This window comes from Strix aluco, chromosome Z (genome assembly GCF_031877795.1).
Source record: "Strix aluco isolate bStrAlu1 chromosome Z, bStrAlu1.hap1, whole genome shotgun sequence".
In the NCBI taxonomy this organism is placed as follows: domain Eukaryota; kingdom Metazoa; phylum Chordata; class Aves; order Strigiformes; family Strigidae; genus Strix; species Strix aluco.
This window is the reverse complement of record NC_133971.1, coordinates 39,424,292-39,496,380: the sequence shown is the minus strand read 5'-3', so window position 1 is coordinate 39,496,380 and position 72,089 is coordinate 39,424,292. Positions and strand designations below refer to the sequence as shown.

Below are 72,089 nucleotides of genomic sequence, written 5' to 3'. Positions count from 1 at the left end.
TATTAAAGTAAATTCAGTTTGGGAATATCAGTGGTCCAGAAGCAATCTCTTTGGGTACAACTACATGGCCAAAGAGCTTTCTCATTTACTGGGAGATCCTGGGCCACTGCACTTGTTTTCAGTTTCTCTTCCAAAGCAAACTACTGAGCTGCTCCTGACACAAAATCCAGGTAGGGTCTGGAATACATACTTCAGGGTAAAACCTTGTAACAGCTTCACATTATTTCAAGAAGTGTGGATTGAAACTGTGTACATAGAAATGCCACCTTAAAGGCATGGGGGAGCCATCCACAGTGTGACTCAAGCCTCTCTGCACTTCAAAGGCTAGTCTTAAACAGTGTGGTCATAATACAGGCTGCGTCATTCAATCCCAGGGGCCAAGGTTTCTCTGGAATAGATGATTTAGGGTGTCATCACATAGCACGGTGGTTAGGGAAAGGAGGTTTGGGTTTTTGCAGAATGTATCATTCAGAAATACAGTGTGAATTACTCCACTCTGTTTTCAGTCAGACTAAACTGTGGAATACAAATTGTAGATAGTGGGAAAAACAAAGGAAGGAGTGGGAATCCTCCAAATTCTCTGCACACTGTGTTAGTAAAATACAAATACTGAGCCTCCTGACTGACGTCTTGGACTGAAGTCCCAAGGACCAGGGTTTTCAGACTGCCTCAGCTTTTACAGGGGTTTTGGAGATACAGACCATGGAAGTCTGAGCACTCCAGCAAGTCAGGATTCCAGGCAGGATTTTCTTCTTTCTTTTGCCTTGGTAAAACAGCATTTTGTTTGACATTCTTTCTTTCGCCAAAAAAACCCTTATTATGCCAGTGCAGTGCTGTGTGGAGAACTCTCCAGCAGGAATTTTGCCTCAGGCTAAGTTCCACCCCCTAAAACTAGAAATACAACTCTAATGTTTCCAAAGGCATGGCATACTTCCTGTGTATTCAAACAGCCCCTTGTCAACTGTGACTCCTTAACTCCTTATTCTGAATCTTTAAATATTACTGTACTGTACTGAAAATGCATGCTGGAAGGTAAGCAAATTAATTCTAATTAGTTCTGCAGTCATGGTGATAAAAGGGTCACAGTATGTTGTGTCATCCAGCCTTCACTGAAGTCTGCTCTAATGCATCCTCAGTGGATGCATTCCGTGATGATCTTACACCCTAATGAGTTCAAATATGTCTAGTCATACTGTAATTATTCTTCATCTCCGTGCAATACAGACCACTGAAATTAAGCACTTCTTGCCCTTTCATTCTGCTCACACCTAGCCACTATGTAGGAGAGAAAGTATAAAAGATTCCTTATATCCTACTTTGCATCATTCCTGGAGAAGTCCCATATCCTCAGAGAAGAAATGTTGCAGCAACAGTTTTTTCCATTTGAAATAATCCATTCAAAGTCGTCAGTCACTCAGCTGTTGTCATGTTCACAGACTAGAGCACAAGGTTGAATGGCTGCAAGTTAAGCAGTAGTAGATATTTAACTTCAGCATTTAGGCACAGATTACTTTAAATCTCTGGCTATGTCTTCAAAAAGCCTGTGTTGCAGGAGTCCTAGTTTCTGTTGACTTCTATGTATCTCATTATCTCAGTTTCTTATTTACTTTGCTCTGTCACAGATGTCCTCTAAGGTTTCTGATTCACCACAATGTTACACTAATTTTATACTGAATTGACTGCTACATGTAGCAAAATGGAGTAACACAGTGGTATTATCAATTTTTTATGAATTTTTAATTTTAAAAGGTTTGAATAGTATCATTACCAAGTCATTTAACACATATAAAATAAAAACACACAGACAAGACTTATACTGAGTTTGAGCCTGGAAATGTGTCACTCTCAGAGTTGAAATCAGTGCAAAAATCAGTGCATAACTCTTAGAGTTATAACAAAAAGCAGATGCAGAAGACAGTCCAACAAGGTGAGTAAATCATTAACAGTCTGTGAACATGAAGTTACTTTATGAGAAGATTAAGGAACTCCCAGACATTGCTCAAATAAAACACCAATACAGTTTCACTCTTAACAGATAAAGAACAAAGTTCATTCATATTTATATTAGCACCTGAGTTTAAATTGCAGTTAAAATCATCACACCAACACTACATCATTATCACTTCACTGACACATTATTTATGTAAATATCTAGCTAAGACCATGATTTCCAGATATCACTCCTAAATATAGGCAGTGTTTAAACTACATATCAACACACAGAGGAAGCTTTACAGTTGTTCTGTGTCTGTATAGTCTTGAATAGGATTCTAGGCATTTCTCATACAGATATAGTAAAGACAACCACAGTAAGGAACTATGAATGAGCAAAGAAAAAAGTTCAGATGAAATTTCAAGGTATATGTAGTTAAACTGACACTTCTACAGAAAGGATAAAAAGTATTTTCAATAGCTGCCACCTGGTTCATCTCCATTTTGAATTTCTAGAAAAGAGTGTTTCAACAGCCCAGCAACATAATAATGTCCTTTAAGGGTTGAGCAAAATGAAGCTAATGAAAATTCAAGTCAGGCTTGTTTTTCTAGAACATAGTTTATCTGGTGCCCATGAATTTAGAATACAGACTGAACCTTTCCTTGAAAGTGGTGTCACTTCATTGCCTCCTTCAATGGTCTCTTCTGTCGTGGTTCCTTATAAAGGTGAGGATCTCAACATGATGAAGAACTGGCAGTTTTAAACAAAATTAATAACACAGACACAAATATAAGAGGTATGCTGCTCTGATGAATGAGTGTAGGAACTTTTGTCAATGATGGGACAGTTCCCCTTCCTCCCTCTCTGTGTTAGTTAATTTCAGGAGCCAACGGTATTCAGAAGCATTGCTGCCAGCAGTAGAGTAAGGCATGGTAGGAGCACTTTAAACTGGAAAAATAGTAAATAGCACAAACACCTATGTCTTGTAATCTCAAATTTATCATTTATTTTTTATCATGTTGGATGGCAGATATTAGTTTTCTCATTTAATTTTAGTCTTCCATGTTGAGTAGAGAATGATTGTTTAAAAAGTTAAACAATAATCCTCTAAATTAATGGCAATAAAAGGTATGGGAGCCTGAATTCAAATAACCTTCAGGACTTTATGAAGCATCTTCCTTAAGCAATATGTGTTTCTGTGTTTGAAGCAGGGAATTGTGAAGAGAGGTACCTGCACATAGGAGAGATGAGAGGTTTTAGTATCCCAGAATGAAGGATTTCTGCAGCAAAAGGCTGGGGGTGGGGAGGAACTGGACACCCATTTAACTGTATCTCTCCTGGAACTCCAGGATCATGGAGATAGAAGAGAGGCTATTTCATTCTTCAGGTTATAACAATGGCTGGGTGGGTAGAAATGAGAAATAGGAAGCAGGTTCCTACCTTCTATATCACTACATGTCCCTTTCTCCTAGCCCTTAGTCAGGTAAGCCAGTACCACCTTTCCATTTTCATATATTCAGAAAACCTGTACTTTAAGGCTAAATTAATTGCACCCTTACTTTTTATAGAGATTGAAAGTCTGTGCATTAACATGTATTATATGCCTTAGTACAAAGGCAACTTACTAAATACAGTTTAATGGAAAACAAGACAGCCTGCAGAATCCGTTTTTTCTTTTTTTAATTTTTTCTTTTTCATATTTTCTTTTTTTAAAAAAAAAAATTGCCTTTGATATAATATTGGTAATTGGCCTTTATTCTTTAGATGTCTTCTTCAGTTAAATGGTTTCTAGGCATTTTGAAATCTTCCACTCAATATAACAAACATTTATTACCTATTTAATTGCAACCATGCATTAATAGAAACTGCTTGGTTACATGAGACTCAAACTTTCTTTTCATATGCAAGCATATACCTGAAAATCTATGGACAGTTTGGTTTTAGTAACCCACTTGATTTTTTTTAGAGAGAATGGTCAGCCCTTGGTCTCTGGTTACACTATTTTTGAAATTAATTTGAAAAGTTTTATTAAACCAGTGGTCATTCAGAAATCTCTTATGACCAGAATTTACAGATACTAGAGTATTATTACAGATAATTTTTACAGATAATTTTTATATAATATAATAAACATTATTACAGATAAATATTACTGATAATTATTACAGATAATTATTACAGATCAATATTAGGTAATAAATATTATTTAAGATAATATTTACACATCCTAGAGTATATTAGTAAAGTTCACATCCTCTTGCTGCACTAACTTAGTTAAATTAATGAACATCAACTTAACAACACTGAAAAAGAGAAACTTTAGAAACTTTAGCAAAAGAATGGAAAAGAAATGCTGGCAATGAAATCTAATGAGATAAGGAATTAGAGCCTGTAAATTAAAACCTAGCAAATAAAACTTAATGCACAAGAGTCCAAGTAAGTTAATCAGTACATAATAAACCAAATTCTGTCTGCAGTATTCCACAACTAATCAACAATAATTAAATGGTATTCAGGACTACCTTGATGAGAACAAGCAGATTACTTTTATTCATTCTTGTAAAGAACTCAAAATAGTTTGAACAGGAGAAGGAAATGAACAGTGAGTAGCATTTAATGAATTCCTTGGTTCAGAGCTTTTTCAAGATTTAACAATCCAGTGAATACATTTTTATTCTAAATCTTCCACCTATTAATTTTTTTCTGTGAGAAAGACTAGAAAAATTTTGAAGGAAAGAGGATAGAGATATTTTAAAATGTAATTCCCTATTAAGACAACAGGTCTAAAGAAAACTCTATAGAGAAAAAAAATATCAGTATACTCAAAAGTCTTTAATTAATTTCAACACCCACAGTGAAACAGAAAATGAGGTACCTTAAAACCTCATTTGGATATACAAATTTCTCAGAATGATGTAAAAATTATAATAAATATTATTAATATAAGAATATTCCCAAATGTGTATAAGAAGAAATGTTAATGAAGGCATGATACATTCTAATATCAAAATATAAGAATAAAGATGAAGATGAAGAATGAGAATATGATTAAGCTAATTTCTTATTAAAAGTGAGTGTTACATTGGGAAGAAAGAAAAGAACAGAAGTCTGGTGGTACAAGTTCCTTATTAAAGTGGCAAACAATTTTAGGATATATTTAAACTTTGAGAAAAATGTGCTTTCTAGGAACTAACCACAACAGCTGGAGCAGGAAAAGCAGTTGAACAGATCAAGCAGGAAAACAAACAAGCAAAGTCAGTTAAAGTAAGTAGTTTTGTTAATGTTTTTACTGTATTTTCATATAAAATTAATTTTCCTAATAAAACACTGGCTAATTCTTATTAAACCTTCCCGAGTCTCTTATTAGTTAAAGAAGGTATGTGCAAGCCTTGCTTAAGCAATATTTACTGTACAGAAATTAGAACAGTTCCATGTTTAAGTACAGTATTAAGCCCCACAGTAAGTCAAGCATTCTTAATTTTTCTACAATAGATCTTCATTTTAAATTGTATTTTACCCAACTGCAAAATAACCTCTCAGTCTGTCTAATGGATGTTAAAAAGATTACTTTGTCTCTGGTCAAGTTGTGTAAATGCTAATTAATTTGCTAAAATATAGTTAATTTCCACTTTTTTTTTTTATTATTTCTCTTTCATATTAATGATTCTAAAACAACTGTAGGATTTTCTTCCTTTGATATTTTGATTTTCTTTTTTTAATGTCTAGTGACAATTTGAGAACTTCTTGGTCAGTCATCGATATTAGAGGAGCACAGACAGACTAACTGGTCTTTTCTGTGTCCGTAACATAACTAACAGCACAACTGTAATTGAAGTCTGGCTTTTCTTTGGTAAATTTATGTAAACTCAGAATTTAACACCCTTAATTCTCCCACATTTTGATACTGGCCTTTTTCTCACACCAGTCATTTACAGCTGCTTAAAACTCAGTTTACAGGACTAAAATGGAAGGATAGACAGTAAAAGGAGTAAAAACAATACACACACCTCTTGCTCCTACAAATCTGTCTTTTTTTTCCAGTTGGAGACGGCAAAAGATAACCAGGAATAACTGAGCTTTCTCTGCTTGACCAACTGTTAGAATATCTGGAGTGTTAATGAATGTCACAATACCTGAAGTAGGAAAATAGAAGGATTTTAGGGCAGACAGATGTAACCTCAGAAGAAAAAGAGTTGCAAATATTGAACATAGCTCTTTGTAAATTAAAAAGTGATTATATGCATTGGATCGAGATGTCACTTCAGATACCATCTGAAAAGTGCTACCAATAACTATTAACAGAAAACTAAACTGCAAGATTTTTCTCAGATAATGGTAAAAAATTTTAACGGATTATTAATGCTTGGGAATCTGACTAGAGCACTTTTGATAATGTAGGATAAAAATCCAACCACATCTGCTTGCATTACCGGAAAGCCTAAGGGTTTAATCCTGGTTACACATGCTATAAATTGAAATTATTCCACTGATAGTCTGGATTTGCTAAGCATGGATGTAAATTAAATGAGAACTGAGCCCTAAATTACTTTGTTTTCCTCTATTCCAAGAGAGGCTGTTTGCAAATACTGCCCTGACAAACCCTAACGATGTGCATAACATTTCAAATAGACAAAGTGCACTATGAACGGTTATGAATTGGCAATATAAGACTATTTACTACTGCAAACTTTCAAGTAACTTGACTAGATTTGGGGGAATTCAGCCAAGAAAGTTAGGTCTTGAATTCAACAAATTTTTGTCAGTGGAAATAGTGAAAGGATAAGAAACAAAGGACCTGAACTTTTACTAAACATTTTATAATAATATATTATGTAATGATTATAGTAGACATTGTATTCATTTATCAGGTTTTCAAGAATAAATGCATTTATATTAAAGATAGACTGCAAGATAATTCATTTTAACAGTTCATGAACCTAGTTTTGAAAGATTTATTAATACCCTTTGAAACAAAACATAATACAAGAAGTACTGAGGATTAATCATGTATATACTGAAAACCTACTGTTGATACTTCAGTCATTAATGAAGCGGTATCGTGGAATCTCTACAGTACTTTTGAAAATGACATTTAATTACAAAGAATAGCATGTTAAAATGCCAATCAGAGAGCAATGTATGTCAGCTGAGTACACAGTCTTAAAAAATCTTTGGGACTCGGTCAATATTAATTCAGTCTATATGTCCCTTAGGAGCAGCAAAACTTCTTCAGTGCAGATACAGAATATAGCTGATTTGAGCAGTCATAATTCAAGCAACACTTTTCTGATAAAGCAGCTGTCTTTGTAAAAGTCTAAAAACCAGGAAAACCTAAGAGTTCATAAAGGTAATAAAACCCCACACAAAAGAATGACTAAACAGTCAGCTAAATTAAATCTCTTTGCCCGGTAGAAGCTCTTCTTTGGGTTTCTTAGAGGTAGTCATCCACAGAAGAAAACAGCAGCAGAAGAGGTTTTTCTATTCAGACACACTGCTGTCTTCAAAGACAGCAAGAATTAAAAAGGCAGGCCTTGAAAAAAAAAAACAGGATTCATTTGTATGAAGAAATAGAAGATAAATCTTCATGTGACAGGCTTTTTACACAGCTCAGTCAGCTCCAGTTCAGCCAAGATCGCCATGACAAAGTACAAATAGGTCCCTCACAGTTAATTCCTTTTTTCTTAACAATAAAAAAGTCAGAAACAAAAACTCCAAGGTAGTACTTTAAGACAGTAATTAACACAAATACTTCCAGGTAGAAGGACAGACAGATCCCACATGCCCTGAGCAGTTCTGTTTGTCCCATTCTGGGTGTCCCAGTGAATCACTGGCTTCAGAGCTGACCTGTCAGCTCACATACTGCTGCAGTCTGAACAGTGCTGCACTTCAGGGGCTTCATTCTCTGTTCCTTCAATATCTGACACTTCATAAAAATCAGTCATTTTCTTGAATGTTCTGGTGCCATTCTTTTCAGCTGCAAGGGCACATGTTATAAAAAGTAACACAATGACTTTCCCGTAGAATTGTCTGCTGTATTAATTTTCCAACAACTGGCAAAGACTCATCCATTACTTTAGTTGGGGGGGGACACACGACACTTTTCTAGTTGAATTTTTTTACTGTGACATGTGGAGCTAGAGATTTGTTGCTTGGCCACAAATTTAGCAGTGTTTTGCCTAGAATTTTCCTAGATTTTCCCAGATTTAGATATACAAGTATTTTATAGAAAATTGAACATGTAAAGATTTTTTTCTCTCTTAATGAAGATCTGTCTTACAGTTAACATGGAGCATATGCTCAATGTTTGTATTATTTCTCAGCTAAGTGAGCATGTTAAATACTTCCTTAGGGTGGCAGATATCCGCTGTTTACCTTAATTTCCAATATATATCAAGTTAAACTAAACTGTACTTTTTATGATGCATACATGTGATAAAATGTATATTTTATCATGAAAGTGGAACATACATGTAGTTCACTTCAAGAGGTGGTTTTGTTCTGAAAAATGTTTAATAACAATAGTATACTCTATTATACAATTGTTGCATCTCCTCCAAAATTATATACATTTTTTCACTGCCTTGGACATAGATATGCCTGAAATAAACCCGTAATAAATGACACACTTGTAGCTTCAGTCATGCCAGACAGCATTTAGGTGATGAACTTGTCTGAAGTCCCTAAGCAATTTTAGCTTGACTTGGTGACTGCTAGTACATTTTACAGCAGAACAAAGACCAAAATTGATCTGTGCCAAACAGTCCTTCATCCTTCACTGATCTGCAAATGATTGAGTCAAAAGGTAATGAGTGATATGACAAATTCTCCATATGTTAACATACTTCTTCCCCTCTGCAGAGCACGTTACCATCTACCGGGAAATATTCAGCTTTTGTGAGCATAGTATTATACCACATTTATGTTTCTCAGGAATCCACGCTAGAACTAATGGAGACACGTGAGGTGTTGAAACATTTGCAAAGTAGGAAAACACATGCAATCCAAATAGCAAAAACACATGCCTAAAATATAAATCAGCTCTCATTATAAAGACCTGAACTTGCTCCACTGTTGGAGTAGTTTGCCAGTAACATGACTAAACTCATTGAGTTGTGCTGATGTAAAGCTGGTATGACATTAGCTTGAGGTATAAGTCTACACTAGTACTGATAACTATTTTAGAGCTTTCCATGGTCCAAGGATAGAAAAAGGAAGATGTGGAAAGGGCTTACATTCTATGAACAGACCTAAAACCTTGGGATAGATTGCCAAATGCTGCATCATTCAGGTAATATGTGCAAGTGGGTAGGGTAGTCACAGTACAGACAAGTGCTAGCATAATTTATGCAGAATGTATAGGCTTACTAGAAGTGGCTTCTAAAATGACTGACCGATCTGGTGTGTTCACATCTGTCTGGGCACTAATGCCCATGCTTGACAACCTTGGTGACAAAAATTCATCAAGATGTTCAGGAGGGATTGTTCTCAAGTCCAGGCAAGTGGCTTATACCTGCCTGTTCCTTTGGCTCTGCAACTAGTCTGTTGGCTGTTGTGGAACTGCCTGGATGACTGGCTCAAAAACCTCCTTCCCATGAGTAGGGAAATTCGTTCCCTCTCACATTAAGACCACGAGGGATACTCCTAAATTTCCTAAAGCAACAGCTTTAGGAAATTCTTGCTAATGCTAATTAGGAAATTTCTACTAGTGGTAGAAAACAAAATGTGGCCTGTGGCAGCAAAACGGAATCCTTTGTGATCCAATAATTAATCTAAAATTGAAGATACTGATTTCCATGCCATCTTCATTTTAAAAAGAAAGTTAGATTTGTTATCTGCATAATCTCAGAAGTTATAAAACATTAAATTGGATAGTGCACACTTCATACAGTGATTTTTTTTTTTCATTCTCTCTGATGTCTCAGGCAGGTACTTACTCATAGAAACTTTCTGGGTTCCTTCCCACATGCAGAGTTTTCAGAAAAATGCTTTTTTTAGTAAAATGTAAATTTCAACATAAATGGTGTTGCTGAGTAATCACAACATCTATGGTACTTTGTTTACCCAGAAGTAGGGTACATGTTGAAAGCGGGTTTTTGCTATGATGGGTTTTTCTAATAGATTTTCAGATAAGCTTTTAATACAGTTAGAATATATATAGCCTTTTGAAAGAAAAATCTAATTCTGAAGAGATTTGCCCAAGACGACTATGACAAATACTATGTAGAAAACATTATTAATGTCTTGACTTTGTACCTTTCTTTTCAAAACACAAATTCTGTTTGAATAGCTTGAAAATTACATATTTTTTAAAAAAAATCCATTGATATAAAGGGGAGGAATGAGTAACTATTCTATTCAGTGGAAATCAAGCTCTAATGGACTGCTACAGGTAAGTGTGATAGAAAGTTTTGAGCTGGTGTAACTTCATTGATTTCAACACATATCAGCAATCTGAATGTAGTTTCTTGTTATTTACAGTGTGATACAAGCCTGTTCCTTTTTTTTCTACATCATGATTACACCAGAAGTGATCATTTTTCTTTTTTTTTTTTTTTCTTTTTTCAGCATAAAATGACTTTGTGTAAGTTGATATTTGGAAAACCTTTTGTTCTCCAGGAAGTTGATTTTTATTTTTCTTCAATCATTCCCATTACTGTGTCAAGCTGGAAAACATCAGACTAATGTAACCCTAATTTTAGCAAGCTATTCCAGCAAGCAGACTGGCAAAAGTTGCAAGTTGGGGCTGTATCCCTTCCTTCTATCTTCAATCCTCTCTCCTTCCTGAGCCATAGAATGCAATACTTACAGCCTTCCTGAGAGCTGGAGAGATCAGAGACTCTATGCCTAATCCTGTGGTGCTCTAGTTTCCAAAGTCTCAGAGCAGTTGTAAACCTACATTTCTGGCAGCCTTTTGTTCCAGGATACCCATGGTCAGAGCAGTCTGTTACAGCTTCACTTAGTCAAAGAAGAGCGATATGCTAGTCTAGTGAGACAGGACTGTCTGCATTAGCTTTGTGTAAATATATAGTGTAATGTGTGTATGTTACAGGTTTAATGTCAGTTCTCCACAGAGTTTTGCTTGTTTATGCTGGGACTTCAGCCAAATTGTCAGCATTTTTCCCTTTTTCTTCTGTTTTCTCATTAATACAATTTTTCAGGTGACATACAATATTTACCTGGATTTATGAATGCACATAAAAATCTCTTTGATAAGAGAAAAAAAGTGATTATACACTGTGGAAGACCTGTTTCAGAAAGATAAGTTATTTTACAGCTCTGTAAATTTGATCTTTCTCATTTACTCACGTCTGCACACAGGTGCAATGCAGAAGGATCTGCCAGTTAAAACTGCTAAAAACAGAAGCTAACTGTTCTTTTTTTTGTCTTTAAAAATCTCTGTATGTTCATAATAATTATTGGGAACCACGGATTTCTCACTTGTGTGTTTTCCGATGTGAAAAGATGTTGTCATGAGTACAGATGTGTTATGTTCTAGATAATCAAGTATAAAAATAGTAAAAGAGTTGCATTTTTGGCATCCTGCACTCAGTTGACTGCTTTTGACTCTAAGCAGCACTGTATGTTAACCCTAATATGGCTTCTCTAAAATTCTAATCCCTAGTGTGAGATCTGCACACTGAAATGCAGCAGTCTAAACCCACCCACCATTACAACTTATTCTTGTATTTTTGAAACATCACTATAAGGTGAAAGTCAAATCTACCCTATTCAGAACAAAAGTATATTCTACTGGTTTTGCGTTACTAAGGGCAATAAACTATAGTATATATACTATTTTTTTCTTTTGAGTAATCATCTTCTATTATTATTTCCTTTTTTAGGAAATCACAGTAGCAGGGGATGCAAAAATCAACTGACCTATAGCTACATATCTATTCCTCCAGATCTCTCTTTGTTTACTTCTAAACCGTAGTAGCAGTTGATTTTTAGTTCCCATGGGAAGAGCTGTTTAATAGTAGCCAGAATATTCCTTCCATTACTTTTGATTTTTAGATTACAGTTCACATTCTCCCTTTTTCTTTGCTTTGTCAAACAGCACAATTTAGGCACAGGTTAAAATAGAACATCCCTAAGTGTACTTCAACAGCTTTTCCTGAAAGTTTTCAATCAAGTAAATTCTCTGGCCCATGTGGACCTGGATACAGACACATGTCCACAGAAAGAATATTCTTGTAATTGTAGAAACACACAGTAACAGCACATTCATTTTATGATCTATTGCAGACATACCTGTTTCCCAATGCTGTATGTTAATGTCTTTGGGGACCCAAAGTCACTTAGCGATTGCAAAGATACAGATGCTCATATACTTGGGCCCAGAAATCAGGTTGTGTATCATTTGGCTATTGCTGAGTGCATTTTGAAAGCTAATGTTTGCATCTGTCTTATACAACACATACTCTCCTTCCTGCAAAAAAACCCCTTCTGTTAATGAAATGAAGGTGTGAGAAGTTTTAAAGTCATTTTTTCCGTATGCAAAGTGGATGTGTCAAAAAATTCCTTGGAAAAAGAAAAAATATTCAAACAAAACCTTGGTGCAAAGTTCTCTGTCCCATTGGCCAAGTTTGTAATTAAACTTAACATTTCTGCTCAGTTTGAAACAATGTGTTGTAGGGTGTCCCTTTCCCATTCTCCCTTCCCAGCTCCTTCTCTCCTGGGCCCAAGCCCAGGCTGTGTCCTAGCACCCTGCACTCCTGCCATCCCTCCCCTCGCTCTCCTGAAGATGTCTGGGGTGGTTAGGATTCATCAGGTCACACCTCAGCCTGTCAGGATGTGGCGCCTCCTTTGCCCTGCTTCAGCCCATCGCTTCATTTCATCTGCACAGAGCCTGGCGACGAGCTGGCCTCGTTAGACGCAAATAACCACAGCCAGCCAAAATGAGCTGGCTATTTCCTTCCAGCTTACCTGTCACATCCCCTCGGATTTTGTTAAACCAGCCAGTGCTTTTATTAACCCCAATCCAGGCCAGATAAGCAAGTGCCTAAACACACACGTGTATGCATGCGTGTGCAGGCACACACAGGCATGGAGTCCAACAAGGGGTTCCAGCTTTGGGCTGAGGGTGGCGAGGGCCAGGCTACACCCCAGACCTTGCCTTTCTTACCACCCTTCTTTCTTCACCTTCCTCTCTGCACCGTACACTGTCTGCAGAAACTCCTCCTCACCCAGCCCCACTCTATTTTCAGCCTCTCCCACCTCTCCACATGTTTCTTTCCCAGTATTTTTTTCCCTCATTTCCCCAACATGGTTTGACTCCTTCCCCCCTCTTCCCCTCCCTCAGTCTGGCACCATGTTTGCTTCACTGTACTTCTTCCTTGAACCTGACTCAGTGACTTCCCCCAGTCTGCCCTCCTCCCTACATCACCAGCTCTCCCCTTCCACCTCCACTTCTCCTATTGCTTCCCTAGATTTTACCACCCCTCTTTCCTCCTGCCCAGCCTGAATCTGGAGCAGGGAAATATGTCAAAGAGGTGAGGGCTCACTTCTGTCAAACCCTACAGCCTCAGCTGCAACCACAGCAAACACCCCCATCATCCCCTCCACCTCCAGCAGGCTCCTGTCTCCATCTCTGCACGTGGAGAGAGGAGAGCCCCAGGCACAGAAATGGGGGATTGTTGGCCAGAATCTTCTCCTGAACATAAAATCTAGAAATTACTCTATTCATAGATGAGAAAATAACACATTGTTTTTACATGGGGATCATTCAGTTCTACCTTCCTCTTTGTACATGTGTGCCTATTTCTAACTCCTAGCATAAGGAAAACTACATTTAAATTTATTTGGTACAGTACAACAAAACCTGAAATTTCCCTGGCATTTTTTTGTGAGTCTTAGAAAGAACACTTTCTTCCATGAGTAGTTTACATGGTATTTTATTGGCAAAAATAACTACATCAATAAATTGTGGGTACATGTTGAAGAAAGCTGTTGATAGCAGAGCAAAAGCTGGATTTTGGAATCTGAGCTGTTCTCCAGTGGGTGCTGAAGTATTTCCTAAGGAAGCAATAATCTGACTTCAGTACAATGTTGGATTGCTTATATTTCTTTGGTGTTTTTGCAAGGCATCTTTGCCTTTTCTTGGAAATGAGCATAAATCTGTTCTCAGGCCCTTCTTCTCCCCTACTTTTCAGCCTAACTGTATGCACCTCCTCCCCCTCCATCCTTTTTCTTTTTACTTTCTCCATCCTCTTTAAGTTGTAATTCAATCTCTTCCAATTCATGATGTCTTTTCTCTTTTTGGCACTCCCTCCACCCTCTCTCTCTCATTAGTTTAACTTGAGTTAATTAGGAATAGTAGGCAGCCCTCAATCTGTTATGTGTTAAAATAGAACAATCCAAAACAGAGAGGCACAGACACAACTATGTGATTTCATTGTCTAAGGGAGACAGAAAACCAGTGGGGATTCTCTTATCTAGACTAACATCTTCCCAATGGTTAATCTAGCTGGCTTTAAAACGTTCCGCAAATGCAGATCTAGGATAACAATCTTTCCATGTTTCCTTTTCTTTTCTTTTCTTTTTCTTTTCTTTTTCTTTTTTTTTCTTTTTTTTTTTCCATTTCATCATTGGCAAGAATGAGTGAATTGGATTGACATGGAGGTGATAGAGGAAGAGAAATAGTCTACACGTCAAAATGACAATGTATATTACATGGTCAACAGAATGAGTGGTACGTATAATGGCTGTGGGTATTTTCATCTGCTGTGTTGTACAATAAGCTCCTTTTTTTTCCCAAGTGTATCATCAAGATCACTCTCAATTCAATGGAGATTAAATGTTTGCTTGAAGGATCTCTTTCTATGAGTAATATCGCTTGATAAATGTGGAACTGAAGTAAGAATCTAAGTATTCACTTGCTGCTATTACTGAATTGTGTATATATAGAGGTCATGCTTGGTACTCTGACTGTAGTGCTGATCACAGACCTTAGGGCAGAGTGTGCTGTGGAAGTGAAATATAACAGAAATAAGTCAAACCCTGATTGTAAAGGTAAGGCCTTGCATTTTTCATCAACTACATATGGTACTGTTTGGATGAAATGCATGCTCAGGAAAGACAGCTATAACTGTGCAACTAATACAAAAATACATGCCTGTATATAACATATATAAGTCTATGTATTTTTGTATGTTGTTATATGTATATCTAAAAACATAAATACATAAAGTTTAAGCCTTCAAAAAGAGTTATGTAAGATTCATGGACTATCAACAGCCAAATTTACAGCAATGGATACATTAAATTGCTAATTTTGTATGTATGTGCCTGCATGCATATGAAGATGTGTGGCAGTAATTAGTGTTAATAATTTATCCATTAATTAGCAATGTTAATGAAAATGTGCTTTGAAATTAAAAGAATTCCAGTGATCTTTCTGAATTCTGATATCCAGAAAACAGAATGACAAATTTATTTGGAAAAAGGGAAAAAAGAGAGACATTGAAAGTACTGCAATCAAAATGTCATTATGTATGTTAAGAAAAATTCATTTCCTTTCTGACAAAAATGACAGAGAATACATCAGACTATTGGGGCACAAAAGGAACGTGTAATGCAAGACAAATATAAGCTTGATTATCAGAACATACAAAAATATTAAAACATTGAAGAAGACAATATCCCCTCAAAAAGACATCCTTGGTAGTGTGTAAGGGAATTTCTAGCTGGACAGAATCGACATGCAACCAAACATGTTGCATTAAGTTTTGTGATTTTTTACGGTTTATGGTTAATATATTGATTATTCATTTTCCCAAATATTGGTACAGTTATGTGCAAACTGTATTACATCCAGTGAGGAAAGACAGATTTGGCCCTTATAATGATACTCTGTTTGATCTTTTTTTTATATTGTAATGCAAAAATGCAGTGATGGGTGTTGGTCTATTTTACACTACAAATGAAAAATACTTTTCTTTTTCCATGAAATTAAAAGAATTTACAGTAACACCTCTGTCTCAGTATTGATAATTAAGACTGTTTAATTTACACAATCTTTTTCTCTCTATAAGCATATAGATCACAATGTGAGAGCTGCATAAGAAAAAGCTATAAACCTGTAATTTAATAAAAATCCAGGGCGTTATAGATCAATACACTAGATGACATTAACAATTTATGCAGTTTTGACACCTGAGATTATTCAATTCCAGTTCTACATGGATGTTGAAGCATCTTCAGGAAGTCATAAAACACATATGAACTCACACATAAAACCATTGTTTAGCCAGAAAGTAAATTAGTAAGGGAAAATACTAAAACTAAATTAATCTAACATCTATCCAGCAAATATCTTCAAAGTACATACCTTTAGAAAGGCAAAAACTATTTGCCATTCTATCACATATATAGTAAATATATTGGTGATTTTACAAGAGCAAACATATTTATCTCCCACATGCAACAGATTAGAACCATAGTTTCTGTCAGTCCTCATTGCTTTCCCCATATAAAACTGATGTGCAACCCCCTGAAAATGCTCCGTGTCTGTAACAGCACACTTTTCAGTGCAATGCACACAAACCCTCTGTCTTCCATTATTTATATATATATACTGCCATGGCGAGAGTAGGAGAAAGATAGTGCTGTGGTCTGAGAACCACTTTAATACATAATAAACTAGGGTAAGTACTCGTAATGAGCTGAGTGGAATGACTGTAGAAGATTGTTATGCAACACAAAGAGGAGTCCACAGTCCTGAGTGTTTTCAGTTCACTGCTATCTATGAAATTCAGTCCAGACAACGTTCCCACAGCATTTAGTTTCAGCCATACTGAGTGTGAGACTTTGTCAAAGCTGCAGAATGCAGGATCAGATAATAAGTAGCTACAGAACCAAGAGCAAAGAAACTTTTAAAATGCACAGGTAATGCAGGGGTGGCTGTGTCCTGTGGGAGTTAGAGACACATAGCTATTCATATATGTGGTTATCTAACCCAAAATATTACAAAAGCATAAAGCCAATAGTTTTAGAAATTATCCTTTAAAAACACTACTTCAAGTGGTTTTAATTATTTTGGTACTAAAACCTGCTGTAAATCATTGTGGTGTGATGACAGTTTACCATTTGTTATCAATGTTTATGTTTGTATGGCAGTTGATTTTGTCTTATTCTTCAGACATATAGAGATAGATTCAGAAATATAAATATACATATAGGATGAAACAATGGTATTTTTGGATTTTATATAATGCTAAAATTCACCTCAGAACTAAAACTCAAACTAAGAAATACTTAAAAATGTATTGCTTATATGATTAGACAGATTGTTAAAGAACACACAAAACCTAATATTGCTACCTAGACAAAGAAATTCAGGAAAACAGAAAAGATGTACTGAAAGCATAAAGGCAATAAAGCTCACAATGTTCAAGCTGTAGCAGTATAATTCATGATCTCAAAGAATTTGTTTAGGTTAAATATAGAATAATATTAACTACGATCAGAGTCATGTACTATCCCAGGAACATGCAGAATATTAATCAGATTGCTGGTTTCCTCAGAGGCCAGATGTTCAGCAGAAAATTTTGATGGTTAATAAGCTTTAATGTGTTAATAGGAACACTGGAAAAGGATTTAGATAGTCAGGATGGCTTGCTGTATACAGAAATATGTTACAGGGTATGCTCCTACAGTATATTCCATTGAATTACTATTGCCTTTGGCAAGAAATTCAGAGATTAATTAGATCTGTACATTTAAATGCATTTGCATTGTTGGACTGATACTAAAGAAGTATGATATATTGGACAATGAGGCCCCATATTAATGTTATAAATCTAGCATTTTCTCATAAAACATTAACTCCACACTTTTAAATCAGGAAAAGGCTTCCTGTGTTTTAGATTTGAACAGATTCTTTTCAGTATCTGGGTGAGAATAACAGAGTGGGAATATGCAGGTCCTCCTCTAACTTCACAAATTGAATGGAAAACATTGAGAAGGTACTGCAAGGCGCCAGCAGACACAGGAACCACCACACCTTTAGGTGAGGAAGCTGTACTTGATGACATCATGCACAAACCCTGCCACTGTAAATAATTTACTCTCACTGACACATGATATGGTCCTGTCTCTGAAAGTTGTTTTGTTTCCATAAAGCAAACCCTTATTCCAAGGACTAATGTGTCTGACATATCTCTAGTTTTACACCTGTTACAATATGATGTGATTAGTCTGTTAAATGAAGTTTGATTGCTGTTTGTGTCTGGGGGTTTTGGTTTTTTGTTTTGTTTTTTTCTATCTTTTGACTGAAAAAAATAGTATATAGTTAAAAATTCTCATTAATATTTTGGATGGTGTCTGTGTCTCAGGTGACAGTGTTTCTTTTTTCATCTTCATACAGCCGCAAGAAATCTAGAAATAAAATATTTTAATCTTTTAGCCATAGATATTTCAGTGTTTTTATATTTTAATCATGGAGAGAGACATGTGAAATTATTAGGACAAAAGCAGACAAATTCTTACTCTAATGGAGTCCTTGCTTCTGCAAATGCTCACCATCAAGCAAAGCACTTTCTACCATGAATATTCATGTTCAATTTTTGGTATTGGCTGTCTAGCTACAGGCACAAACCTATGTGACAAAATGTCTTTATATAATACTCAGGTTAGTATCTTTTCTTCATTGTTAGCATACTGTTTAACCTGAGTTTAAGTAAATGAATTTAATTTGTCTTGTTTTCTACCTTCTATTAGCATTAATAATTTTTCCAAAACTAATAAAGGAAGTTTAGCCCCAAGAAGTACTATCTTTCTAGATCAAAGTAAGCAGCTTTTCTTGTTTTGTGGTCAGGTCTGGAGGAAAATGAAAAAGAACACAGAGAATTTTTATTTGGAAGTATTTATGAAGTTATGACATTCTCATGTGTTTGGAATTTTAAAACTTTTCCCAAAACAAATTGCCATGACTTATTTTAAGAAACATTCTTTTGTGGTCTTTGTATAAACTGAATAATGAAATGTACAAAAATACACAACCTTAAGAATATGTTGTCAGTCTATATTATTTAACTAACTCTACACTTCAGTTCATGACTAAATTAAGGATTGGATAGAACACAAAGGGAAGAATTTTGAAATGCCTTATCAAAACTTAATTACTTTTAAGTTCACTCTTGCAGTTTCCACAGATGTAGCATGTCCAGATAGCTATTCCTCTATCCCCATTAAAAAAAAACCACAAAAACTAGTAATTTGTTGTTGACTTGCATTTAAATGCATTATTTGTACAGTTGTAGCTAACACTAAAAGCAGACAAGACACTATAATCCAGTTTAATAAAATGTTCATTTTTTTTTGTTTTACATGTTGTTACGAAGGAAGAAATGGCAAAATAAATCATGAGATTGATATTGTCAAAACAATTCATGTACTTTGTCTTTCAGAGCTTGCATTCCTTCCATCCAAAAATTGCTATGATTAAAAATTTTAACTGTATTAGGTGAGCTGAAAATGCAATTCCCCAGACATTTCTGAACACTTCTGAACTGTAAGTACTAAACCTATCAATAAATTTACTTACATACTAAGTGACATCTTAATAACCCCCTTTGACTTCATATGAACTTGCATGAATTTTCTAGATAGATGAACCTGCTCTCATCTTACAATTGTTCTTCCTCTTCATTGCAAATTACAGCACTTGAATCTCAAGTAATTTCTCCACAGAGAACAGATATTCTATAGTTTTTCTAAAAGTGATCTTGAATAGAAGCAGATTTTTTTCTGCTTTTTGCAGAAATATGACTGTATTGCCTTCCACTATTAATTAAGTGTCCTTGGCAATGCAGAACACTACAAACAAATGAATGAACAGATAGGTTTCTGTTTCTAAGACCTTATAATTCTGGGAAGATATTAGACAGGTATTGCACAGGTATTACACAAGTATTACAAGTATCTTTATTATTATTTTTTCATTTGATTTCTGACAAGAAATCAGATACATGGATTTTGCTGACAAACTGAAGACTGAAAGAGCTGGTGTTGATGAAAGATTGAAAAGGGAGGTGAGTCTTGTGAAAAACAGATCACAAAGTGTAGGGATTCACAGTTGGTAGATTCCATCCTGATACAGTAGTTGCATCAGTGCATAGAGTTACTTTTGAGAGAAGAACAAGATGGAACATATTCTAGTGTACAGAGTATTCTATCTGCCAGCTTTACCACTTACCCTTGTAGTGTAGTGGAGTGATTTAAAACAAGACAGAATAAAAGCAAATTTATTAAAGGGCCATGAAAGAGAAAGCACAAAGTTTCAGTGTTAGAAAGAAGACCCAGATCCCCTGTATGTCTCCAACTATGGTGATTAATTGATTAGAGTAAAATGGAAGAAAACTGGTTTTAAAAATAGATTTGCTGCAGTTCGAGACCCAGCTCCCAGCAACTGACAAATTTTACAGTGGCTTTGGGAATATTTCACTTCAAAAGGCACATCACAGAGGTATGGAAGCTTATGCACTGAAAGAGAATGTGAATTATTCGCTTACGCTCTCACTGTAGAGGTGAAAGGAGAATCTCAGCATCATTAGCTTATAATGGGAAAATACTCAGAGTGCAGACTAAGAAACTGAAATTTCCTATGAGGTCTTTTCTAACAATTTTGCTTACATTTTCTTGGCTTGTTTAAATAGCTTGATATAAACAATTCTCTTTGATTTTAGTGTATATATTACCCCACAGTAGTTAAGTTTCCATCTCATCAAACCTTTCTTTGTCTTCATTAGTGTTCTAAGTTTTAACTTGTGTGTAGTTTGATAATCTCTTTCTACTGCTTCTCCAGTCTATCTCCATTTTTACCCTCCGGTTTGGTAAAAGTTTCCATACTTACTTATGCTGAATTAATATGAAATTCAAGGTGAAACTTCAAGATAACATCATAATTTTACTTAGTTTTGAGCTGAAATTGTAAATCTTTCTTGGCAATGATAGGAAAGGAGTAGTTTTATGCGAACCTTATCCTGGGAAAAACAACTGTGGATTTCTGTTGTTGTGAAAGACTAAATACTGTCTTCCATGGCCTGCAAAACTCCTGTGTCAGTGGAGTTTGGAAAGCTAACTAAACAAGAAAGAGTTGCAATATTTTAGTTTTTCAAGCCAAATTTATAACTTTAGCTGTACACAACTTGTTTTTCAGGGAAAAATTGTAAGGAGCATATAGTAACTCTACCTTCAATCACTGTCTCCTTCCTTTGACTCATTTTGACCTCTCTGCTTTCTCCAGAATCTACTGATCATCCAGGTAAATTTCCGCTTATTACTATAATTGTCACCACTGCAGGATACAACTTCGGGTTATCACCCAGGTAATGTATAATTCATAGAATTTTTTGAGTGCTTAGTGTAAGCATGATTATTGTGCATAAAATGTAACATTCTTACTACCAAAACAATATATCAGAGTATATGTATTGACAAGCCTCAGAAGGATGTTGAAAAATGCACTAAAATGTTGTAAACATATACTGATTTTTCTTGGGAATAAGAAACCTTGATGTTCTCAGCTCTCATTTTCTTCCTTACACAAAGTGACAGAACCCAGAAGTTTTTTTTTTAATTACTCTGTTAATAGAGCCATCAAACCAAAATAGACCTCATTTTATTTTAAAAATTTAAAAAGATATTAAATTCCTCAGAGATTTGCTTTAAAGGTCTGATTTTTTTTTTTCTTGGGACACTTTGGCAGCAGCAGTCAAATGACATTACACATAAATGGTGTAAAAGAGGGGCTTATTTACATTCTTAATTATATAGATTACCAGTGGCCTGGATCCACTGATGGTCAGAACAAGCTTTAGAGCATTAACCTAAAGTTAATCAAACAAGATTAAAAGCAGTGTGAGACTGAAAGGTACTTTTCATTGTTTAATGTGTTTATGAAAAATAAGCAAAACACACCACACACCCCTCCAACTAAAAAAATTTTAAAAAAATTTAAAAAAAAAAAAAAAAAGAGAGAGAAATGGTTTTGTTGTTCCTGTTTTCTTAGAAATTTTGTAACAACCTGAAAACATTTGTAGCCCTTTTTTTTTTTTTTCCTCAGAATTACAACAGATTAGTTAAGTACTGTTACATTTTATTGGACTACACTGTTCCCAGGTCAAACATTCTCACTCCTTAGAGAAAGGATTTTTTTTTTCTAGCTTTCTTCTTAGAAGGGATATGAAACATATTTATTGAATCAGTCCCAAAAAGCAGATCTAATTCTGTCAGTATCTGCAATAATCTACACATACATACAAATGAACACAAATGTAACACATGCACAAAACATATTTCTAATTTTAGATGAAAAGTGAATAATGTCACATGCCACATGCAGGGAAGTGGTTTTAACTGTAAACTTGACTTCTTCCAAAATTTACTGTTACTGGATTTGCATTTGTAAATCTGCTGGCTAACATGTTTCTGTATCTGAGCCAGAAATTAGTTCGCAGAGTGTATGTTATTTATGATTTCTTGTTCTAGGATGTTACCATCTTTTTTTGATCCTCAGTTCAAAGGATCTTACAGAAATTACCATTATACTTCAAATTTGTCACAACACATATTCCTTTTTAAATGCAATTATTTAAGTAAATGATACACAGGACTTAAAACTACTCCTTCACAAGACAATGGAAAAGCTCTTGACATCATTCAGTGGAAGTTAGAGTAATCACATCATCTTTTCAAAAATCATAGTCAAGTGTTCTAGCTGTTAATTCTCACTTACCAGTCATGCTAATGAGTAACACATGTACAATACTTCTATCAACAAACACATGAGAATTGGATTATAACCATGAAAAAGTAGAGAAAAACAGCATTCACAAATGACAAGCTAATGTGGTCAACTCACTACACCTAAAGTTGAAATGAAGATATAAGATACAAGACAGGGGATAATGTCAGTTTTACTAATTACCTTAGAAATAAAGCAGATTCTAACAAGATTAAAACATAGACTCTTCATAATGTGTTGCAAAAATTTTGTTCTATATTGGGATTTGGATTCTGAGTCCTAGCCCCTCACATGTATGCACAGATCTACAATCTGGTTAAAGTCCACTTTTCATTAGAAACACCAACTTCTGACAGCATCCACAGAAACCTCCCTGAAATTTAGAAACAAAGAGAGATCTCAATTCATGTTAGCTGTTTATTTGTTTAAGTTAAACTAAACAGTTGGGAAGCAGAGGAGTTGTAAATCCATAAAAATTCTCCATTGGAATTACAATACAAGGAAAATGCTTCAGTGTTGCAGATACTTTGGAAATGCTGTATGATGAATCACTGTGCCAAGTTAGTTTTTATTTCTAATAACTCATATTTCTACTGCAAACATGGTTCTTTCCTAACATTTCTCATTCCACTTCAAATGTTATAAAAGTGAGTTTTGACCCCAAGATTGCTCACCCATATGGGTGGTTTCTAGCCAACTCTGTAGAAACTTTCTGGGAATAATAATGGTAAAAGAAAGTTGGGGCAGGAGCGGAACAGGATGACACAGATGAACTGCAATTGAATTCATATTAGTTTTACATCAGTTTAATTGTAACTTCAGTAGGCTTCCTTTTGATTTCTTCTACTAATAGCAAGTTTCAAATCATGTCCTAGCAGTTTACTACCATGATGCACGGAAAAGACACACTTCTTGAGTAAGAAGGTTTTTCTTATTTTCACTGCAGAAATCTCAGGGCCCAATACATCCTATACCAAAAGATATAAAAATAAATCTTTCAAAAACACTGTAGTTACAATCATGCTGACTATTAATATAAAATATTAACACTAGGAATAATAAAAATTGATATAAGGAAATTAAGGAATATACATTTAGAAAATAATTTTTACATATCAAAAAACACGTAGATTAAATATGCCTCTGACACTTTTTTTCTTTTTGACTGTATAATAACTTTTTTTAGATACTCTTTAAAACTTTGAAAGTAGAGAGAGGGTTATTTTCACATGTGAGACTTTCGTAACTGAAGAACACAATCACTACACACAGGCTTATGAAACAAACATAGCAATTATGTAAAATCAATTGAGCCTCTCTAAATCTTGGCTTTGAAACAAAGATTCATGGAGGAAATACTGAAAATTACTTGGAAGTAATTGTTGTTAACAATGCAGATTAATAACTAGTGTTGGGTCTGATTCTGATCTAACCCTGACCAGTTTTGCACTTGCATGCACTCTATTGATTTCCATTAAATTATTCATGATGTTCACTGATAAGAGCTTTTATCTTTGACCTGTGGCATAAAATCTACCTCCTTATTCATAATCAATTATTTGAGGAAACATCAAACTATCTCATTACTTATTAGTTGCTTTCATTTGACCTGTGTATTAAAAAAAAAAAAAAAAAAAGTCAAAAATATTTTTATTTTAATTTTTAGCAGGAAAAACAGGAATAATTTTGTTGTTCTGACTCATGCAAAATGGACTTTAATGTTGCACTTTTTAAGCATAGAATAGAGACAACAGTAACAGTATCACAAAAAGATATTTTAAATATAGTCATTCTCTGTTTCCAAGACTGTCGTGCATGAAGCTATAGTCAATAAAACTCTACTCATTTAATTAACTAAGTTGTTGTGATACTACTGTTCTTGTATCAGTTCTCATTTTTACAGCCCAGATATTCTTTCCAGTTTTCTCAAAGCAGTATTACAAAAGAGATATAAATGTCCATTAACTTGCAGCAAATAGTTAGAAAATCAATAGACCATTATTAATGTCTTAATTAAATAATATCCTGTTGACATGAAAACTAGTTTAGCCTCAGTGAAAAATGCATACATTTGTCAGTTGCTAATTTATGAATGGACTGGTTCTATGACCTTAATTTTACAAATATTTGATGTAATGATTGAATAATAAGGAGGAATTAGTAGAGTAGGAAAAATTCTATTGATATAAGTAAAATCCAATTGCTATGTTCTATATTTTAGGGCAAATGTAGACACAGACCTTTACAAGACACAGTTACATTTTTTGGTATGGTTTATCCCAGTTTTGTGAGAATTTACTTCTCCAGAAATGTAAATACATTTTGATGCATCAGACTATAATGAGTTCAATTTGTTTGATTACGTCCTTCACAGAAACCATCATCCTTTTCACTTTTGTCTGAGTTTTTTGATGATGAATACATAATAATAGTAAATAATAAAATAGAAATAGCTAGTACTTAGTCTTCTAGTTTGTATTACAAAGAAAATTGGTTCCTGTGGCTGAAATAGATTCTACAGCTAACTGTTTCTAAAAATGGTGTTAATAATTCCTGAAACACTGCTCTCTCTCATTGTCCCACAATATAACCAGTTCCTTTAACATTCCTTTTAGTTTTTCTTTGATGTTATTTTTATCATTGAATTTCAGTCACTATTTTATATGCAAATTGCCCTATATATAAAAATAAATCATCTGTCTCAAAAATCAAAATACAGTGCAAAACAAGCCACAGAAAATATAGACCACAAAGAGTAGACGATCAGGTAGCAGACAGTGAGATGAGTGTTCCAAAAATGTATTTAGACTGATATGCATGCTTTGAATAAAGCATTTTGCTCTAGATAAACCCAGATAAATTTTAAATAAGTATTTCTGGGCTCCCAGTCAATCTCTCTAAAGAGCAAAGAACCTTCAGCAGAGAGGATGTGTTTATTTTCTCCTGAGGACCTGCTATCCACAGAAGGATATTGTTAAGCTTTATTTAAACTCCAGAAGCAATATAACAGTTCATAAATGCTAGATAGGAAGCTCTCTCCCTGTGGTGGAGGAAAAACATAAAGTGAAAGCCATCTCATCTGGCAGTACATACCTCCAGTAAGGTATTTGTATCAAAGGTAGATGAGTAGACTTCCTTTATAGCCACAAACAATAATTATTTACCTATGGGAAACTGTTCCATTTTCTAGGATGCTGAGCTACTTTAGATACCCCCTTTGGAATGAGAGGATTTGTGCTTTAAAGTATCCTGTTTCTCACCACTGATTACAGTGAGTTGCTATACAATTAACTCAGACATAGATAGCTCTATGGGTGCAACATAAATTTGTTGAAGTGTGCCCCATTCCATTAGGCTAATCATGATATATCATGTTGTCTCACTTTGTCAGAATCAGAGAGTGGAAATATGGCTGGTTTTCTAAAGGTGGTTTTTGGCCGGTTTTCTTCAGCAAACTTGATTTGCAGAGCCACTCATCCACAGGTTAACCTTGGTACCACTGTGCTCTGAGATTATGCATTACTGCACTGCTGCCCACTCAACAGTGAGTAAGGGTTGTGGACTTTACACTCTGAGCCCCAAGCTTCCTTTCTAGGTGCTCTGTTCTCTCTTGCTCTGTTGTCATAATTTATTGCCTGTTGTGAAAGGATTTATGGTGCAAAGGTGAAATTATCCTGAAATTTGTTGCAAAGATCTGTGTTCAGCATACAGTCAAGCAGAGAGTAATCTGCATATGAAATCAGAAGAAATTATCTTGTTCCACTAGTAGGCAGGGCACTCCGTGAATAAAAAAAAATCTAGCTGTGGCTGTACAGGCTTCTGTGTAGGAGCAGAGGAAACTCTTACTTGTCCCTCCCTGCAGAAAGTGTCTCAGGATGAAAGTGTCATTGTGGATTCAGCAGAGAATAGGCCTCATGACAGCATCCAATGTTAGCCCAAGCACTGGTATCAAGAAGTTATTCAATGTCTCTTGATACCATGATTACAAAATTAGTAACACTAGTTTTTATACTTCTGCCTCTGCCCTTGTAGTGAACTAATGGAAGTTAAATCTGGCCATTACTGGAGTGAAGGTGTTTGCATGAATCAGCCAAACAGTAGCTAGTATTATGATGTGTGTTCAGGCTTGTTTGTTGAGGCATTATGGAGAAATATCTTCCGGGACATTTCTTCATGCACTGTTATCATTCCTGTAACAAAAAGAAAAGATTTTTCACTAAGTGAGTTCAAATTTCAAACTCAAATAAATAGTTACACATTTGTCAGCTGCCTCACTCCACAAGCTTATACTTCATAGAAATTTCATAATGACTAAAGAAGTGTTAATTTTGCTCAAAGATATCTGTATTTATATAAAAGGAATGACTGGATTTTCAGAAATGCAGGGAACTCAATGTGCTGCAAAAGCCAAAGGAATTTGCTCAGTAACCTTGAAAATGTAGTCATTTTGACTTCAGTGCTCCATGATTAGAGTTAGAGTTTGTACATCCCACCCACCCTTGGACACTCAGTTTAGATGGGCAAAGATAACACAAATTTCATACCAGTTCTGCCTAATTTCTCATGTGTCTGCCTTTCCACATCATGCTAAACAATGACCACTGTTTCTGTTCTATTGCCATTAATGGGATGTCATGAGGAAGGTTAACAAAGTGAATAAAGCATTTCAGAGTGAGAGTCCAGTGATTAAATGAATCTCAGTGATCTTCACTTTTTAAACATAGTTTGGTGTTTTTGACACTTACATCTTCCACTCCTAACTTAATGCCAGTTTCTGTCGTAACCATCAGGGGATCTGTATGAATCACTGAATAATTCCCTTTCTTAATTTGCTGTATATTCTGAGTTTGGAAGAAGTAGTTCAGCTAATCATGATTTTCATTAACAGTGATATTGTCTCAATAGAGATTCTTCAAGTGATTTTTTTTTTTTCATGATAAGGTCTTATAAAGTGTAAATATGTATTTAAGCATTAAGGACTCTGTCTAAATTCAGCACAGATGATACAATACAGCTACCAAACTGTAGAGCACAGCTGCCTGTTCTGTTCATCTCTTATTCCAGGGAACTTTTGACAACAGTGCCCTAAGTCACTGTGGAAGATTATTCACCTTAAGTATTTTAAATTAAAGCAACTTTAACTTTTTGGAGGTTACTTAAGTTGTTATGCCACCTTTTAAAATGCATAATTTTTATGGAGTTATGCCACCTTCTAGAACTCATAATTGTTACAGAGTCCAAGGTGTCATTTTGATGGATCATCAGATGCCAAAGATATTCAATTTGGAACATTCTCAGAGCTGTAAATGACAAAAAACGAATGTAGAGAACATCTACTGTCTGTTTACCTGCAATAAAATCCTTCCACTGTCCTACATTAGAGGTGGTCCAAGGTAAATATATGCAGTCTTATCTGATCTACATAACTTTGAGCATGTCTAGTTAAAGATAATAGTTAGATTTCTTTAACGAACAAATATGTGTCATTTGAAGGGCAAAGTCTGCTTTCTGTAGAAACCTATGGACCAGAATTTCTTACTGCTGTGATTATAATCTCAATATTATACAAAGAGTAAGTCACCTGTCCCCTATTGCTGGAGAATAGAGACACCCAGACTGTGGGAACTGGGAAGATAGTTTGACAGTCATTCAAAATAAAAGATTTAAAAAAAAAGACTGCTTTGAAAAAAGACAAGCTTGTGTCTACTTCTGGGGAAAGAAAGTCCAACAGTTTCTAGCCTTTAGAAAAGTCATAGTAATTTGTGGATAAGAGATAATTCTATTCTCAGAATAATCTTCGTCTACGATGTAAAGCAAATATTTCTCTATTAAATGCTGGAAGAGGAATTTCCATAAGAAATATATGGCTTTCAGACTGCATTAGCCCAGCATACACTAACATAAAAATGCCAAGTAGAATCATAAATCTTCTGGCCAAGTCATTTCCTTTGACAGAGGCGTTCAAGTCGTTTGAGCTGCAGAATAGTTTTGAAGACACTGATACAACTTTGGCAAGGTGACACAGAATCTGCAGGAGTCTCCTGGACTGACATCTGAGGACAGCTAGGAAAGGCCAGGGCATTTCAGATAGTGCTAGCATTGTGTTTAGGGAAGAGAATCCAGTCACAGGTTACCTCTGTTGATTCTTGTGACATACTGTTTTCATTAGTTGGATTGCCAGCTAGTCCAACTAAAAGCTCTACTTTCGTCTGTGTGCTGCTGGCTATTAAATTGTATCTCATGTAATGAATATGGGCCTGAAACAAATCTCAAGAATACAGGCCAAATACTTTGCCCACCTAGACCACAATGAACGCAATCAAAAAGTAAGTGCTAACAACATTGGCAATATCCCACTGTATGATCAAATCTAAAGAGAAAGGTTACTTCTACTCTGGAATGCTGTTTTTGGTTAGTTATTAATTTATTTTTTTAATCTTTATGAAGAAACACATGGACAAATTATTTACAACTTCTTCCAGCATAAAACTTTCATTTAACTTACTGACATAGAATGACATAAGTCAGACCTAAAGTTTATGCAGCCCTCAAACTTGTGTTTTAGCACCACCAATGTCATGTAGCAAGGCATCTCATAGCTTATTTACAACTTGCATGGTGAACAATTACTTTTTATTTGTTCCTCTTGATCTTGTATTGAGAGGAGGAACTCAGTAGGTTTAAACTAGGAGAAATATTATGCATTATAGTGTAGAAAGCACCATCGCAGTCACATAATATATCATGTAGTTCTCCAAGGTGTGGAATAGCTAAGGTTCATTCCTTTGCAGTGAAAAGATAAAAAGAAAAAATCAAATCACTGACCAAAAGAAAGGAAAAAAATAGAGTCTAATATTTTCCAAGAAAATATTGACAACAAAACTATGTAAACTTCCACGTACAATATCTGTAATATCCAAGTCTTGTACAATCCATTATTTGAAAGAATGTTATAGTCCACTAAAGTTGCAGTTCTTAAAATGCACATCTTTAGGTGAAATGTATAACAGTAGTGATGCAGGATGGGGAAAAAATGTCACAGAATGAAAGCAGGAGGAAGCTGTAATAAGCAGGGACATGGGATGTGAGGAAAAGGAAATAATTTCTGAGTTAGGCTAAAATGAATCCTAGGCTGAAAGTGAATAAGAAAGTTACTGGATGGGAGACAATTGGGATGGTCATGAGCAGCTAGTCTAAGCAATGGTTAGAATTTCCTAGAAAAAGGGAGGGAAGTCAGGCATTCATAGATATGAAAACACAGAGAAGTTAAAGGAATTATTGACATTAATTGCAATGCTTGGGGCAAGTCACAGCAGATAAGGCCTGAGGATAGAACAAGCAAATTGCTCAAGATAACAAGTAATCTTTTTAAAAAATGAGACCTTTTTAACAATACACAAGGTTTAGAGAGAAAAGTAAGGACTCACAAGAAGCGTGGTAGTGAAGGTGATTCATGCAATCCAAGAGTGAAAGAGGGAAACAGAAAGGAAAAAAAGAGGATAAAGTATGTGTTAGGTGAATGAATGGTGTGGAAAATAAACCAATTACCAGCATGTTTGAAAAAGTTGAAACTTTTCGCCCACAGTAGTATCTCTAAAGCCTGACTAAGCAGATTTCAGGCTGTCCTGACATGAGAAGAGGATAAATACTGTCATTTTCCAAGGAAGCTATCACAACTCATTTCGAGCTTATTCATTAAAAAAAAAAAAAAAAAAAAAAAAAAGTCAGGAATGCAATAGTACTTAAATATGAGAATGTATTTAGAGCACTCCCACTTGGGAGAAAGATTTTTTGCTTTGCTTGAAACCAGACAATTCCAGAGCTTCATTTAAAATCTGTTTAAGTTAGGCAAATCTGATAAATTAGCAGGTGAAGTAACTAGAGACAAACTCTTTGTGAGTTAATGGAGAAATGAAGATTACTGGAGTAAACTTTAGTGTCTAAAACAAAATTACATGGAAATTTAAAAAAAAAAAAAAAAAGGAAAAGCACAAAGGTTTGCTATGTGAAGATAATACTTAAAAGGTATATCCCGCATAAAAGTGAACAAACCCTATTTAAATATTGTCCTTTTTTTCATGAGTTTCAAAGACATTCTCTAAGGCAGGCAAACATTTTAACCCAAAATGTTGAGGTCAGAATGTGGTGTTCACAAAATTTTGAAATATACCGTTCTACGTTGCGCTGTCTTGAAGCAGGAGAGCTGAAGGATGCATCCAAAAGGAAGTAACTGAGATAATAACCTTGGATGTCATGGTGTTAGAGCAATTGGAATGGGTGCCTTTCATTCACATGCTAGGGTGAATGGCTGAAACTTGTTCAAGTCCACACAGCTCTTTGCATCTCACTGAGACATGACTGTCGAGAGAATAAATTTTTTTTTTATCCAGAAATTATTTGGACTTTTCTAAACACGTGAAACTCTTGTTCCAACCATATGTCCAAACACAAAAATCATCAATGATAATTATAGCATGCTCTTTAATTCAGAAAGTATGTTACGTATAATTAATGCGTCGTAAGATTCATTTCATAATATGTCCTATATCATCCATCAGTTAAAAGCAATAAAACCTCCATTGCCAGATGGTTTAGATGATTCCTGATACATGAATTAGCTGAGCTCAGTGTGTTTTTCAAACATCTGTGTAGTTTCAATGAAGGCAATAAGATCATTTCTCTTTATTTCTATGCCACAAATCCATTGTACATATATCAGAAGATTAGAATATAAAAACAAGTGCTAATTCAGTCCCAGTTTGTTCTGTGATACCATTCATCAGAAAAGGTAGGACTTAATGAAGAGTTTCTTGTGTCTTATAAAATTATTTGCCAGTACCAGAGATATGTTTCACATTGAATAATCAGAACATATGAGCATATATGCACTACTGGGTAGAAAAGTCCTGTCTATTAAATTATTTGAAAGTCACAAACACAAATTTTCCAAAGGACACTGCTGTAGTAAAAATTTTGTCTTTAAAACTGTGGTGCTATCTCGAAAAAAACAACAAGCTTTTGCTTGATTCTACCCACAGAGAATTTTTTCTAGATCAAGTAATTTAGTCCTACCTTCACATTTCTTGAAAAATATGTGAAGGATTTTGTATCACCATAGTCATCCCTTATCTCTGTGATCTGCAAAGCAGGTATTAATTACAGGCATTATAACGTACTCTGAACATATTAAAGCATAACCTAAGGTGACTTGTTTTTTAGTGAATGCTTTCCAACTCTGGTAATTATTCTCACCAAATCTCCAGTGAGAATGGCTTAGTTTGTTTCCAGAGCTAACAAGTCTGTCTTTACCTTCAGAGCTGTCTTCAAGCAGGTGAAGAACTTCACTTAAAATCTGGGGACCTGCCTGCTGAGGCAAAGCAATTTTACAGGTAAGATGAGGAGGCCTTAAACTGTGTTTCCCAGCAAGAAATTCATAGTGTCTGGCTAAGCAGATTCCTTCGGCAGCATTTGTTTCATTGAAGTCTCAGCTCAGTGAAAAGGCTGTTGCTTTTGGTCTTAAAAATAAGTAGTGTCATTTTCTCCTTGCAATGAATTCTTTCATCCAATCATATTCCTGTATGCAAATATACCATAGCTGGTACAGATAAAAAGCACAAATAAAGCCAAGAGCTCAGTCAGGACAAAAATCACTGTGCTTCCCTTATACCCCATTTCACCTGTGTTTCAGGAACGTCCTCAAACTCCTCAACTGAAAATATGAAGAAGCAAGGTTCAGACAGCAAACCTGCTCCAGTTTTGCCAGCACTGCCAGAACCACTCAAAGATCTGAAAATTAAGTACACCAAGGTTAGTAGGATCTGTGTTTCTTAGTTTTCCTTATTCATTCAGCTCAGACAGTAGGATGTGCTCATTTTAATGTTACATGAACCATGGAAGCAACTGTAAATCAGTGCTTAAAATGTTTATTCTGACCTGTTTCTGATATTATACAAATTAACAATTAATGTTCAGTGCTTCTTTTAACCTAAGTATTTAAGGAAGTGTGCAAGTGTGATAGAATCATTTCATATTTCACTTGGGGTGGATGCTGTTTTTCTCCTGAAACAAGCTTTCTGCAGTGATAGGTTTCTCAAAAAGTATAAATGGAACAAAGAAGGAAAAGTTTCTATTATCATATTTTTCAGAACAGTGAGAACACATGAAAATGTTAGCGTACTGCATCATCTTACAATCAGATTTAAATAATTATACCAAATAAGTTTATGTGGAAAGGGATGTGTGAAAAAAAAACTAAAATAAAATTCATTCCACTCACATATTTTTCTTAGAGGTAATAAATCTGTTTTTCAGCTTAAACAACTATCAATAAAAGAGATAAAGTCCACCATCATTACTCACTATTACCATAAACTCTTTGAAATAACAAATTCTTTTTATATGCAGTTAGAAATACATAGATAAAGAAGGTCTGAGTCCAGACTTATGTTCCCAGCTAGAAAAGATCCTTTGCCTGTTTTATATCATAGTACGCAGATATCTGCAAGAACTTTGAACAAACTGTTGGCAGAAAATATTGAAACTCTGCCCTCTGAAACATTCGGTAGAACAATTGATCAGAAAGGACCTATTCCCTTTGGAGACTGCTTGATTGCTGTTAATTCTTTTTCTCATTACCATAGCAATGGAAAAAAAAATTATTTTCTAGAACCACTGCTTATTTTATTTTCCCAAAGCAAGGTGTTCAGCGATTATCTAGATTAGTCCTTTTGAGTTCTATTCTATCCTATTCTTTCATGGAAAAAACCTAAGCAGATTTCAATGCATGCCTTTCTTGAATAAATCACGCAGGACCTTACTTTGTAAATATTTAACAGGCTACGAAAGCTATGTAGTTCTGCCATGTGATAGCTCTTTACTGCTCTTCCTGTCCCCAAAAAAAAAAAAAAAAAGCTTAGTTCAGAGAAGATACTTTAGTACCTAGGTCACAGTGATGTTCTAGAAACTACAGTTTGTTTGTTTGTTTTTTTTATTTTTCTAAAGGAAATCAACTAATATGAGCAAAATGCCACCTCAGAAACCTGATGTAACTGAATATGCAAGATGTAAACTTCTGTAAACATTTTTATCCTTCTAAAATATTTAGTTAGCAAAGAACTATTCCATTAATACAAAAAGTAACCCCAAGGCAGCCAGCATGTCTGAAATGTCTATCGTGTGCAATTAAGGAGAGTGTCACATAGCAAATGCATGTTTCCTTTGCTTTCACAATGGATACCATTTCCTCAAAAACTGCATATAATATGTAACTGTGCAACAATGCACTTGTTTGCAAAAGTGTGTACCTACAAGTGATCAAATCCAACACACACTTGCAGAGGCTTGATTTTTGCAATGTTCTCCTCCTCTCTTCAAATATCACACAGGGTTGTCTGAAAGCTACAAGAATGTACTGAGGGACATGGAGATGGCATAATAGAAATGTCATCGACACCCAGCAGTCATCCCACAATTTAATAAAGCCTTTCCATTCTTGTGTTCTTATCCATCATGTTCCTCTCCTGTCCCATACAGGTTAGAATGTGGGATGTGGGATTGTTTTGACTAGTTATGTTGGAGGGATCAAGATGAGGGAAGCATTAATTACTGCTGATGTATTAACCTTTCTGTCTGAAGCATCTTGGACATCAGCAGATCCCTCAGCTCTGGAAACTCAATTTTCTCTTTTTCTACCATGGCATAATATCAATAAATATCACACAAGGATCTGAAGGTCTGCAGGAGGTGTTCCAAGGACTTCTCTCTTTACTTAACACTCTATTTTATTTTCTATGAGAGGGATCATTTGGGGCCTTTTACAGAGATCATCTAATTAAGTAATTCCATATGTCTATGGATCTATAGGTTGGTATAGCTACATTTCAGACTATGCCTTCCACATACAGCATAAAACTAATCAGTCTTCAGGGAATTTGAATTTCAAGAATTAAATTGAATTCATTTTAAGCAGTTAAATTGGTTTGGATGTTGAACCACAGACTGATCTTGAATTTGCTTCATATCTGAATCACCTTTAAAGATATTCCAATGAGCTGAATGAGTGTTGGTAGCTGGCTAAAAATATACTAGTAAATATTTTACTTAGTCAACACTGAGGAATTAGACAACAATTGTATGACAAATTATTTCTGTCATAATGTTTTCACAAACACTAAGCCCTGTGGTGTTCCTTTAATCAGAGGAACTCAGATTAGTTAATTATTAGTTGTCAAATTACATGAGGGGTAGAAAATAGCTGCACATTCTCTTACTAAACTGCGTGTGGAATATCAGAAAGTGCGGAAAGGTAAGCCATTCTGAGTATCCAGCTAAGTATCACATGTGTTGCAATCACTAGCTTCACAAAAAAAGATAAGGGATAAAACAACAAAAATTTAATTAGAATATCCGGGGAAAGGTAATTAGTTATAAAGGTACTATAGAAACATACTCTTTTTAAGATCATCTGACTTTGTAGATACAAAGCTACTAACTGACAAATCAAAAAGTTTAAATAAATAATGAATAAAAATATTATGTTCTCTGATTGCAGCAGTAAAATGTAGTTCCTGCATCAATGATAACATACAATTTCAAGGAGAAAAAAAAGTTACATGAACTATTAGCCAAATACCAACTCCTTTTAAGGAAAAACCCAGGGGAAAAAAGAGATTCCACAGCAGGTATTCTTTATTGAAATATTTGTTTAAAGCTTACAGTTTCAGTCTTCAGTATTTCCTTAAATAATTTCACGTATTTTAACTGTATTGCTTAAAGAGTAAAGTGAGACTCCATTACATATTTTGGGACTGGCAAATCAGAGTTTATAGCACTTGAAATGAACCTCCTCTTGGGCCACAAATCTGTTTCAGGTTTGGATGTAACTGTAAGATATACTGCCATCATCAAACTCAAGAATATCTGAATAAATCTCATAATCTATAAGAGTAGGTGTGAATAGGGGACAACAATTTTTCAGTACTGTGCATCACCTCACCTAAGTGATGCTGAATTGTCTCCAGCATGCAGGAGCCCAGACACAGCCCTGGTGCCTCGTCACTGTTCTTGACCTCTAAAAAAACACTGGTGGTGTCATTCCCTAGTTTATTGTGTGCACTAGAAATCTTGTGAGCAGTCAGCTGAACAACTGTTGAAATTTGGTCACTTTTAGCTCTGTAAAACATGCAGTTGGGATCATTTGAAGAGCATTGTCAAGAAAACTTTATCATATAAAGAGTTGTAGGCTATCTGGGGGCAGATTTATGGTGGAAAGAGGTTATACTTTTTCTTGTACCATAAGTTTGGAAGAGTTTCTGGTATCTAAAGAGAAGAGAGCTTAGACATTTCATTTCATATTTATAAAGCTACTTTTAACAGCTAAATTTGAGATAGTCCACATTTTAGATAGTTCTTTTACTTTTGTAGTATGGATTATAGTTTATAACAATAATAATGAATTACACAAAAATTCTTCCCCAAATAAGTTTATAGACAGATGTTGAATATGGGATCATGTAAAGGATCTCTGCAACATCAGAAATGAAGTGTTTTCTTCTCTAAACCACACTTTCAAGTCACTTCTACAGAAACACTGAGGCCTGAAATTCTGTACAGACTTTGCACAATATTGAACCCACAAAAAGGCTATCCTTATTCTAAGGAAGATGCAGCAAGATGTTATGTTTCATAAGGTGATGACACCTAATGTAGAGGCCCTAAAATCTATTTCAGCAGAGCTATGGTGTGGTCCATCTGAGACAAACCTGTCCAGAGTCAAATACTTTCTTTCTTCATGCAGCACAGACACAAATATGGCACTTCCCATCTAGCAGATACTTGATAAAATGAATTCATGGTCTTTTCAAAATACTGAAGTACTGAAAGGAAAAAACAACACTGGGATGACAAAAAAAAAAAAGGAAAGAGGACGTCTTGGCTCCCAATTCACTGTTAGGTCATTTAAGTGACCAAATCACCTGTCTAAACGATGACAGAAATTCTCTAGTCTTGCAGGTAACTTCAACTCTGAAAGGTGAATGGCATTAAATTACCTGAACTGAAATCAATCATTTCAGAGAATCAAGATTTTATTGTACTGGGAAATAAAACCAGTCAGAGGATTTTTGATTGCAGTAGCCTGTTACCTGGGCTCTAATTTAAATACTAAACATTAGTAGTGTACAGTCTCATCTACAAGAAATATGGATTTCCAGGTCTAGTACGAAGAAGTCTGAAAGTCATTAACTCTTTGGGTTGTTTAAATAAAAAACATCTTCTCTCCTAAAAATACCAGTGAAATAACAGTTACAAAATACCTGCAACAACATTTCTAAATCCTTGCAAAATAAATCTGTATCTCTAAACCTCATGTACCATAGTCAGTCAACACAGACAACCTGCTGCATAGCACGTGTCACAGAAGGGTAGGTCTTTTGCATTTATGGCTGACAAACCAGCACAAAAAAATCTAAACTGCCAGTGGAGTTCTGACTGACAGGCAAAACACTGTAACCCTACTGCAAGATGATCCCAAATGTTTTTTCTTCAGCAGGGCAAGGGAGTTTCCAGAGACTGCTGTTGGCTGGTACTTCAATGTTCTCTGGATTTAGACATCCATGTCCTGGTTTTTTGCAGCATATACTCCACGACATTAAATGAACATGGCTGCATGCACATTTATGAGTGCAGCTGCCTGCAATGTATGTAACACTACTTAGATGGAGAGTTTTGACTTTTTCCTTCTCTTTCCTGTGTTTCATACGTGCATATGCAAGACTGCTGTCTAGCTTATGAAAGACATCTGGATAGTTTGATTTATACAGCCCTGATACAATGTTGTGTATATATTGAATATAATGAAGTTATGTTTTAAATTGGAATGGTATTAGAAACATTAATAAGAAAGATATTCTAAACTAATATTATGGGATATTTGTTGGTGCAATAAATGTAGTATTTAAACAAATACTTCAAAAACTTCCAAAAATGGTATGTTTTGCTATTATTCCTTTCACAGACAGATATGAATTTGGCATACTGTAACATCATAGCAGTGTTATGTTAATATTTACCTTTTACTTTGTCTCTTTTCTTGGCAACGTAGCTGGTTACTAAAGATGGCTTTTTTTCATATTAACCTTTTAACTACTGTCTTTGCCCTTTTGTAACAAGTCAGAATTTTTTGTGGCTATTCCTATAATCAACTTCATGACATATCTGAAATCTCCAGGGACTTACATTATTTATTTCTCTGACAGATTTTGTTAAATCAGGAGTTTGCTGGTCAGTCCTGATGGTCAGAGGAAGAAATGACACTCTATATATGGTGCCTACATAGAAACAAGCTGAAACATAGAGGAATATATTAATAGAATATTGCTACCATATCCATTTAGAGACAATAGTTTTATTGATCTTGATAGTTATTACCAAATTATTGACCAATTATTAACAACCACTCACTCAGTGTAAGCAATTTCAATACTATGCAAAAAATCTTTTCCCTGAGAGCTGTCACATTTTCTTAACATATGTGGTTGTTGCGGTAGGGTTTAAATCCCAGGTATGTGTGACAAACAGCATTTATCCTAAAGTTTTGGTGTCTTAACTTTGTCCTGCCCTGAGTCACCCATCATTTGATTTGATTTCACTGCCCCAAAGTATTTTCTGGTTTTCTATTTAAATGTTGCTGCTACTCTGAGCAACAACAGTGGGACCTTTATCCTAATGGAGAGGAAACAGGAATCACATCTTTTCTGCTAGTTGGTCTCACAGCTCATCTCCAATGACTAAAAGTGAGGCAAGATGTCATGACCCTAAAGATAAGCACAGTTTGAGCACAAAATACTGGGTATAATCAGTCAAAGCCTGCCATGGTCTCGATGATGAACATGATCAAGATCTCACATGCATGCCAGCAAGGTAGCGGCACTGGGACAGAGCAAGAAAGGAGGGCACCAGCCTATCAGCAGCAGGAAGGTGGGTTCAGACACTGGGTGGGTGGCTTAGGGTGGCAAGCCCATTTCAACACTGATCCAAATCCAGAGATCACAGAGATGTTTAGACAGAGGATGAAAGGTACTGTTAATATTGGACTGTATACATTGTCATGGTCACTTTAAAGAACAACCTACACAACACTTGGTAGCAACACAACCTTCTTTTTTGAACATCTGTGCCCTGTATCAGATCTTTCCAATGAGGTTTTCCTTTTTGTTTCAAGGCTAAGGCACAGAGTCAGAAATAAAAAGTTAACCCACTTCGACAATTTTGCCAACATTGGCCCAGAGATGACGGGCTCTAGATTAGGGTAGATCTTGTGCAACTATGGGTTACAGAATACCTCAAATTTTACCCAAAGGTCCTTAGTCTTCACTCTGCTTGTCCTCTACATTTTCACAGCTGTAAAATATCATGTAACTTCTCAATAATTACAACTAAAGAGTTTTTAGTAGATTGTTTTATTCTGTCACTTAGCAATTGCTGAATCAATTGATTTTGTATCATCTTTAACAACAGAGAAAATTCAGAAATATTACAGTTATTTTAGTAATGTTATAAAGTACATCTTTTAAAAGACAACAGTTACTTTTTTAAAAATAGTGTGTTTGGTACCATAGTTTCCCTACACAATTGAAAAATATTGATTTTTCGGGAACAATTACATTGGTTTCCTTGTTTGTTTGTTTAAATGGAAAAGCAGACTAATTTCTACAGATTTCATCAATGGTCTTATTAGTATTCAGTAACCAAAAACCTAGAGAGACACAGAACTAATCACTCCTGAAACCCTCTTTGGACATAATTTTAAGGGATATATAGCACAACTGAAATTAGGACACGAGAGTTTGAAAAAGAAAGAAAGTGCCATACCAAAGAGACAATAAACTTAATAGCAAAAGTATAGCAGACATGGCTGGAATTTTGTGCTCTCTTTGGAGAGAGTGTTCTTTTATAACACTGATATAATTTAGAATTTATAAGTATTTCAAACATTTAATTATTCATTCAGCTGTAACAGTACCTTTGCCAATTACTTATTCCCATACAAAAGGGCTTAGGTTTGACTATCTGGGGTTATTATACCACAAAAGGGTAGGATCATAAAAGTTCAATACGGGAAACAACAATGCCCACATTGTTTTGTTAAGGTCTTGTTCTAAGTGCACCAGCAATGTCGCAATCAAGAGTTAATGGTATTTGTTCCAGCCATGCAAAGTAAATTCAGTACACAATGTGCTTTCAGCCAGTATAAAAGTTTGATCTTTGAGTAAGGACACAGTTCCTAACATTTATTAAATGAACTTTGGGTATCAATTTCATTGCTGCTGGGTAAGCTGTTATGATTAGCTTTGGTGCAGGCCCGCTGCTGTGCAATTGTTTTTCTTTTGTTCTTCTTAATTGCTAGCTATATTTTGGCAATCTATGAAAATCTTGAAAGATACTAAATAAAAAGACAGGATATTCGGTCAAGATTGAGAAAAGACATTATTTTAACTTATATTCATGGTTTCAATATTAGACTTTTTCCAGTCCCTGTCAGGCGAGAGTCAGGATAAAACAGTTAAATGAGCAGTGCATGCTGACCTGGTTTTCCTGGTGTATGGATGTTCCACATGAAGGCAACATATTAGTAAAAGAGGTTAGATGATGTCTGGGAGGATGGAAAATCAAGAGCAGTAGTGTCTGCTGAGGGAAATCAGTGTAGAAACATAACAGAGATTCTCAGAGTTGGAAAGAAGTATGAAAAACTATCAAAATGGACACAAGTAATACTAATTTGCTGTAATACGCCTTGCAGCTCAAACAATATTGACAGTAGTAGTCAGCATAAGAGGAGTATGTTTGCATTTTATGCCTAACATCTGAATGGGAAGCAGGGGAGTGTGACCAATGTCAGGGTGACAAAAGATTTTGTATATGTGACAATTAAATTGGAGGTAATCAGGGTACTGATAGAAATTACAGAATAAATAATGAATAATGGTTAGGATCACCTTAAATAGATGATAGTCATATTGATTATAAAGCAATATGACAGCTAAATTGGTTACCCAAGGATCATCTCATCAAAACCTGAAGTCATACAAGGCAAGGCCCAAAGAGTTGTGGTGAATGGATTTAAATCCAGTTGGCAGCCGGTCACAAGTGGTGTCCCCTGGGGCTCGGTTTTGGGGCCACTCCTGTTTAACATCTTTATTGATGATCTAGACGAGGGGATCAAGTGCACCCTCAGTAAGTTTGCAGATGACACCAAGTTGGGTGGGAGTGTTGATCTGCTCAAGGGTAGGGAGGCTCTGCAGAGAGACCTGGACAGGCTGGAGCGATGGGCTAAGGCCAGCTGTAGGAGTTTCAATAAGGCCAAATGCCGGGTGCTGCACTTGGGCCACAACAACCCCCAGCAGCGCTACAGGCTTGGGGAGGAGTGGCTGGAGAGCTGCCAGTCAGAGAGGGACCTGGGGGTGTTGATTGACAGCCGGCTGAACAGGAGCCAGCAGTGTGCCCAGGTGGCCAAGAAGACCAATGGTATCTTGGCTTGCATCAGCAATAGCGTGGCCAGCAGGGACAGGGAAGTGATCTTACCCCTGTACTCGGCACTGGTGAGGCCGCACCTCGATGACTGTGTTCAGTTTTGGGCCCCTCACTACAAAAAGGACATTGAATTACTCGAGCGTGTCCAGAGAAGGGCAACGAAGCTGGTGAAGGGTCTGGAGCACAGGTCGTACGAGGAGCAGCTGAGGGAACTGGGGTTGTTTAGTGTGGAGAAGAAGAGGCTGAGGGGAGACCTCATCGCTCTCTACAACTACCTGAAAGGAGGTTGCAGAGAGCTGGGGATGAGTCTCTTTAATGAAGTAACAAGCAATAGGACAAGAGGGAATGGCCTCAAGTTGCGCCAGGGGAATTGTTATTGTTTTGGGAACTGTTAAAGTTGGGTTGATGGTTGGACTGGATGATTTTCAAGGTCTTTTCCAACGTAGACAATTCTGTGATTCTGTGAAAAGCAGGAACTGTAGCATGAGCTAAAGACCAGAACCATAGAGGTTTGAATTCCTGGTGTTTTGCACAGAAACTTTCAGGTAGGGAGTGGAGAGAAAAGAATCCCCCATATACATGACCATCAGCTGTAATCCTGCCGAACAATACACTGCCAGTACCCACATTTCCTGTATTTTTGTATGATTATATTCATATGTTGAGTGCAGGATTACAGCAATATGGCACAACCCCACTTCAGGCACTCATAATATAACCCCTGTGAAATAACAACATTGTGATATGAAAATGTTCAGATTGAGATCCTGCAAATAGTCTTTCCAAAGGAGGAGTGGAAACTAGCTTTGAAAACTGTGATCAAAAATGCCACTCTTTCCCATGTGTTTTCATCTAGAACCTATTGAGTTATATAAGGTTATATGTCTAGCAGAGGACCACAGTCATCTTCTGCCCATAAGCCACCCTTGAAATTCCCATCATTGTCAGCTCTTGGACATTTCACTTTGGGCAGTGTAAATATCTTGGTATGTGCTGGTTCAGAAAAACAGCAATTAAAGAAATAGATGTTTGTGGTTTCATTGGTAATTAAACCTTTTTTCAAGGCAACAATTATATACAAGAGAGGGTTTTTCTCCCAGTATGTGCTGCTAAGTGTGTTTCTGAGAGTGTCTCTGTGAAATCCACCAACAGCAAGGACAGTCTAGGCTTTCTCTAAGGCTGTTAACAGTGTACTTCTGGTGAATACATCAGTCATTTCCTCTTGATTTGTGACTCCTATTTTTATATAATGGGGAAAAAAACTAGTTTTTCTGTAGAAGATTAAAAGCATTATGTTTCTGCTTTTAAATCTTGATTGGGATCACATTTAATGAAGTACCAATCCACAAAGCCAAAGGATTTGGTGAAAAATAAGAGAGCCCCTCCCTAATCTCTAATTTTACTCATGTAAAATGAAATTAGAGAAGTATGCTTGCTTAATTTTTACTCTGCTTAAGTGGTTCTTTCTTTGTTTCATTCAATTGGATATGGTGGGGTATTTTTAGTCTTGACTTTAATTTCAGAAAAACATACTACTGTTTTTTTTAGGCTTGACTTTCTTTTTTGGCAGGAGAGAATGAAGATAAATTAAATCAAAACAAAGTTAAATAAAATATTGTTCTCCAAGATACTATATGTACTGTATACTAAACCCAAGGAATGGATTTATTTCTGTCAGGGCATGTATGTAACAGAAAGACCCTCATCATTACCAACCCTGTGAACATAGGAAACCCAGGTAGTTTTAGGTAGGTCATTTAGGGCTGAACCTCCCTTGTACATCACAGACTTCAGTTTGAGAGAGGAACGACCCCCTTCTAACAGTATCTTTTTATTATATGAAACAAAATGGAAATATCATGTAGAGAGAAAAAGTTCATCTCTCCAAAGGAAGTTAATTTTAAAAATCTGTTCCTGGTTAAGTGCATCTGTGATTACTCATGTCTGCAGAATAATCTAAAAACATCTATTTCATTTTTGTTTCAGGTACTTATCATTCAGGCAGCTCTCAGCTGTGAAAGATAGGTTTATTCTTTAAAACAGGTAACAGATAACAGCTATAATATGTTATTAATATTGTTGCGGTTTCTTCCTCTGCAGATATTTATAAACAATGAGTGGCATGATTCAGTCAGTGGTAAAAAATTTGAAGTCTTTAACCCTGCAAATGAAGAGAAAATCTGTGAGGTTGAAGAAGGTGACAAGGTAGGGTTTTCTTTCTTGCTCTAAACCCTAGCTTTAAACTCAATTCTGTGTCTTAAAAGTAGGAAGGCAGGCATCAATCTGTGTTGGTGTAAAATACCACCTCAGAGATGTACCTACTTCATCCCATATACCTTATTCTGCAAATATAATTCTTAGCTTTTTTACCAAGCCTTAATATGGTTTGTAAACAGACACTAAAAAACTGCTTTACTCTCAGGACTTTGCTCATATGAGGAAAGTTCTGAAGATATATTTTTTTATCATTTTTTTGTTACTATTATTGATTCTTTTTGTTCTCTTTGATCAGTGTCATTTAATAATTTAATTAGGTTTATTTGTTAATTTTTCCTGGATTTTCCTTACACCAGGATGTAATCTGTTCATTACACATTTATACAAGACTTTTCATTACAGATAACATGAAGTGGACAAATACTGATATTTTCACACACATATTCTGTGAAGATGGTCATTACCATCAACATTTTTAGCTAGGAATATGTCTTCTCAGTACTGCCCCCTTCAAACATTTGATTTTGTGAAAATGTATTGGAACATAGTCCTAAAAAGGACTCTGAAGCTGAAGGTAGCCTATTAAATAGATAGTAATTCTACCGAAACTGGTTTTGTTACAGCATGTTGAATTAATGAATTTAAGCAGAATACTAAAAAGATTGTTGACACCTATAAACACTCATTTTTTATATTTATGAGGTTTCTGAGTGGAAAATTACAGATAGATGCCATGTAATCAAAGATATAATGAAAACCTAACCCTCAAATAAGCAGCTATTGGTATTTTATGATGTATTTTTCTGTTGAAGAGGATTTGCCTAGTGTTACCATATAGTTTAAATGTAAGTTAACAAGTAGGGGAGGGTAGTTTTTTTCAAATAGAACAGACAATGTTGCTTAAACAGTTGTAAAACCAATGAACAAAGAAAACATTTTTTATAAAGTCTGAGAAAGTAAGTATGAGAAGTGAATGTTTCATTTCCAATTCTCAGGTATACAAAAAGTGATGACTGTGACTGAAAATAAAATTAGTATTATAATTACTGTTTTGGTTCTTGCAAATGTTTATATAATTTTCTAGACTTTCCCCTTCAAAGTCAAATTTTTACATCCAAAAGTGAGAAAATTTTCTCACATTTCTCACAAAATGACATCTGATGTTCATTTTAGTCGAGAAATGTGCATATCTAGAATAATTTCTATAACAAGTGTGTTTTAAACTTAGCGGCAAAATGTCCATTAAGCACCTTTTTATCCTTGAGAACTACTATAAAAGTTATAGGCCATTTATCTGTCTTATAAGTTCACCAGAAATTTACTGCCAATATAACAAGCACAACCTGTTTCAGAATATTTTAATTTACTGTACAAAGATCCACTCTGAAATTAAATGCTCTTGTGAGAAATACATAGGAACGCAGTTCATTCCACGTGCAGTGCTCACTGAATCTTAGTTACTCTGTTCTGTAATTTCATAATGAATTTCCTAATAAACTCTGGCTAAATTGCTCTCTGTCTAGCACAAGTAATAGTGACCATACATTATTGAGAACGTCATGGTGAAGACACATTTTAAACTTGTTAGACAAGGATGGCTGAGAAAGTCTGAGTGAATCTGGCTTTTGATAATTTCATATATCTAATCATGAGGTTTTCAAATGCCTTGATCTTGTTTTTCTTTAGTCCCAGTTACCTGTATATAGTGCTTGGAGTCACTGAGATTATTTCAGGCTCCTTTTGTCCTCATTCAAGGAATTTCATAAGCACGTTGTTAACTTCTGAATCATATCCCACTAGAACCATAATGCTTTTGATGTAAAATGCTACTTCTACCTCTTCTCTGTTCAGTGTTTAAAAACCAAATTACATTGCAAATCAGGTTGGTCTGATATTTGATCATCCTCAAATTAAATTACTCATGCCCTGCAACTGTTCACTTACCATTCAGAATTTTTGTAGCTTTCATTCGTTACAAGCAATCTAACAACTCATTAAATAAAGAGATAATACTGTTCAACACACAAGTTTGCTTTCTCTCCAATAATTTTGCAAACTAATGTGTAATGACAACCACTATTAACTAAATTGCTAAGTGAAATGTACAAATCTAGTAAATTACACAGTCATTGTGAGCCTAATATTCTAGAGCCTAGTCTTTAGATAATGAGCCAAGAGATTTTAGGAATTTAATTTGTGTGTACAATAGGGCTGACAAAGGGCTGTACACTGCCTTGCAGTGGTATTTAAAAAAAAAAAAAAAAACAAAAAAAAAAAACAAGAGGAGATTACAAAGCACAGGCACATATTTGGCTGGGAAATGTTTTCCTTTCAGTTAGATGGCTCTTTCAAGCTACATTCACTAATCCTAAAGGCCTCTAGTAATAATAAAGCAGCTCAACAAATGGTCAGGGGGATGTAAAGTAAATGTATTTCTGTAAAAATCTAACAAGCTCTGAAAGGAGCTATCAGTCTATATACTCATGGCATAGATTTATGCACCCAAATTAAATATCATACAGTTGAAGAAGATATTTTTTTTCTTATTTTTCATTCACAGCCTTATCTTATCTTTATATAATTTTTCTTGGTTTTAATTATTTTTGCACTTGTAGTAGAAAGAACACATAGCACTGTATTTAGTTTTAATTTATATCATTCACACAAGTGCAGCTTATGGTTTCCCCATGCTCTTTTCCAGTAAAGGCCAAGGGATACCCCCCCAAGTCATATTGCAAAACTGTAGAATATTTATGATAGAAAGAGTGAGAAAAAATAGAATGAATTAAATATTCATTGAATGCAGTTTTCTTGGTCACAGATAAGTGATGACATTCTGAGAGATTCTGAAGAAAAACAATTCTTTTTAGTCTGGTGGATATTAGGTACATGATGTAGGTGACTGATCAGTATTACTCTATAGTAATGACTGTGCTATTTGTAGAGATGCTTCCTGTCTTTTCCCAAGATTTCTGGAAAGGGCTTTGGGAGTTCTGAGCCTCCTGCCTAGCAGGTCTGTGCTGGGCTTTCCAAGCCACTTACCCACCCCACTCTCGTCTTTTAAAAATTAGTTGTTGTCTAACAACATCAGTTAAAGATTCAAGATCTGGTTCACATTTAAAACAATTGACTCTGGTGTTGACTTAGTCAACCTTGATAGTGATTTCCCTGGAGGAGACTCTAGCAACCAGAAGTACAAAAAACAGTTTGAAAGAACTCCTTTAAACAATGTATGTAAATTGCTCAGACAAATGTGCCGTGTATAGATTCTTCCTTTTTTTTTTTTTCTTGAAATTTGTTTTTAATTTCTAACAAAAAACTAGGATAAACTTCCTTTTTGTGGTATTGTTTTTCTTGGAAAATTTTTCCAAGAATTGTGGAATATAGAAGAATTCCAAGTACTAGAAGCCTTTTCTCAAGAGATTTTTAGTGGGGTTTTTATATACTGGAACACCCTTGCACAGAAAAGAATTTCATATAATTTATTGTAGATTTTTCCTGCTATAGCAAAACCCAAATGATAAATAATAAATTATGCGATAAAACACATTAATGGACTGACAAATTAGTTTGCTTAATGCAAAGACAATGCTTTGACTGCAGATTATTTAGGCTTAGCATTTTAAACCTGGTCAGTTAGTCAATTGTTAAAATTATTTTAAACAGAAGTGTTCCTTAAAACTTCTAAAAACAAATGTATTGATTTGTCTTCCTCAACAATAAATTTTTGTTCATTTTATGAAACTTCCTAAGGAACAGAATTTTCTACCCTGGTCTTCATCATACCACCAGATACTTTTAGATAATGTTGAGTACTTAAATATGTAATTTACAGATTTGGGCATGTCTTTGTACATAAAAGATTAAATTGCATCAGCAGTGTAATCGGTGGGTAGATACCCAATTATAAGCACTGGAAGGCAGCGGGTTTGAAAATCTAAATTTTAAAAACAGAGTTCCTTAATATGTTTTTATTTTAGAAGCTTCGAGAATCTGTCTGTTCCTCACAAAACTTCACATTGCTGAAATGATAGCAGAAGTGTTTGAAAGAAAATAACCTATGTAATCAAAATTACTGTACAAATTCTGATTAGATTGGGGTTGGTGTCTCTTATTTATCTTGCAAAACACCTTGCATGTTTAACAACCAACAAGATTAATGACAGAATCAATTATTGATTATAAAATTTTGTTTGTTTTCCCCACAGGCAGATGTAGACAAAGCTGTTAAAGCAGCTAGAAAAGCTTTTGAGCTTGGGTCACCCTGGCGTACAATGGATGCTTCAGAGCGAGGAAGGCTCTTGAATAAACTAGCTGACTTAGTTGAAAGAGATCGGCTGATTTTAGCTGTGAGTATGATACATGAATAAAAAGACTGGGAAAAAAGCCTATATCCTGATTTTTAAAGACAGATATGTGTAACATGCTAAATCCTGGAAAGTCAGGCTGTCTCAATACATGTTTTTCATCTGTATTGCAAATGGACCTCATTAAACTGGCTTGCACTCTGGTCTATTAACACTCCACATCCACAGATTACTTGAGTATTTGATTAGCTTTAAGATTATACTTAAGTCACCTACAATCAATGTAATTTCAATTGTTGACTCTTAAGGACACACTGACATAGACCATGCACTTCACACCTGTCTAAACCAAAGTCTGAATCAAGGCCTAAATTCAAAGCCTGGCTCAGTGCTTACAGATGATACAAGTCAGAACTGGAAGAAATTTTGAATTTCATAGCTATATATTTGTTAACACTGGTCCTTCATGAACTCCAGTTTGCAACTGGCAATGAGTGAAAAACCTTAACCAGAAACAAAGGCAGCAATGAATTACTTATCAGTAGGAAGAACATGACGGGGTGGGGAATGATGTCCTTTATCAACTACTGTGTATTGGCCATTTTACCACTCTTAACAGCAGCCACATAAGTTGTAGCACCACCACCCAACGATTGTGTTCTAAGGCAGGAAAGAACATTTAAAATAGAAATGCATCACCAATTTGGTAAAGTACAGTACCTCCCCTCTTATTTAAAACCCCACGCATGATGCTACCATTAAGTTGATTTCTTTGCTATTTCAACCACCTTTTGGAATTAACATTTATGCAGGATAACTTTTTTCACTCTCCTGAAGAGAGAGAAACAGTGGTTTTCTGTTAACAGTGCCAAAAATTTTAAGAGAGAAGGAGTAATATCCAACTGTCAAGATCATCACTCAGACAAAATTTGAAGTATTTAGTCATCAGCTAGAAGCCACATTATTTATAAACTCATAAAATTTAAACCTCCAAAATATGTAAAACCTGCAAAGAATCTATTGCCCATTCTATTGTCCTCATGGCTGTAGGATAGGAAGACACTTGCATGTGTCCCAAACAGGTTTTTAGAAGAAAAATTAAAATTCAAAGGAACTGAGGTTATTTCCCTGAACTCCACGGTCTGCAACTGTCAAATTTACACTTTTCTTCAACCAAGTTCTTTCTCTAAATGAATCTTGTCACCTGGATAGGGACTGATAATCACCTAGTTTCTCAGGAGAAAACTTGGGTGGCTAGAACTTGTGTCCTTAACAATGTTAGATTTATTGGAGTTGAGAGAGACAAAATTTTAAGAGAGTTAAATTTTTAATAGGAAAAGTATGTCCTCTTGTCAGTTAAATACTGGATAATCTGCCATTTGCTTCTTTATTGTACAGCCTAAGGCACTACATATGAAAACAAAATGGAGAAATAATCTTTTCTCCATAGGAAATCTGAAACATTAAACTGGCTTTTGTTCCCACTTGCCATTTTCATAATATGAAAGTAATGTTTTTCTCTTGGGCCCCTCCCAAGTTTTTATTTTACTGACTTTGTTTTTATTTCCTACACCTTGCTCACATGATTGACTACTTTTCCCTTTTAGATAAGATGTGTTTGAATGAAGTACTTTTCAGACTGCAAAATGAAGAGGGTTGTGCTCCACTCACAGCTTATCCTAACTGCAGAATTAGTACTATAGAATAACAAATAGCCTTGTAAACACTAGAGGTCAAAATAGACCCCCAAGGCTCATTGCAAAGTCATTTTCCTGTGTTTGTGCATCTGCCCAGGATCAAAATTATTCCATTTCAGTGTTTTATATAATGATAAGATGCTTGTCCTGAAGCTCCAGAGGCTCAACAGCCCTATAGGTAAGCTACTGGAAGAATAAGTCAAAGCAGGGTACTGAAAGAGCCACTGAGAATTTTGCTTCTTAGGTTTCACTCTGTTGTAATGTTCAAAGAGTTCCTAAGTTTGAGGCCAGGGAAGAATTTTCTGCCATGTCCAAACAGAACAACACAATGCTGGATATATTGCCTGGAATGGCAAGGGCATATCTCGTTTAATCAGTTCCTTGTTGCTGAAAGCCATCAAGCATTGCTGGCTTCTTCATTTGTTCTGTTCTCTTCCAAAGTGTGATATCTGCAATGTGTCCAGTTAACTAGAACTGCAGGCTTCACAAAGTTGGTGAAACATTGTATTTGAAGGATCAGTTTGTAGACTCAGTCTGAAACGCTAAAGAACCTTGGACATACAAAGAACAAATTTAGAAAAGCAAATAATATTTCTAAGATCTGACTACATCTTGAAATAGTTTGGGTGTTTCTTACTAAGTATCCTAACAGGATTGTTCACAAAGCTGAAGGTCCCCAGTGTCTCTGTGCTGGAAAACTTGAGAAAAAAATTCTAGAAGGTGTTGCCACTGTTTAAGAACTGCATATGGCCTTTAACTAGATGTCCCAGCAATTAAGGGTACTGAAATAGCATTAATCAAAATTACACTCCCTAGATTTGGCTGGAAATCATCCCTATTTAGTGCTGTGTCTCTGTGGGATCATTAAAGTACTGTGGGTAGAACAGAATTGGTCAGATGAAAGTTATAGATGTTGAATGAATATTTCCTATTATTATTCTAAAGGTTTATATCTGTTTAGCATGGAGATGCATGATATGAAGAATCAGGTCTGGCTTCAAATAAGATCAGTTTTTTCACCCAGTAAAAGAGAACCTCCCTTCTGTATAAGTATTTTTCACAGTGAAATTTTCTTAGTCGTTTGCACATCAAACACTGACGCTATTTGGGGTATTTTATTCTATGCTTTGAGTCTTCTTGCACACCTAAATTGTTAATCATGAATTTATTAAGCACCTAGAAAGTTGTTCCTTAACAATTAAACAGCACAGTTAATGTGACAGTTATTTCCAGGAAACTACTGCCTACCTTGGGTGTCAGTGTGAATAGGCTGAGGGGGGGCCACTCATTTTATTTGCATCAATTATTTGCACAGATTCCTAGCTGATCTTTTCATCTACACTTTAGTGTAGATTATTTAGAATTATAGTTAGAATATTTAATGTAAACTAGAACACTGAAACTGATTCAGAAAGGAGAAATGTTATTGTTTTTCCAGAACATCTCACCATTACAAATGTGCCATGATCATCTTATTTGCATAGCTCACTGTGAATAAACCATCACGAAAATTTCCCATTTGTAAATTGCTACCTTGGGTTTTTTCAAATGCTAAGTATCTTTCAGAGGGGAATTAGTCTAAATGTTTGTACTCAAGATGAAAAACTGAACTAACAACGAAAAGCTAAATGATAAAGTACATACATCAGAACCATTATCAATATTTTATATTAACTTTGTAATTGCTGTTGTCTGCAGACAATGGAAGCCATTGATGGTGGGAAACTCTTTTCCACTGCCTACCTAATGGATTTAGGTGCCTGTATCAAAACATTACACTACTGTGCAGGTTGGGCTGATAAAATCCATGGGCGTACTGTTCCAATGGGTGAGTATTTTTGAGATAGCAAAAGTACAGAACTGAAGTCAATGCAATCTGTAAAAAATTGGCTTTTTCCTAAAAGTTGTGCAATGCAAATAATAACTCAAATGGAAAATATTTTAGACAGTTCTTAATATATGTTGTTTAAGATTTATCATAGTGCTTGTTTTAAATATTTAGTTCAGTTATTCACATTTATTTCTTGTTCTATACACCACTAATAAGTACTGTTTATTGACCAAAAGATTTTAGCCTGTATATACATCTAAGAAGTCTGGTAGGTTACTTTTACATAGTGATATATAGTTTATGCAATGGTACAGTAATGAAAACCAGGTATTTGCTTATTAAAGCTAAGATTAGGACAAACTATAATATTTGTTTCAGTTATTGGATAATGTATTAGGAAGAGTACTAAGAAGAAAGAGGAAACATTTCTTAGTTTTGCTGAAATTTCATTCCATTCCCTCTCCCATTAAGCAGCTCTATGAAAACACTGTTTCTAGCTGGCTTGTCTCAGAAGGACAAAGAAAAGAATGGTAATAAAGAAGGAATTAAGGAGAACTAGAGTGATAAATACTTCCAACTTTTTGGCATCACGTAGATCTCTATGGTAGGCTTAATGGGATACACGTTTATTTGAATCAAAAAGAATTTTATACTTAATGGATTTGATTTAAGCTAAGTTCTAATATAAAAAAATGTCTGATATGTACCTAGGATTGCAAGTACATTTTAAAAGAGCACTTTCCAAAAAAATAGGTGATAAAAAAGAAATTAGGAATGCTTGTTGGTGTGCTGTGCATACCTTATTGAGAAGCAGGGTTATCACTGCAAAAAGTCAGACTGGAAGAATCAAACTTTGGAGCTATGAAGAAGGTAGATATTGAATCCAGATGGTTTTTATTGTTGTTTTTTTGCATAGTTAAGATTTTGAAAATACATTTCTGAGCAAAATTATATCCAGCTAAGTTTGCTATTGAATTTTATCTTCTTTCTGATTTAACTGTTTCTCATAAATGCTTTGTCTGAATGTCTAATTTATTTCTTCTTCCCCTAGATGGAAACTTTTTTACATTTACAAGACATGAGCCTATTGGTGTGTGTGGCCAAATTATTCCTGTAAGTTGGGGTCATTTATATGAAAACACAAATGTTCCTGTTACAAATGGAAATGCTTTTGAAATTTTGTCTGTGCAAGTGCATCTGTGAAACATTATCAATCAAAAACTTTCAGGCCCTGAAAGATAGAGACTGTCCTAGAGTACTCATCAAATTCTGCAACATGGAATTTTGATGAGTCAGCTCAGTCCAGCCTTGTCTCTCTTCTCCCTGCATATGAAGGGAAATGGCTGATGGATTAGTTTGAAAGACAGAATTTTGTTTTGTTGGAACTGAAAGAAATAGAAATAAAAAAGTAGGAGAGTGTAATATTAACAGCCTATAAACAATAAGCTCTTTAGGACCTGGAATATCTGTTTTGCTCTGTACAGCATCCAGACAGCTGAACCTTTATCTATGACTAAGGCTCATTCACCATGTTAATGGTACAAATAACAACACGAAGAATGTGTCCCATAAACACAGTGATTCTGAGTCATATCTTCCCAGGCTTCTGTTCAGTCACTTATATTAAGTGATGATTCAAAAGGCCTGCCTGAGTCTGAACATCCAAAACACTGAGGAACTCTGATTTTAAACTTATCAGCAAGGTCTACACAGATTCAATGAGTTGCTGTGAAAATGGTTATATGTACTAGACACTCCTAATCTACCCACCTCTGTCCACATGGTAGGTGTGAGCCGTCTGACCTGACCTGCTTGACAGCTTACCAAATTCTGAAATAATCAGCTTATCTATCAGATTTGATTAGACATGTGGGTCCCACACATGTTCCTGATGTCTTTTAGTTGAGCTTGCAGATTTGTTATCTCTTTAGACCACCACATTGATTTAGACAACGTCACTGGAACATGTTTGGATCCAGCCTCCAGGAGAGCTTGGGAATCTGCTGGTTTAGATTCTTTTGTAAGTCAGGCACGAGATATTTCAAACAAAGCACTCAGAGTCAAGATACATTAAAGAACTAGAAACACTATATGTGGCCATTTCTAAATAAAATTACATTTTGAAAGTTTAAGCAGTTAGTAAAAACACTTCCCTTATAAAATGTTCAGGGACTCCTAGGTATATCTTTATCTTCTTTCCATTGACAAGGGAACCCACTAAGCTGGAGGTTTTTATGTAAACCAAAAACTTTGAGGACTATGTGAATGATGCAAAACACTTTTGCTAGCTCATCATTTCCATTTACCTTCCACTCACACAGTTCCACTTCAGTGATGAAGATCCAGAAAACCTTGTAATCCCTTACTTTATGTTATTTGTGCTCCTGTTATTTTTGAGAGTGTGGTGAGCCTGAAGTAAGGAGAGGGATAAAGAACAGTTGCATGTATATTCCTCCAAGCCTTCCTGACATAATAGGTAACTGTTAACTGCCTTTTTCCCCTCTTCCATGAAGGTAAGGCACACTGTGTCTTTTGTGCTGAGGATCATGGGGTCAGTGCTTCCAAAACTATTAGAAATATTCTCAAAGGGGCAATCCATTTTTCCCTCAGCCACATTGTCCCTCATACTGCTGAATATTGGGTCCAAAGGAGTCGGCTGTTCTGCAGTCTGGCTGGACTGACCACAATAGAGAGCTGACAGTGAAACCTCCAGCAAAGAGGGCACAGGCAATATTACATGTTATTACCTTGCCTCCTTTAGAAAACTGAATTGATGATGAATGTGATCATTTACGATGGCAAAACTCCCAATTTCACCACTAATCCAGCAACTTTCTGTAAGGCGTTGTGAGAGAAGTACACTTACTGTCTCTTGAGCTTTTAACTAAAACCTTGGATCCCCTGGACTCACATATACCAAAACCACTGGTCTTTGTACAACATGGTTTGCCAGTTGCTTTTTCAAAATATCTTCATTCTGAAAAGAGTTAAACAAAGAGTTCAACCACGCAGTTGACAATTTGCACTATTATCATAGAAAAAGCAAAGGCATTTTGGTGATGTATTAGAAATAGGATACACCTTCTCATTTGTCTTTCAGTGGAACTTCCCATTGGTTATGTTCATCTGGAAGATCGCCCCTGCCCTTTGTTGTGGAAACACGGTGGTTGTCAAACCAGCAGAACAAACGCCACTGACTGCCCTTTACATGGGATCCTTAATTAAAGAGGTAAATCATCAACAACAGAGTTTTTTGCCCTTCTCAGAAATGTAAGAGTATATTGCAGCTAAAATACCACAGAGGTAATATAAGACAGGGTGTCCTCTGCAAGTAATTCTCATTGCATGTCTAGCCTTGTACTACGGAACTTACCTTACTGTAAATCAGTGAAGCAAATCCAGGGCAAAAGTATTCATATCTTTCAGCCTAGTCTACACACACAAAAAGACCCACAATAGCAATTTAGTAAACTTCATTCCTTGGCAAACATATTTGTATTACAAAAGCACAGTACCTTTCAAAGTCAAAAGCAAATAAGGAGTCAAGAACAGAGCCCTCAGAGGTGGGTGGCAATTACTTTATTAGCAAAGTTATCACAGAAAAGGACATGTTTGTACAGCTAATTATTATTCTTTTTTAATTGAAAAAACTTTTCATCCACCTGGGTTTATTATTAACAGAGAGCTGTAAAACTGAACTGGTGATTGCTGCCAAACTTGTGAACTATCTTCACACAGAAACTGGGAGAATACACTTTGTGCTCTTGAACACAAGGAGTGTGGTAGTTTCTCCAGTGTCTCCAAAGTTACGTTGACTATTGTGCCCAGCCCAGCAAACACACAAAGAAGAACAGCTAAATAGTTTAGCTAACTTGCTTCTCAATAAAATCAACGAATGTAATCTAACATATTTGAAGACTTTGTGCAGATGTCAGTAATCACCAGCGCAGTAACCTTGCAGACTATTAATGGAAATGACTTGGCATATTTTATTATTCTTCTTCAAAACAATGATTCAACAGAGCATACTGACTGGTTATGCATTAATATTTCACAGAAACTAAATGACTATGGGAAAGGAGCCAAGTTCTGCTGTTATTGAATCACATAGTAAATGCTATTAGATAATATTGGGGAGTAGAAATTGCTTAAAAAAAAAAAAAAATCAGAGATACCTTCTCTATTTGTTTTTAACAATAAGTACCAGAAAGTATATTTCTCTGAAAAAGCAAATTTACAGGGTAAGTAACTCAGTTCTGTTCCAAGTCTAATGAAATATCTATTCTGATATTCTGATTTTGTGAAAGGAGAGTTCATAAGTGGGAATGTGATCAGTGGTCCATTTTGTATGCACACTTGCAATGGTTACAGAGTGGTAATGACTGGTATAACACTAGAGCATTTTAGTAGAAAGCAAGATGATTTTCATTTTACCCATCCATTCAGTGTTCAACTGTCTGAGATGCTTAAATATACAATTGTTAAATGTCCTTGGTGTATTATCTGGTAAATATTATGGAGCTTTAAAAAAAGTCAATATTTATCTTATCAAGACCTTCAAGATTTATTCAGCCAAATCTAGCTGAGTTTTAATTTACACCCAAATTACCCAAATAAAGTTGGACCCCAAATCCCTGATAGCAATCAAACCTCAGTGATCACTTCAGTAGCTGCTTTAGACTCATTCTGAAACTATATGAAGATCTAATTTAACTTTCTGCTTCTCAAGAATCCACATTAAAAGAAATATAGTCACTTTTGGTAATTCTCACTATCCTTCTTAACAGTCACAAGGCTTCTTTGCTAATATGTAGAGAATAGCTTCTAATACAGACATGAAAATTAAATGCCTGAAGTGAGACCGTGTGAATTAGTCCCATAAAAAATATTCTTCTTTTTTTTTTTCTCTACAAATTAAGTAAGAAACACAATGCTAAGCAAATGGAATGAACCTCATTGTCTCATCAGTTCCAGGATAAATATTAATCTGGAATATTAAAGACAATAAAAAGCATTGATAGAATATCTCTGAGCATGAACCTGTAAGGAACTGAGGTTGCTCAAACAGAAGTAATTCTCTGGTGTCCATAACACAGGACATGAGGTTTAGGAGCTGTGACTCACTGGTTGAAATTCACCATTTTCCTAATGAAAATGGAATCTTTGCATGTAATTTCAAAGTCCTGTTTAATGCTAAAAAGAGACTCATTTAATTGATAACACAGTTCTATGTTTGTTCTGCAAGTGCCATTGAGAAGCCATAGCTGCTTCATAAGCCAACAGGAAATCGAGCTGCACTTCACACATCCGTGAAAGTTTGCCTGACAAGATGTTGGAAGAAAACAAATTATTTTGCCTATAAATGGAACATAAATAATACAGAATTGGTGGGAAACAATAGGTTTGATTTGACTTACAGGAAAAGCCTCTTTAAGTAGAAAATTTGCAAGATCCTGGAACAGTGCATATCTCAAGTAGCCAGGTTTTTCATGCTTGGTAGCTGATCTGCCTCTTTTGTGTTGTAAACTCTCACATTGCCCACTCTCTACTTTCAACCCATGTCCAGAGAAAGAAGCAAATACATTGAGTTTGAAGTACTATTTCCATCATTTTTCTTAATAGAATTTCAGTGTAAATCAGCAGATCATGAATTAAATTCCATCTAGCATGAGGGATAATGAGCAGAAGTCAGCAAGCCCACAGGGTGATTCAAATAGCTTTAATAAAGCAGACATGAATTTAAGTAATCTTTTTCTTTACACATCTGACTAGGGGAGAAAAGAAAAAATAAATTTATTCCTTGACAATGGAACAGAAAAGGAACTAAAATAAAATGTTCTTTTTATAAAAAGAGTTAGTTCAATAGCCTAAATGACAGGTGAAGGAAAGAGTGTGTAATTCATGTGAGAATTAACACATTTTCAGCTCTACGTCTGAGAATAACTATATGACTAAGAAAAGGTAGCTGGAGAACTGAAAAAGGAAGTAAGACTATATGAGACATGTTCTTCTAGTCATTATCCTTCCCCAAATTTACAGGGTTCTCTCTTCCAATTCAGGCAGGATTTCCACCTGGAGTTGTGAACATTGTGCCAGGCTTTGGACCCACTGCTGGAGCAGCAATTTCTCACCACATGGATGTAGATAAAGTAGCTTTCACAGGCTCTACAGAGGTACTATAATGAATGCAAGAAAATACAAGCAGGAAATGTGCCCCTCTGATTCCCAGTAATGATTTAATGTCTAACTTGTTCTATGTAACTATTTTAACTTTCTTCTTTCTTTTGGCTGCTGGTTTGTTAAACAAAGTCTGTTTAATGATTTGTTGGTTATTATTAACTTTAAACAATGTTTGCATTACAGGAAAACCCTTCAAACAAAAGCACTCCGTGAGATACAATAGGTTCTAATATACTGAGGCTATTTTAAGTCTTGTCCTTTAAAAAGAAAATATTTTCATAACTTTTTGTTTGCTTCTTTTTTAAGAATAATTATTTTTAAAAATGCAAAAAGTAAAACAGGCTGTGGTCCATTCTCTTTGATATCTTGGACATCCTGTAGTAACAACAGGATGGTAGGAAGGTACTTCAGAAATCTCATTCCTGGTTCTGCACATGCTTAGGTGAGGTGATGGCTTTTTGGTATGTGAACGATACTGATGACCATCTGGGTGGTTGTAGAAGTGTATTTGAATATGTATCAGTTTAATAATTGAAAGGAAGGTCACTGTTAATTTTCCCTAATCTTCACTCTGAAGAACTGTGAGTGATATGACCGAAGATTTCTAAGTGCAGGCATTATATGACTATATCATTAACACAGTACAGTATATTATCTGTCTACATGCATGTTACATGGAAGAGCTTCCAACTGGTCTCTTAACTTCTTGGATGTACACTTCAAAGATAAATATCATTACCTCATGTCAAGGATCAGTACACACTGACCGCAAAAGTTATATTCACTCTTAGAAACCTTTAGCTCTAAAATAACAGGAAAAGAAAACAACCCAAAACCCCAACATCTGAGAAATATCCCAGATATTCCCAATGGACAGTAACAACTACAATTCCCAGTGCCCCGTGTCCCTCCAAAGGGAGGTGGACTATAGGGTGTATTCATAGACTTTGGTGACAGTCCTCTTCCTACAGCGTAATTTAGCAGCAAGAAATGAAGACAGGAAGGCTGGCAGAAGAAGGAGGCTATCTGATGGTTCCTACGCACAAGCAGTTACAGACAAAAAGTCTCACTTTTTCCAGGACAATTCTTATTAAGCGGTTCCTTTAATCATGCCATCAATGGAAAGAGACAGGGTAGGGGTTCTGCCTTGCAGTGTCCATTTCCTTTTCTTTCCTATAAAGGAGAAACTGGAATAAGACAGACTTGGCCTTGCAGACAGTGTAGATAGCTACTTTTTCTCTCATACTTTGTGCACCAAAGGGCTTTCGTATGTATAAAACCTAATGGGGGTAACTGGCAGAGCAGAAATCAGTGTCTACTTTGGTTTACAGATACAAGCAAGTAGAGTAGTGGTAACCAAAAAAGAACCAGACATCTTTGACAGTTAACATGAGTGTGTCCAGGGGGAAACTCCTAGAAAGCATTCCTGGTTCATAGACTGCAAGTCACCTGTACCCTGACTCTTTTCAATTTTCTTTTTTATGTATTTATTTTTCATTTCTACAGTTACTGGGATAGTAGACAACTCTGAATCAATTTTCACTTTTGAGGAACTCAGAGATATATTCTTGAGGTCATAATAAAATTTTTGAGATGAAGCTGTCCTCTCCCTACCTTTTAGGTTGGCAAACTGATTAAAGAAGCAGCAGGAAAGAGCAATCTGAAGAGAGTTACACTGGAACTTGGAGGAAAAAGTCCTAACATTATATTTGCGGATGCAGACTGTTAGTAGCATTTTTATTATATAAAACTATTACTTTTGCAAGTCCCATGTTCTTTTTCTTTGTCAGTAAATTATTTGTACCTGTTTAGTGATGGAATAATTTTTAATGTTTTCTGGTCATGCCATAATTTTAAGTTTGAGTGTCACCAAAAATTGGTGGCTCCTGAATGGATATGAACCTCTAAATACCTGTCCACCCTTATTTTAGTTAAGGATCATTTTAAGGCAATATTAGTGCAGAACCAAAAGTGGCTAGATAACTCTTACACAGATTTATTAACTTTACAGCTGAACACCTCTCTTAGTCCTGCTGACAGGGCACATAATCTGCATTTAAATCTACATTTCACATAGAACCACTGAATGTGTGTTTGTATAGGTGTACCATGCTACTCTTGATAAGAGTAGTTTTGGACATAAGTGAATGGATGAATATCTGTTTTAAAGGGCCATAAAAAGTGCTAAAAAGGGAAATGAGGTAGAGTGACAAAGATTTGTAAAGAATTTATGATATGACCATTCAAGTTTATGATCTGATGAACTCTGCATTTCTTTGCAGTGGACACAGCTGTGGAATTTGCACATATTGGTCTGTTCTACCACCAGGGACAGTGTTGTATAGCAGGATCGAGGATTTTTGTGGAAGAGCCGATTTATGATGAGTTCGTTCGTCGGAGCATTGAACGAGCAAAGAAGTATACTCTTGGGAACCCTCTGCTGCCTGGTGTACAACAAGGCCCTCAAGTAAGTAATGTTATGTGTTTCTAATATAACTGTGACATGTCATTGCAGTTTATATACTTCTAAACCTGTTGTTGCATTAGTTACAAGGCTAAGTTACAGTTGTCTAGAGGTTAGCCTGGAGGACCAGGAGGAAGAAACTGGAGTGATGGCTGTTTGTGCCACTATCATAGGCCTAAGGGTGGGGTTTATTTCTCTTTTCTAGTTCCTTTTGTTATGGAATGGGAACAATTATATAGAATTGAAATGCTTTGAGAAAGCTCCAATGCTGTAAAAGTACAAGTACAATCACCCATGTCAGAGATTGCTATCACCGTATTCAAATAATACCACTGTAAATGAGTAGCTTGAGGAAATAAAATTTAATAACGTATTTTCACCTTTTTCAAGGTGCTAGTGTTTCATTATGCTGCTCTCAGTTTTAGAATGTTAAACAATTAAAATGCATTATTTTGTACTTTTTCCTGCTTATGTTAAGCAATTATGCCAAGAGCTTCCCTATTAAATGAAGGCTAAAATGCAACATTAAAAATTATAGCTATCACAATGCTGTGGATTCAGTGGATCACATTAGAGCAAAGTTAAATTACTTTTCCTCTAGAGTCTTATTCCCGTATCAGCTTGTAGTACAGGATATATACTTTATTGACAGAGATATTGTGCACATATTTCATTGTCACAGAATAAAGGAACGGCATTAGAGACAAGGCAAAAGTGGGAGACAAAGCAACTCCTACATATTTGATAATGTAACGTGTTCTTCATTCATTATCACATGCATTTTATGTAATCAAAGACACCAAATAAATTTGAAAACTGCATTCCAAGCCACACAAGCTTTGGAGAATTTAAAAATAGTAAGGATGCTATTTTGACATCCTGCAATGTGTCTTGCTAACAAACTAATATGAATAAATTTAAATTTAAATGCCAGAGAACAGGAAGATTGAAACAAGTAAATTTCAGGTATCTGGTGTACAGCTAAGCCAAAACTAACAGGAATCCACTCTCATCTTATTGTGGATTTACTGAGTTTGAAATTCATGTTAACAATTTAAATGAGAGGTGAAAGTAAACTTTTACTGGAAAAAAAAAAAAAAAAGGAAGGTTAAAAATGTGAAAAAAAAAATTACTGAAAACATTTGAGAGAGCGTGAAGACTTTTCTCCTCCAGTCTCATCATCTGCCTTTCTTGACTTCTTTTTCTTCTTAGCAAGCTGTAGCAGAAATCTTAACTTTCATAAGTTAGCAAAGCTTCTCCTTTTAGAACTGGTATGATCCCATTTAATGGACGATTGTAAGCATGTGGTTTAGTTGCACATCAGTCATGATATTGTTATTGTTGTGATATTGTTAAATATCTCTTTGTCTTCAAATTCCTTGTTATGCTTTGAGTAATTCTTTCTAGAAACAAAAAATTATAGCCTGTATCAGGCATATGCGCACTGCTTTCTTGTCATAGAGTCTCCTTGAAATCCATATTAGTCCTCCAATTCACAGGCCCTCTGGGGCAGCACCTGTCTCAGACAACAAGTTTGGGGAACGCTTTGCACAGTGGGCACTAAAGAAGAGCCAAAGGCCCTACTGGAATTCAAAAGATCGTATACATGGTAATTCACACATTATTAAGAAAAATACTGATTATAATAATAACAAAGGGACAACTGGCAGCAACATGAGCTATATCATCTAAACCTCGTCTTCTCTTCAAGATGTTTATGCACAAGAGATATTTGGCCACCAGGCTAGTAGAAATTTTATGTCTTCGACATGCAGTAAGGCAATTGTTTGAAAGCAAAATGACAAAGGCAATCACCTCCTTATAAATATCTTTATAAAATCATATCCTTATAAATATAAGCTTTTATCACAGCTTTAGCTGACTAGCTGTTTAGTCTAATACGTATCCAGGATTCCCCAGAACCTTTGAAAATGTTGCGTTCTATGAGCATGGTAAAACTTGTTGCTTAAACTGAAATGTAACCTTTTTATTGCACAAATAAGAGAATAAGATACACACCTACTCTGCTGACTGATGAGTATGTTCACAGAGAAGAATCTCCTGTGCAAAAGTCACCCTAAAAGTAATCTCAGTATCTTCATGAGCCAGTGCTTGGAAGGCTGAACTCTGAAAATGTGAAGGAAAGAATAATGAAAATGGAACAATTTTTTTAGAAAAGGAGAGGGTGTTAGAGGCCTCTACCAAGCAAGTTTTTCTTTCAGTTTTTCTTGTCATAAATGTTATCTCCCTTCAGGCCTGAAGTTGTGATACATTGAGAGGGAGAGGGAGAGGGAGAGGGAGAGGGAGAGGGAGAGGGAGAGGGAGAGGGAGAGGGAGAGGGAGAGGGAGAGGGAGAGGGAGAGGGAGAGGGAGAGGGAGAGGGAGAGGAGAGGAGAGGAGAGGAGAGGAGAGGAGAGGAGAGGAGAGGAGAGGAGAGGAGAGGAGAGGAGAGGAGAGGAGAGGAGAGGAGAGGAGAGGAGAGGAGAGGAGAGGAGAGGAGAGGAGAGGAGAGGAGAGGAGAGGAGAGGAGAGGAGAGGAGAGGAGAGGAGAGGAGAGGAGAGGAGAGGAGAGGAGAGGAGAGGAGAGTGAGTTTGGCTTCATACTGTAAATAATCTGCCATCTTTGTTTCTCAAACAACAAACATAAGTGGCTTTATTCCACTAATAAATAAGAATGAACTGAAAACAGCATTGAATTTCAGTTATATTTTATTGTTGCTTTTTAACTTCCTTCAATAGTTTAGGAAAACAGTATGGCCAATCTACCAGACAGAGAAGTACAGAAGAGTCTTGCTGGCTTGATCAAGCCCTCTGTTATTTTTACAGAATCAAGCTCAGCAATTTTTATTTTGATTAACCATTTGCAGTTGGCAAGAGTACTGGGAGAAGTATAAAACACATTCATTTTATAGACTTTTTTCTTTTTTTTACTAAAGAAAACCAGGATATCGGTCCCTCTACAGCTGATCCTCCTATGTCAAAATTTCTGATTACTGCTTTATTTGAGAAAAGCCTGCAAAGTTTTAAGAAGTTAGTGACAAGAATACTTTCAGGGGTCTCCAGCTGCTGCATTTCAACTCATGCAACTGAACAAACCTGGAACATTGAAGGTTTTGGTTAATGAGTTATGAGAACAATTGTTATCAGTGTGTGTTGTTTTGATTCCTGTAATATCTTTTCATTTAGATTGATAAGGAGCAGTTTCAAAAAATCCTGGAGCTAATTGAGAGTGGGAAAAAAGAAGGAGCCAAACTGGAATGTGGAGGAGGTCCATGGGGAGACAAAGGTTACTTCATCCAGCCCACAGTTTTTTCTAATGTTACAGATGATATGCGCATCGCCAAAGAAGAGGTAAATAAATTCTTGGCAGTGTGTACTCTCACTGGAAATTGTTTGTTTAAATGTCTGTACAAAATATCCATTTAGAAGGTCAAGTGGCTACATAAAAATGCTCTCAGTAAATTTGTCGTTCCATCCTGGTGGTGTTTTAAATGCTTTTATGGGTTTCTGATTCTCCTTTCACCAACTCAGTGGAGGTGAGGGGGAGGAGTATGGGGCTGGCCTGCCAACAAAGGCTCCAGGTCAAGCTGTCAGTAGATAAGAAATGCTGAGGTTCGAACATCGTCCCATACTGCCCATGTCTCACATATCAGAATCATGGTAACTTGTAACAGAGAAGCAAACCTTGAAAGCACAGCTAGTGAACTCTGCACTGCTTAAGAAGCCACTTAAGTTGGGATTTGGACTCAATACGCACCAAGCAACTATTTTGCAATAAGAGAAAATAGATTGTGGTTCCACAGGCAATTTTTTGGTGGTAATTACAGATTTTTGCTTCTGCAAAGTTGCTTGACTTAGCTCAGTTTGCAGATGTGTCTACACAGAGTTAAGGGGCTTTTACAGATCCAACTAAGGTGACAGTGCCATGGCATCAGTGATCATCTGCAAGGAACAGGAGAGAGTTAGGAGTGCAGAGCTGCTATGTCATTGAGAAAAAGTTCTGTAAGCACAGCTTCAGAGTCTAGTCATAACCTCTTTGTGCTTTTTTTACATCCATCTTAAATAATAACTGCTCCAATTGTGCTGCAACTGGTATCCGTTATGCTTCTTCATACTAGAAAGCTCTTTCAAAACTGTTACAAATATAGGTGTTGCTTTATACAGCTGCTGATGCAGCCTGTTGAACATAACTAGTACATTCAGCAAGAGTCAACAGGCTGAGTTAAAATGAACACCAGAGCATCTAGAGTTATTTGTGACAGGGAAAGAGCTGTAAAACAGGGGACAGTTGTATGAGAAATAATTTGGATTTTTTCTGCCTATCTGGGAGGCAGGTAGGAAACTGCACAGAGAGATGTTTCTTCACAGATCTATTAGTTTCCTTTGCATCAGCAGTACAAAAACTGTTTCTCTCACACTATTTTGAGTGTATTGAATAATGAAACCTCAGAGAGCCAAGCTAATTTAAAACTATCCAGGTTCTGAAATTCATAGCTTGAACAGTGGGAGAACATTCAGTGGTTTTCTGACCTATGTAAATCAATCCCTGCAACTCTAGTTAGAAACTAGCACTAAACACTTTCCAGGAAAATCAAGCAGAAAGCTCATAATCTATGGGAACAGAAGTAATCAAATGCGGTAACATCCCCCTGCCTTACACAGCCTTGGCACTGTGTGGTGGGCATAGGCCTCTCTGGCTGAGAACACAGAGTGGCAGTAGTGGGAGAGCAGAGCCTGAGGGACTATCTCACATGCACACATATGGAAAGCAGAATTAGGTGTTTCACTTGGTGTACATGCCCAGTTGTACAGCTACCTGCAGAGATAAAAGTCTAATAGAAAGTTCAGAGAAAGGAAAATATTAATATATCTCAACTCTAAAATTAGGGCTTATCAAGAAAATACCAGTTCATTGGTAACAAGTATAGATATGTAACACACTGTGACTCCATGACAACTACCTTTATGGTGGGTGTCTTTTCATCTTTATTTATTTGTTTTCATCTTTTTTTTTATTTATCCTTTTATTAATCATCTTACAATAAGTTCTTTTGATTTGTTCCGTACTACAAAAATTTTATCTTTATGTCAATTTATAATCCTATTTAGAACTCTACATACACTCTTGACTGAATGAATTTAGGAATAAAGCCATCTGACAGAAATAAATTTTTAAAATATAAATCATTTACAGTAGCAAGCTATACTAGTCCACTTCATATGTTTACATGTGTCTGAAACAGATATTTGGACCTGTTCAACAAATCATGAAGTTTAAAACTATAGATGAAGTTATCAAGAGAGCAAATAATACTACCTATGGCTTAGCAGCAGCAGTTTTTACCAAAGATATTGATAAAGCACTGACGTTTGCAGCTGCTCTTCAGGCTGGAACAGTATGGTAAGTAATGGCTTTTTTAACCCTTCAGAACTTCAGGGGTTAATGGAAGCAATTGTAGGACATTTTAACCCTTCTTTGGGTGGTGTAATTTTGTATTTCAATTCTTTTTCATTTTTAGAAATGTAGTTAATGTCAAGCTCCTGTGTCTCTCTTCCCCTCACCTTTCACAGAATCACAGAATCATCTAGGTTGGAAAAGACCTTGAAGAGCATCTAGTCCAACACTGACAGTTCCCAACTACAGCATATCCCTAAGCACCATGTCAACCCGCCTCTTGAACACCTCCAGGGATGGGGACTCCACCACTGCCCTGGGCAGCCCATTCCAATGCCTAACAACCCATTCTGTAAAGAAATGCTTCCGAATATCTAGTCTAAACCTTCCCTGGCACAACTTGAGACCATTCCCTCTTGTCCTTTCGCTTATTACTTGGTTAAAGAGACTCATCCCCAGCTCTCTGCAACCTCCTTTCACGTAGTTGTAGAGGGCGATGAGGTCTCCCCTCAGCCTCCTCTTCTCCACACTAAACAACCCCAGTTCCCTCAGCTGCTCCTCGTACGACCTGTGCTCCAGACCCTTCACCAGCTGCGTTGCCCTTCTCTGGACACGCTCGAGTAATTCAATGTCCCTTTTGTAGTGAGGGGCCCAAAACTGAACACAGGAATCGAGGTGCGGCCTCACCAGGGCCGAGTCCAGGGGTAAGATCACTTCCCTGTCCCTGCTGGCCACGCTATTGCTGATGCAAGCCAAGATACCATTGGTCTTCTTGGCCACCTGGGCACACTGCTGGCTCCTGTTCAGCCGGCTGTCAATCAACACCCCCAGGTCCCTCTCTGACTGGCAGCTCTCCAGCCACTCCTCCCCAAGCCTGTAGCGCTGCTGGGGGTTGTTGTGGCCCAAGTGCAGCACCCGGCATTTGACCTTATTGAACCTCATACAGTTGACCTTAGCCCATCGCTCCAGCCTGTCCAGGTCTCTCTGCAGAGCCTCCCTACCCTCGAGCAGATCAACACTCCCACCCAACTTGGTGTCATCTGCAAACTTACTGAGGGTGCACTCGATCCCCTCGTCCAGATCATCAATAAAGATGTTAAACAGGAGTGGCCCCAAAACCAAGCCCTGGGGGACACCACTCGTGACCGGCCGCCAACTTGATTTAACTCCGTTCACCACAACTTTGATTCCTGTAATATCTTTTCATTTAGATTGATAAGGAGCAGTTTCAAAAAATCCTGGAGCTAATTGAGAGTGGGAAAAAAGAAGGAGCCAAATTGGAATTTTGGCTCATCCAAAAACATCCAGCCAGTTTTTTACGCAGCAAAGTGTGTGCCCATCCAAGCCGTGAGCAGCCAGTTTCGCCAAGAGAATGCTGTGGGAAACGGTGTCAAAGGCCTTACTAAAGTCAACGCAAACAACATCCACAGCCTTTCCCTCATCCAATAAGCAGGTCACCCTGTCATAGAAGGAGATCGGGTTTGTCAAGCAGGACCTGCCTTTCATAAACCCATGCTGACTGGGCCTGATCATCTGGTTGTCCCGCAGGTGTTGTGTGATGGTACTCAGAATGAGCTGCTTCATCAGCTTCTCGGGCACCGAAGTCAAGCTGGCAGGCCTGTAATTTCCCGGATCATCCTTTCCATACTTAACATGTTATTAAATAAATACTTTCGTAAGTCTTCACACAATTGTTCTGTAAAGTAAGTCTGAAAAAGGAAATTGACCTGCTATAAAGGAGAGACAGAAGGAAATACTATGAAAGTGCCACTTTCCTTTCCTTTCAGAGTCTGAGGATAGCCCAATACAAACTTAATTTTCAGGGATCATTTTCTCTGCTGTGTAAAGAAATTAATTATCTGTGCAGAATCTGTGATGGAATAGATTAATAAAATATGGTTGAAAAAAAGAAGGAAACACAAGTGAGGGAGAGCTGCTACAAGTACAAGACAACTATCTCCAGCAATAGAAAAGAATGAGGCAACCTACATGGAGCTGGAAAAACAAGGTATAGAGATACAAGAGTGAAAGCCTAGAGGAATTGCAGTCTGAGTCTAATGACTACTATTGACAGAGACCTGCAGTTCCCTACAGTTATCTCAATCCATCAGAAAAAGCACAACCAAGTTTACTTGAATGCAAAACATGTGTCCAACTTACTTACATTTTATCTGAAAGAACTTGCAACCAGCACAAATTCCTGCCCAGGTCCCATGACCTAAAACATATGCTTTCTAAAAATAAACTAAGTTTTGACTTAGGATATGGTATTCTTCAAATGGAAGATAGTTTAAAATAAAAGTGGAATCTTTGGGGTTTTTTCTTACATGATTGCTGGTCTGTCTAGGAATCCTTAACTATGAGCAGAACCGCTTTTGTTGAAACCAGTAGACTGGCAGGAGGAGAAATTAAAAAATATGAAAATAGAGATTATCTGATTTGACAATGTTGCAAGACGAAAAGAGCTTCTCAGCTAGGAAGCAGGATGCACATTCTGTCAATACTCTTCATACTACAAATTCCCATGTGAAATTCCTTTCTTACTCATCATTGTATTTTTGTGCTTAACCACAATACAGAATATGGTTTAATATTGAGTAGAAACAAATAAAATTTCCTAAATATATGCTGAATGATCTTGAATTTATCTACTGCAGGTGTACCTGCAGAAGACTTAACTGTGACTAGTCTTTGATTCGAGAGCTTATGCACTATTTACAAAGGAATTGTATCATAACTATCAGTGAAATATATGACTGTCACTCTGATTGAGGACCCTTGATGAATGTTAGAACCCTGAACATAAGTGTAGTTTCTGGTAATGTTTTGTTTCTCTGAACCTTGAACTACACATATTTTTGCAAATATATTATTCAGATATAGTTTGTGAATATCACGATAGGTTTTTTACAGTTGACATAAAAACATTGATTTTTCAGAAGTTAAAACAGTTGTTTCACACTGTCAAAAGTAATTTTCCTGTTTTTCCAGGGTTAATTGTTATAGTGCAATGTCTGCTCAGTGTCCTTTTGGAGGATTTAAGATGTCAGGAAATGGACGAGAGATGTAAGTAGATACTTTTAAAAATGTAGATTCACAGGAACTGCAAATGAAATTTCAAAACCCAACTTTAAACATTCATAACTAGGATGCTCAGTCTGAGATTTTGTCAAAGCAGTCTAAATACTTTTTAAAGGCTTCATGTTGTCAGAGACAATGTCAAGCAAAGAATTCCTCTATAAAACAAATTCAAAAATTACTTAGATACACACTTTTTCAAAATGATTGCTTTTAGTAGTTTGCAGCCTATTGATATGCAAAACTGATCATTGTGTTTATGGTTTACAGTTTTTGCATATATTTAGAAACTGTCATTTACATGAAGATACATATATGTGTAGTTTGTGGAATCCCCTTTAAGTGCTAGGTTTTTGAAAACAAGACATTTCAAAACCCTTGATTTAAACAAGAGTTTTCAGTATAAAGGTCTTGTGACAACAACACATTTCAGCCTCGTCAAAAGTTATGACAAAAGTAGTCCTCTGTAGTCTTCGGACCTTTGGCCTTTTCCCAAACTAGTAATAGAGGAGTATACAGAAATGTTAAGCTAATCAAATTCTTTCAAACTTCTAAAGTTTAGTTCAGCTTCAGTTTGAATCATGTCCTGTCTCACCTGTATTCATCCTGATCTTCATATTAGCAAGAGAATCATATAATGTTACATCATGACAAGTTTGATATCATACATGTTCATTATGTAATGTAGAAGTTTTTTTGGAATACAAATCACAAGCAGTCCTTTGTTAAAAATGCCATATATCTGGGAACAACAAATTATTTTTAAATGAATGAATAAAAGTCAAAACATGTAATTTTCCCCTTTTATTAAGCCAAATGCATAGTACTTTTAATGAAAAATGTAAGTAATTTAAAAATATATGTGCAGGTGAAGTGCTTCAAAGATTTTTTTCTCTATTTATTCATATTTTTTTAAGAGATAAAGGCTAGGGTTTTCATGCTTGCTCATCACTGGACTCAATCTGCTCCTGATGGCAAAGCTCCCACTGACTTCAAAGGAAACAGTTATGACAGTGCTGAGAGCCTTAGAAAATATCAAAATGGAAAAAACTCAGTAATTTTAGCCATTATTATCAAGGACTGTTTTGCATTTGCTGGGTGCCAAAAATTGGGAGATCATCAATTCTGAATTACAGCCTTTTGCAGAAATATTTTGGGGATTTATTTGCTGGAAATAGCAAGAAAACAATAAAAAGCTATCATAAAGATTAATATTCTCTGTAACAGTGCATTTTGAAGGAGTTAAGCTTTTGTGCAAATGAAGATTTTCCCTAATGCTCAATTCAAAATGACAATTAGTGGACCAATAAAAATATTTCTGCTGAAGGGCAAGGAAGGAATTAGCACCAGATAGATGTCTGCCATGGAAAAAGGTTTTGTAAACATAGAATCCTAGAATAAGAGGTTGGGAGTCACCTCAAGGATCATCTGGTCCAATCTTTCCTGGCAAAACCATGGTCTATACAAGATGGTGCACCACCCTGTCCAGCAGAATTGTAAAAGTGTCCAATGTTGGGGAATCCACCACTTCCCTGGGCAGATTATTCCAGTGGCTGATTGTTCTCATTGTGAAAAATTTTCCTCTTGTGTCCAGTCAGAATCTCCCCAGGAGTAACTTGTACCCATTGCCCCATGTGGCAATCAACTTTAGGAGAGGCAGAAATATGTGCGAAACAACTGCACTGAAGTAATCAGGAAGTCAGTGTGTCAAGCCTTTGACTTCCTTGAATCCCAGAATAACGTTCCCCATATAATTCTTGAAATTATAATACCATTATGAATCAAACTACTGAATGTCACATACTAACAGAATGCCTCTTGAAAAATTAAGAGAATCGGTAAACATTTTCCCACAGTACAAGAGTCCTGAGGACAGATTTCTGTTTTACATACATATGTATCTAGTAAGATGGCAGTGAGAACTGGATAACATTATACTGTAGCAAACCCTTGTTCTATAAAAAAATCAATCATTTCTAAACAGTTTGACTGCATTAGATGTCAAACATCTAGGCACACAAGCAAGCTTCATCTCATCATGTAAAACGTAAAGGTGGAATCATGCTAATAACACCTCAGTAAAACTTAAGTGTTTTTCACTGTCTGGAAGATTTCATAGTGGATTAATTATGTCCCCCATTTACTTGAGATGAAGTGTCTATTCTTTGACTCTGGAGAAAACTCTTGACATCAAAAGAAGGCCTTTGCAAATATCTTGTTGAGCATGCCTGTGAAGACCTAAAATGTGCCTGATTTGCTGCAGAGAAACCCAGTTTAGAAATGCACTAAACTGATTAAATGCCATTCTTTTACACAGAAATGAAATTGCGCTCTCTCCCACTTTTCTCAAGAGACAGTTGCTGTAGCTTTCCAAAAGACTTCCAGCAGCAGTCTAGCTGCACAGATGTCTTCCGAATATGTACAGTATACTTGCTATACATCTGTCCAATTGCACAGTACCACTGAATATCCCATCCAGGACATAACTCATATAAAAAACATTACCATAAATACTGTTCTTGGTTCTCTTTTATATATAGGGGAGAATATGGGCTTCATGAGTACACAGAAGTTAAGACTGTCACAATCAAAATCCCACAGAAGAACTCATAATGCTTCTTGAGGTGAAGAATTTATCATCTTCAAATGAATTTGAAAAAGCTATCTGAATTCTGAAAAGTTTTATGTCCCAAATTATTCATTAACATTTTTGCTTTCTGATTGTATAAGAGATACTTGCTAGCATTAACAATATAATAAATAATGTAGAAAATTTTAATGTGACTAACAGAAAAGGAAACTTTAATGTCTGGTACATAGATAACTAATTTTGAAATTCATGTTCAGAAAGAACTATTTTTTGTTTTCAGTGGAAAGTCTCTGTAGTGTTATGAAAATGTTCCTTTTTCAATATATGTTACAGGTACAGTTTGAATTTATGTTCTCTTTTAAATGTTAGATGGCAAGCTCCCTGCATGTATTTTTCTTTGTGGCCTTAACAAAAGCACTTATGAATAATTAGCAGATAGATACTTCTTGTGTTATTCAAGAATAATAGACTTCTAGATATATATCTTAGACTACTGAATTTGTTCATCATACTACACAAACATAATCTGGATAATATTAAACAGTATTAAAATCCACCTTCAAAACCTAATATTGCTCCTTTCATTAGTCTTTTCTGGTTTACCACTGGGCACAATGTATCACATGTTTTGTATCCTTTAAGAGGCATTACTGTCTTAATGGTGTGTTTAGGTCATCAGAAGTATACTGTCTTGGCTATATGGATAATAAAGTCCTTAATTCTTTGACAGTATTATAAACAGAAAAAATATGAACACACAGAACACTGGATAATTTGCAAAAAGCCAGCACTTGGCTTTGTAGTGATAAGTATATGAAAGAGTTTTAACAGATAACAGTCAAGAAATATTGAAGGGAAAGAAGAGAAGGGGCGGTGAGGGAAGGCAATCTCCTTTGTGATCTATACCTGCTCCATTTTTCTGATACTCATATGCCTGCAGATAATTTGCATGTTCTCCTCCGTCCTCTTTCCTTCTCTAGTTGATTGTTTCCCTTCATCCTTTTACCTCATCCTCTCTTTCTCATATAGCTGCTTATTCTCATAAAGGTCCTCCACAGACATATGTGTCCCAAGCTGATCATAACCTCTACAGTCTCGGTCTGTGCAGCTTTGGTGTTTCACA

General features: G+C 35.9%; 1 protein-coding gene across 1 annotated transcript; it reads left to right on the top strand.

The window, feature by feature from the left end:
- The first annotated feature begins 32,050 nt into the window (after nucleotides 1-32,050).
- ALDH1A1 (aldehyde dehydrogenase 1 family member A1) lies at nucleotides 32,051-71,536 on the top strand. The gene is made up of 14 exons (XM_074813206.1): nucleotides 32,051-32,068; nucleotides 32,368-32,486; nucleotides 43,308-43,412; nucleotides 47,633-47,773; nucleotides 51,127-51,256; nucleotides 52,311-52,372; nucleotides 54,360-54,488; nucleotides 57,319-57,432; nucleotides 59,061-59,163; nucleotides 59,722-59,906; nucleotides 63,090-63,254; nucleotides 65,147-65,304; nucleotides 68,290-68,364; nucleotides 70,917-71,536. The coding sequence occupies exons 2-14, from the start codon at nucleotides 32,397-32,399 to the stop codon at nucleotides 70,987-70,989; spliced, it is 1,530 nt and encodes a 509-aa protein (XP_074669307.1). The 5' UTR covers nucleotides 32,051-32,068; nucleotides 32,368-32,396; the 3' UTR covers nucleotides 70,990-71,536.
- Nucleotides 71,537-72,089: the final 553 nt, after the last annotated feature.

Bases quoted from the DNA above. Each gene is read 5' to 3' on its own strand.
- ALDH1A1 (XM_074813206.1), top strand. From the start codon at position 32,397: ATGAAGAAGCAAGGTTCAGACAGCAAACCTGCTCCAGTTTTGCCAGCA. The intron at 59,164-59,721 runs GTTAGTAGCATT...ATTTCTTTGCAG, and splicing joins TATATTTGCGGATGCAGACT to TGGACACAGCTGTGGAATTT. The intron at 65,305-68,289 runs GTAAGTAATGGC...CTGTTTTTCCAG, and splicing joins CTTCAGGCTGGAACAGTATG to GGTTAATTGTTATAGTGCAA.